Here is a 62,397-nt window from a genome sequence, read left to right as displayed (position 1 = left end):
TCTCTGCTAGAATAGTTTATCAGATCCACGCAAATGTGCTGGTACTTACAATTTATAGGATAAATATGAAAATGCATATGCATGATTTATTGATAGAGCCAAAGCTATATATAGTGCCCTTAACTGTATTATTAAAACTGAAGGTAAATAATTAATGGAATGAAGAAAAGATACATAAAACTCTGGCAGTTTCGATGGGAAGCATTCCTGTCTTGCAGTAATTAAAGCTGAATATATTCTGAGTATATTTTTATATCTTTCTCACAAAAAAAAAGGATTATTTACCCACTTCACATGCATACCAAGAGACACTGTGTGCGGCCACAGAACCTGTGCAGGCAGCAGGAGAGAAATCAGGGAGAAAAAGTGCTTGTGGCTGTCAGGTTTGAATGCCATCCCACACTCAGGACAGGTTTACTGTTCCTGGATACTGACCAGTTCTGCCTGGTAGACCTTCGGGTTAGTTTCAGGTTAGATATAACTCAAATAATACATGTTAGTTTTGCAAAGTTCAGTGCTGATCATTCACACGAGAAGTATTAAAGAAAGGTAGAGGCTTACTTCAGCTGAAAGCAGGAAACAAAGTTAATTTTTATAATGATTAGAATCAAGGGACTACTCAAGCAAACCAAAGTTCAGGTAGCAACTGCTTATGTCTCCATAGGCACCTCTCCTGGGCTTAAGAGGAAAAGAAGAACTGTAACTCAGACAGGCCCTTTTCTGACTCAGGCCATCCAGTTTTCTGAAGTGACTCAATTAAAGACACATAGGGTCAAATATCCTGCAACATCTCTTGGGTATCTTTTTCTCATTGGGTGAATAGTCATTCATTTACATCATTTCCATATTAACAGTATTAGTAAGGTCAAAATTACCTTACAATTAGTTATTAAAGTCCCTGGGGTCAGAACAGCTCAACCTCATAAGTGGTCGTAAGACAGTTTTAACAGTCCCAACAATTAACCCAAACACAGTCCAAAGCAACCACTGCCAAGGCCTCCCTGCCTCACTGTTCAGGTAAGAGAACCCAAATTTCTTCATCTGGGTCCACAGAAGATTGTTCCTAAGTTTGCCATCAGCAAACCTTGAAGTGCAAGAGGTCTTCTGCTCATACCAATGTATCTGCCAAACCCTTCTGTAAGATCAGTGGTGCTCTCTTGTCTGGTCTGAAGATGAATGGTGCAAAACAAAAATACTGGTTCCACTTTTTGCTTCAAGCAGAAGCACAATCCATTGATTTCAATGGATCTTGATTTCAACTTTCACAGACCCACAAGCAACGATATATGATCAACAAGGCATCTTAAAGTTCCCACTTTGATCAGCCAGACCTATAGTAGCAACAGAGTCCATGAGCCACCAGCAATGTTGAGCAGCTCCACTGACGAAGGAGAATAACCTGCTGTTCTTGAGGTTTAACTGCAAGAAACATGAACAATCATTTCAAAGTGTTTCTTTCAACCCAAAACAGCAGAAACTGGGAATGTCAAACTAAGGTGGCAGATGGTGGTGGAAGGATAACAGTTGATTTCAGTGAAATGGAGAATTGGACATCCCATTTCTCAGCAGTCACTGCTATTCCTGAACTACAATTGACTTTAATGTGATTCCAGTGCCTTTAGGGAATGCAGAGTAGAGCTCCACCAGCCAAACTGCAGTCTGGCAGGGCAGCATCAGAGCAGCACTCCCAGCACTCTTGAGACTCCCTTCTGAGAATCTCCAAATGTAATTAAGAGCAGCTCTACTTATTCTTTCTGCTAAGGGCACCTATAAGCACCAGATGTAATAGGAATAACTGCTCAGACACCTGTGCCAGAGCCAAAAGCTCACAAGGCTAGAACTGAGGTCTCTCTCAGCTACTCAGTCACTAGTGGGGCATCTCTGAGTGATTTTGGTGGTTCCAACTTCAAGAAGGGCTCAACGACCTAAAAGAGTGCAGCCATCAGCTTCACCACCTCAGAACACAGTTGCTGGTCAGCAAGCAGAGAGCTGAAAAAGCTGTTTTCTGTCCAGCCTTTTCACTGGGAATTTCAGTTTTGTATGTGTTTGTCACAGCCAAGTTCCCTGCCATTGGTTAGGACTGGCTGTCTGTTGACAGGATGAAGGTTTTATCTTGGTTTCTATAGATTTAAATGCTTTCAATGCTTGTAATGCGTTAAACTTGTTTCTGGCTATAATTTCAGGGTGGTGAGGCACTGGAACAGGCTGCCCAAAGAAGTGGCAAATGCTCCATCCCTGGCAGTGTTCAAGGCCAGGCTGGACAGAGCCTTGGGCAACACGGTCTAGTGTGAGGTGTCCCTGCCCATGGCAAGGGGTTGGAACTGGGTGATCTCAAAGTCCTTTCCAATCAAACCATTCTATGATTTTGCTGCAGCATCACATCTTTCTGAAGGGATAAAAGACCCCAGTGAGATCCAGCAGACTAGAAAGTACTGCATTCCTTAAAGCATTAGGGCATTTGTGGTGAGTGCTTCCCAAACAGTGGGCACACCAGTGCTGGTGTCCAAGCCCTAATGACAATCTCAGCCTGGTCCCATGCTCACAGAGCTCATCTCCCAGGTAAAAAAGGCTGAAAGGTGACCAAGCACTAAACCCAATGCTAAAATCAATGCTTCTGCAAGCTCTGACAGCTTTACAGTAGCTCCTAATAATGCTTGGCATTTGTAATAAATGAATAATCAGGCATGAATAATAAATTATAGTCATGTTTATGTAGCTTTATATATCCACTCTCCTGAAACACCTCCGATCTCGGGCACACCAATGCCCTGCAATAATGAAAAGGCAGAGTTTCTGTATTTACATATATGTATTTCTTGACGTGTAGACACACACTATTTGGTTCAGTGCCCTGTATTTATATCCAACGAAAGCACCCAGAGAGAGCTTGCAGTGGGACTGCCCGGGCTAAAAGCAAGCCCGCAGACATAGCTCAGTTTCTCCCACAAGCACCAGCAGCAGCGGACACCCTGCTCACACCTTCTCGGAGCCAGCGGGAGAGCCAACAAGAGACATGCCTCGCAGGGACCGCGGGAACACGGCAAGTACGCAACCTTGGGCACGCAGCCGCTGGCCCCCTCAGGGGAGAGAACATGGCGCTCACTTACCCCTCAGCGCTGACCTACTAGCGGCAGGCGCGAGCGGAAGTGACGTATGGCCGGGCGGAAGTACCGGCCTTGGGACCGGGCGGAAGTGCGGTGCGTGAGCGGCGCGGCCGGGCGCGGCGTGAGGTGGGCCCTGCCCGGGGCAGGCCGTAGGGCTGCGGGGCCTCGGCTGTGCTGTAGCGTAAAGAGGAGCGTGGCTGCAGGAGCCGTGCGGCCTCCGGGTGCCGCGGTCCCTCTGCGGTCCCTTTTTCGGTGGGTCTCTCTGCCGAGCAGTTCTCTGTCAGGCTCCGGGCCTCGCCTGCGGGTGTAAGACGTCGGTTTAGACTCGTGTAGCGGTGGGACTGTCGGGACGTATCTGCTCGTTAGTTTGTTAATAGCACCTCTTTGCTTTTAGTTTTATTTCGTGCCATGCTGAGTTCATCTTCTTGGTTGCAGAGAGTCTTCAGGCAAGCTGAGGACGGCAGCGTTTCTGCAGGCGAGGTGCTGTGTGTGTGCACATGGTATGTGCCTGGCAGGCAAAGGAACAGTGAGTCTGATGTGACTAGCGTGAGATGTGGAACCTCCTTGAGGAGATGTTCTTGTAGCTTTGGCTGAGGGTTTCCTTGTGGGAGGAGCATCCTTACAAGTATCTGCTTTCCCTATAGCCCATAGAAGTTGATGACTGTTTTGTGATGCTTGGGCTTTGGTCATTACACTGTTGGGTGCGGAAAGTGGTTTTGTGACAGCAGAGCATGTACATCACCTGTTTGCAAAGTTTCCTGAGAAGCTTTCCAAGAATCCTGAGTGAGGCTTTCATTGACCACTAGAGCAGGGGAGTTCTATGTTTCCATTCACTGCTGAACAGCCTTGCAGAGGCTGAGATGTGACTCTTTGCTTCTCCTTTTAATTCCTTTCATCAACGAACAGATCTGAAGAAATACGATGCTTTGAGGCACTGATTGTGACAGCAGTACCTTGTATTCCTTGTTGACCCAAATCTGATAGGAGTCAGAGTTGATTCTTTAGGTTTATGTTTACTTGCTACCTTTTCTCTTTTAACTTCCCTGTGGTTACCTCGCCTCTGAAGGAGGTAACCTCTCCTGTGGAGAAGACAGGCTGTGAGAGTTGGGGTTGCTCAGCCTGGTGAAGAGTAGGCTCCTGGGGGACCTTAGAGCAGCTTCTAATGCCTAAGGCGGCTGATAGGAAATCTGGAGAGGGGCTTTTTAAAAGGGCAGGTAGGGAAAGGATAAGATATAGTGACTCTAAACTGAGTGAGGGGAGACTTAGTTTAGGTATTAGAAATAAATTCTTTACTCTGAAGGTGCTGAGGCACTGGCACAGGGTGTCCAGAGAAGCTGAGGCTGCCCCATCCCTAGCAGTGTTCAAGGCCAGGTTGGACACAGGGGCTTGGAGCAACCTGCTCTAGTGGAAGGTGAGCTTTAAGGTCCCTTCCAACCCAAACTGTAATGTGATATGATTCTATTATATAACTGTGTCCAGTTCATGGCTTTGTTGTTATATGTCTCCCTTGGGCTGTGGGGCTCTGCTGCTGTGCAAGAAAATTGCATTGCAAATGGAGATGGGCTAGAATAAAAGAACCCCCCTAATGGTATTAGATTATATCAACTAAAGTGCAGTTCTTTGTAGCCCGATGGAATCTGTAAAAATCTTGGCCAGGAGTGGGGTGATACTTTGCTCAAATGCTGTGTCTGATTATTCTTATGTTTTATGTCTGCTGAGAGTAGTGGCAGGGGTTGGTAATATGCCTCCAAAGCTTAAATGTTGCTTCTGGAAAGCACTGGAGGAGTATTGTAGACCTCAGTTTATCTGTAAGGTAAATGCCATTCTTTGTGATGCTCTGGTACAGGCTTATACTTGGATATGAAGCTGGTTAATCCAAAATTAAACAAGTGCTGGGCATGTGAAGCAGTCGGTGCTTCATTGCCTTCTGTGCTTTTGTGTCTTCTTGTAGCCTGGCTCAGACCATTGCTCTCAGCTGCGTTTGTAAAACTTCCTGCAGCACTGATGGGCTTTTCAAACAGCATCCTTGGAAAATCCAGAGCATGACAGAAAGATACTTACTGAGACTTTAAGTGCAAACAGCAGATGATAGTGTGTTCACAGAGTAATCACTATGTTCTGGTATGTATAGGTGCTTGTGGTCCTTTGACGGCATTTCTGATCCCCTACATGTGTTCATATGACAATATCCTCATGAGGCTGCATATGTTGGCTAGATGGTGGTTCCTCTAGGCAAACAGTTTGTATGTGGTTACCTATTAAGTAGCCAGCTGCAGGATGCTGGGATTAGTCCTGATCATCAGTAGTGTGTTATTTTTCTTGCATGTTTTCTCTGCGCTCTGGTGGATAAGAGTTTCTCTTTATGATGGCCAGGTGAGTGTTGCCAGTGTGCTTGGATGTCTTTCATGGGGCATGGAAAAAAGTACAATTGGGAAGCAAACTCATTTCACTACATCCTGTCTGTCTGTAAGTTCCATTTGTATTTAAGCCGTTCTTAGCTCGTTGGACTGCAGAAGGATCAAGTCAGAGGCCTTGGTTGTATTAAATTTCTAGACCCAGGCGGATCATGGAAAGAACACTTTTAAAGTTTTTAGTTCCTTTTTTACCAAACTAGCACCCACCTCTGTATTGCCATCTTGTAACTCTTCTGGGTGGCCTCTGTATCCGTATGGAGGAAGGAGCAACTTTAAGGAAAGGGTTCCTGGAATAACAACTAGCCTTTTTAGACAATGACCGCATAGTTGGCTTCTTGTGCCTGACAATTCCTTGGGCAAATGAAGGCAGTTTTAAGGCCTGCTGTATTTTTAGCTATTTTAATACACAGATACTTGCCCAAGTGTATGGAGATCCCTGTGTGGAAGAGGCTTATCTCAGAAAGATTAGCAGCACAATTTGCTTATGTCTGTTAATCTTAGCATCATCCTCATTTTGGCTTTGAAGCCTGTGATGATGGGGCATGAAACACTTGGCTTCTGATGCATGTGGTGCTACTTATGCATATCAAAGAGGGACCTATCAACTGAAGTATGACTATTGGAGCCCCCGTTGTGGCAGAAAGCTCCATAAATTAACAGCAATAGGTATGTGCTTACGCTAGGAGTACACAGAAAGGGAGCTGTCTGCAGAATTTGCAGATTTTCCTGTGCAGTTGCAAGGGAACAGGGCTGAAAGGGAGTGTTTCTGCTTTCTCAGCATCAGTCAGAATCACAGTGACATCCCAGGAGTGTTTTTGTTAAATCCTCCTCCAACAGTAGCAATGTACCACAGCAGTGTGCCCCATTCTCTTCCTGCCCTGAAGTAGTCTTTGCTAGCAGCAGTGTTCCACAGATGTCCTTGACAGCATTGATGGAGAAATTGGGCATTTTCTGTGAGTGCTGGGGGTGGGTTTTGTTGTTCAGTGGGTACAGAGAAGTCCTTCTTGCTGCTGCTTGTGCTGTATGTAGGCTTGGTGTAATTGGAAGTTGTTGTTCTGGGACTCTTGAGCTTACAGCTTTAATTAAGATCAGTGTTTTGAGATGTCTGAAATCAAGCAACTAACTCGTGATGCTGGCATTGAATGAAGAAGTCTGGGTCCTCAGCCATGGAGTGCTGAAGTGAATGGAGTCCCTGGAAACCTTGAAACTTCTGAAAATCCACTTTGTTTTGGTAGACAAAACTCTTAAGTCTGAATGGTTTTAGTCCAGCTTTTGCACAAAGTAAGGAGCATGAGAAAGAATTTCAGCGAGTCTTACATTGTTTGTGGTTTTACACTGAGGCCTTGATTTTAGAAAGGTAACAAACGTAGAACTCTCTGGAGCTCTTTGTGCTCTTGGAACCAGCAGCATCACACCTAACTAACCTTGGTCAAGAATGAGGACCTTGAAAATAGTGTAACTATTCCAAGTATAGGTGATAAATACTGCATGCAGTAATTCTTATGTCTGTTAGCATGCTTTCCACAAGATATCTCTCCACATATTTTACAATGAAGTGTGATAATAGCATAAGACAAAACATTGGTTTCAGAGCAGTGGCTGTATCTGCACAAGGGTTGAACTTTGCTTTGGTCTTAGATTAAAACAGATTCATTTGCAAGCATTGCATTTTCTCATATGTACAGCCTACCCATATGGCATATAATTGCAGTTTTAAAATCCACATCCACTTCCCTTCCCTACTTCACAATAAATTGTCATTGAGTCCTGATGGGCTTTTGAAAAGTGGAAGAGATCAAATATGTACCAAACATTTCAACATACCAAGTGTGGGAGGTGTCAGGTCTGTAGCATTAGTGCTGCTCAGTGACTCAATTAGTGTGAAATGTATTTGCAAACACTTGCTGCCTGTCAGAAATAGATTGATGGTCCCAGGCTCTGGGAATAAGAGGTGAGAGTAATACTCACAAGGATTTTCATGCCCAAGAGAATGGAAGAGGAATAGTTGCCTTCCCAGTAAATTCTTACATGCACAGAGGTAGAAGTCTATAAATACCATCCTTGGCTTTTCATTTAAAACTGGCCTGGGCAGTGAATGAAAATGCTTGGAAATAACATGACTTTTGCCAGTGAGAGGTCAGTGAAAGACAGAGAGAGAAGAGAGCTAGAGCAGAAGGACTAGATAAGGAAGAAAAACTGTTTTCACTTGGGAGATAAGAGCGTGAAGGACAGCACAGTCAGTGAGAGTAAGTGCATTGTCCAAATCTACATGCACAGGCTCTTTCATCCTGACAGGAATGCTAATACTGGGGTTCAGAGAAGACTTTATGCTGGAGGGGGGAGGTTTGCATGAGACTACGTCTCTGATGTTCTGGTTGGTGTTGATAATGGAGGAAGCAAAATCTGTTGTCTTGGACCAGGTGTTTCTGTGCCTTTGCAAATCCAAGGCTGTGTTGTTGGCACTGTGGCAGCGATGCGCTTGTTGGCTGGCTTTTTGCTGGAATGATGCCATTCTGCTTCCAGCTGCCTGCTAGACCAGGTGTTGGCTTGTCTAGTAGCATGTTCTCTAGCAATGAAGAACAAGGTGAATGGTTTGTCTGGGATTCTGGTACAACTAGTTGTGTCCTGGGGTGATCCTGAAGTAGGGTGTATGTACTGGAACAGCAGAGTGGGACAAAAATTAATAGTTTTCCCTTGCTGTCCCCATCCTCTCTCCAGGAACTCCAATTCTGTAACCAGTTTTCCACATCTGCAGTAGTTTCCATGTGAACAGGACACAGGACTGGGTTGCAAGAGCAAGAAGGCAGGATGTTGTCGAGACCAAAGCCTGGGGAGTCTGAGGCAGACCTGCTGCACTTTCAAAACCAGTTCCTGGCAGCCAGAGCTTCACCTGCAGTAAAGGTTGTGAAGAAAGCGGACAAGAGGAAAGGGGAAGAAAGGACCACAGATGCTGAGAGACCTCCACTACAGGACAGCAAGGATGTGGTCATGTTGGATGGTAATTTCCCTTGTGGGCTTATTTGGATTACCAGAATTCTCTGTCTCTTTCTGTCTTCCTCACTGCTTGTGTTTTCACCTCCCTCTCAACTTAAGTGTTCCTTTTGCCCTGCATGTGTGTCCTCCTCGCATTATCGTTCTTAACGTTGTTGGGAAACACACTGGTCCGGTGCTCCTGGCATCCTGTAGAACCACGTTTCCAACACATTGCCTTTTGCCTGTGGTACCTTGCCATCCTCAGTGCAAAGGTGTTTTCTGTGATTTGTACCCTTGGACACTCACTGCTTACTTTGCAATCTGTCCAGACCCTGTTCCTAGTATCTCTTGAGTTTTAGCCCTGCTAACAGCTCCAGCTTTCAGCCAGCAGATCTAGCTTGATAAGCTGCCTTCCTACAGTTTTGTTTTCCTCCGTCAGTACTAACTAACATTTCTGTTGTGTACTTAATAGTCTGAGAAGCTCAAGGTGTTGTCTTAAAAGCAACAACTTAAATCTTATCGTGCTTAGTTCCAGGTAAGAAAACATGAACTCAGTTTATAGACAGGGAAAAGGAGGCCTTAACTTGCTCGTGGTCATACAAATCACTCACTGTTGGAGCTGGCAGTGGAATTGTGCCTGAACATAACCTGCAGGGACACTGTTTCTGTAAAGCCTTGCTTCTTCCCTTAATACTTGCAGTCAGGCCTCAGTACCCTTTCCTGCATATGCTCATTGAAAAGACCTTGGTGCCAATACATAACTAATAAAATTGAGTATGTTTCTCTCCACTACCCAGTGCAAGTCAGAGACAAAGGGCTCCTTGCTTCCTCATCTTCTTGGTTTCTCATCAGAGCAATAGGTGCTATTAGGGAGCCTTGGTCTGATACCTGTTGCACAGTAGTTATATATGAGTAACCTCACTGATTTTTTTTTCCCTTATTATTTCCCCTCCCCAGATTTTCCTGATACTTTGCCAGCTCTAACTCCAGCTCCTCCAAAAAAGTCAAAGGTCAAAAATGCCTGTGTCCACTTTGACGATGAAGATCCAGAGGAAAGACTGGAGAGTCATGATCGACACATCACAGCAGTCTTCAGCAAAATTATTGTATGCCTAGGTTTTACGTGATGCTCTAGTTTGGGGTTTTGTTGGTTTGTCGTTTGGTTGGTTTTCCTTCCATTTTTAGAATGCTGTGAAGTAAATGGGCAAGGATAAAAGGTTCTGTTGCTGCTTTTTATTTCTACAGTGTAGTGAAACAGTTGTAGCACTGTAGTTGTGCTACGACTGCTCCTTCAGGGAGCTCCTTGAAAGAAAAGTTCTTTGTGGCTATTTTTGCTGTCAGCTAAATGTGGGTCTGAATCTGCTTTCCAGTCTAGACTGCCTACAGGTCACGCTGCCTGCATGCAGGCATGTGCTCCAGTGCGGATTTGGGTGAATTTCTGGACTTTCTAAGGAGGATGTTCTCATTGCTTTGCACTGGCCCAGATTTTTTTCTTTGTCTGATTCTTGGAGTTTGGCAGCCCAGCCTTTTGGAAAATAGCCTCACTTTGTCTCTAAATAAGCACAAGGTATTCTGAGCCTGACAGTGACGCAGCAGGAGGCTTGTGAGCTGCAGAGCTGAGAGATTTTGAGTCCACTCTTGGCTAAATGATATAAAATGATATATATCTGGCTGTTGTGATGGTTTCTACAGGGCTTTAATTTCTTGCTGCAGGAACGAGACACAAGTGCGGCAGCAGTGACCATGCCAGTGCCCACTGGAGACCCATTTCCAAGGACATTTCACCGCTCTGAAATAAAAAGTGAGGTAAGATTGGGAGCAGCTGTTTTATGCTACCTTATTCATGATTAAAATTTGGTCACAACAAAGCCTGATGCTTGGACTCAAAATAAGTGACTTGGCCTGCTGGAGGTTGTGAATTAGCTCAGCATCTCTCTCACATTTGCTACCTTAGTGTAGGAGAGAGTTCTACCAAGCTGTCATCATTTAGGTACCTCACACCCTGCAGCTAAATAACACTGGAATCCTTTAGGTTTAGGAAAAAGGTGATCCCCCTCAGCTAACTGCAGTGAGATGGATCAGGTCTGCGCTGCTGTAATAGAATTGATCCTGTTCTGTTTGTTGTTTATTTTTCTGAGGATCAACCTCTGTTAATTTATCCACCAGGTTTAAGTTCATACTTACTGAAGCTGCACCTGATTTCTCCTGACATGACAGTTGAGTGTGGTTGCACAGATTATCTTTTGCAGCTTTTTGAATTTTGGCATAATTTCTGAGGCTGTAGAGCTGGAAACCATGGCTGCTATCACCAGGCATTGCTGCAGTAGCAAGAGTTGCTAGCTGAGTGGGAGTCAGATGCTGGGAATTGGTATGTGATTGATAGCTGTTACTTTGAAGAGGTAGCTTACTTTGAAGGACAGCTTTTTTGAGTGATACTTTTGAAACTGCCATTTCTGTTTATCTAATGCAGGAGTGCACAAAGCAGCTGCTCAATGTTCAGACTGTCTTTTGAGCAGCTTCTCTGGACTAGGGATATGCATGAGGTTTTTTTTGCTTAGTCTGCTTTGGATTTCTTATGCATCCTGTGCAAAGCTCTTCACAGCCATGTCCTTCCATCACCTGGGCAAGCAACACAGTAACTTAGTCAGGATTATTTTAGCACCAGGTGCCCATTTCTTACTGTGTAAATCTTTTCACCCTCCTGCTCTCTAATCACCTTATAAGAAGCCTGTTCCAAGCATGTGGTGAGCACAGTGCAGTACAGCCTCCTTTATCCTCAGAAATCCAAAGTAGTCAGCTATGCAGTTTCTGAACAGCAGGAAAGCTGGAACTGTTGTTTTTGGTGATATTTTAGGTGTACTTGCCTGGCTTGAATTCACTTCTAATTAATCATCTTCCTTCTCTAGGTAGAAAAAACAGTAATGTTTTTGTCTTTTTGTCCTAGCATTAAAACCTTTGTTAAGATAAGAACAGTACACGTATAGAAAATGCAGGTGGCTGCCAGCAGCTTCTCTGTATCACGTCCCAGAGTCTTATCTGAAGGAGTCTTTAGCATCAGATCTATACATTTGTTAGTGGCAGGTGTGCGGGGGAGTCTGGAAAGAGGTGACACATGGCTTCCCTGTTTGCAGGTGAAGGTGGCATCTGGAAGAAAAAGCATCTTTGCACAAAAAATGGCAGCGAGAAGAGCTGCTGAAAAGGCAGCAACAGCCCCCTCTGCTGCCGAGTGCGTGCAAGTGGGATCTGCTGCTCCGGATGCCCAGGATCCTGAGGGGTCCACAGGAGAGGCGCCTTTCCTTGCCTCCAGGGATGGTGAGTGGAGAAGGTTCTGCTTATCCAGCCTACTGTATTTAAGTAGCCTTAGTAACTGTAACATCACTGCACGTTATTTTTAAAGTAAGGTAGCACTTCTGTCCTCAGTTTATGAATCTCAAGGTCACTTGGAATGTGATTTGAAGGATTTGAAGTGGTCTGAGACCCAAATTAATATTCTGAAAATTGAGTTAGCTTTCTCGCTGGTTTCCTTTTTGCTTTGCACAGGCTCAAACAGGTTTGTTTTTCAAGGTCCTTGTTTTCCTGTTCCTTTCTACTGTATGTAAAGTTTTTCTTGTTTCATCCTTGATTTCCACAATTTTAAGAAGAGGGTGGTTCTTGTGCCTCATGAAGGCGTTTGAGACTACTCTGATGCGGGTTCTCACTCCTGCCTAGAAGCTGAAAGCTCAGTTTTCCATCACCAGATCTGCTGCCATGAGACTGTGGCTTTGCTTCATAAGGAAGGCTATGAGGCACTGCTGATGAGTCAGTGCCACCTCCAGCAGATACTTGTCTGACAGCAACATGACAAGGAAAGATGAAACCAATTCAACTGGTACCAGAATCTCCAGGCATTTAAATTTTTTGTCTTGGACTTTTATTTGCTATTTATCATAGAATCACAGAATAGTTAGGGTTGGAAAGGACCTTAAGATCATCCAGTTCCAACCCCATTGCCATGGGCAGGGACACCTCGCACTAAACCATATCACCCAAGGCCCCATCCAACCTGGCCATCAACACTGCCAGGGATGGAGCATTCACAACCTCCTTGGGCAACCTATTCCAGTGCCTCACCACCCTCACAGGAAAGAATTTCCTCCTATCCAATCTAAACTTCCCCTGTTTAAGTTTTAACCCGTTACCCCTTGTCCTGTCATTACAGTCCCTAATGAAGAGTCCCTCCCCTCATCCCTATAGGCCCCCTTCAGATACTGGAAGGCTGCTGTGAGGTCTCCACGCAGCCTTCTCTTCTCCAGGCTGAACAGCCCCAACTTTCTCAGTGTATCTTCATACAGGAGGTGCTCCAGTCCCCTGATCATCCTTGTGGCCTCCTCTGGACTTGTTCCAACAGTTCCATGTCCTTTTTATGCTTAGGACACCAGAACTGCACACAGTACTCCAAGTGAGGTCTCACGAGAGCAGAGTAGAGGGCCAGGATCACCCCCTTGGACCTGCTGGTCAAGCTCCTTCTGGTGCAGCCCAGGATACGGTTGGCTTTCTGGGCTGCAAGCGCACACTGAAGCTGCCTCATGTTCATTTTCTCATTGACCAGCACCCCCAAGTCCTTCTCCGCAGGGCTGCTCTGAATCTCTTCTCTGCCCAAAAATTTACTTAGGACCACCATGTGTCTGGGCTTTTCCATGACACCCTCCTTTTCACATTGATATAGAGGCCAGATAACCCATTGAGGGTTATCACTGTTTACCTAAGTTTCCCTCTGCCCTGACTCTTATCAGAGAATTGGTAAGAGAATCCCTGGATGTGCTGTGCACTGCCATGCACAAATCCACCATCCAGGTCAGTATACTGTGCTTGCCTAATAGCCTGTTACAATTGTGCATGTGTACTTCTGTCTGAGAAATCTCAAAGGGGGAAATCCAGCAGCCCAAGAGCTGTGATCCTCTTGAAGTAGAACGCTTTTGAAATGTAGTAGCACAACAGAGGGATCAGAAAATGGTTTGGCCTCCTCAGCAGGATTGTTGGGCAGAATCACTAGAAGGAAGAAGAGGGGGAGATCCCTTTCTTGTAGTAACAACATGTTTGTACCTGGTAGCTCTCAGCTTGGTTGCTGATGGTGGGAGGCTTACTGAATCTTTTCCCAGGTCACTCTGTCTTCTCATCTTTTTCTGCTTAATGAGCAAGACAACTGATGTGGAAATTACATCAAACCTTACTGATATGATGAGTGTCATTGCTGCTATTCTAACAGGGGTTTGATGCTTTCAGGGTTGGCTGATCTAGTGTCATAGGGATGTTCCAAGTTACTATTTGGAGTATATGAACAAAACATTAGGAATAAAGTTACTAAGTCAGGTCCTTGTATAGTGGGCTACAGCACAGCTGGAGGGTCTCATTCTGCCCAAAAGAGCATGTTACCTGTCTGCTGGAGTTAAACAAAATGAGCTTTTACAAAGGATTTAGATCAGGTGATAAAAGGAGACTTGATTCTGTTCAGGGTAGGAAAAATGCCCCGCTGCTGGAACTTGCAATATGTGAATACAGGACGTTGTTGGAAGCAAACATGCCTATGTTGAGAATGGGTCTTGTATCACTCCAGAAACTGGTATACCTAATCATTTTAATTCTTTATCTCACTCAACAAATACTGAGTCAGGGTCATGGTTCAGCTGAAGTGCAAATGTGGGTTCAGGTGTTCCTGGACAGAGAAGGTGTCTGGTATTCACTAACTTGGCAGAATGCTCATTAGTTGCGAATTGTGCTCCAGTTTTCTTGCTGTTGCTTTGCATTAAGGAAACAAAATTCCTTTCTCCCCCCGCCCCATCCCTCCCAAAACTCCTAAAGAAACGAGGTAGATATTACATTTTGTTGTGACATGGGATGAAAGCCGAAGTATTTTAGTTTTGTTTGAAGCTAAACTAAACTTCTTAACTCCTCTTTTAGTTCGGCTTCAAAGATAAAAAGCAAATTATGCAAATGTGGTAATGACAAAATTGAGATGCAGTCATCATGGTGTAGGCACATTAAATCACTAACTGCTTTCTCTGCTGATCTAACAGATAAAGCTGGTGACTTTTTGACCTCTCAGCAGCCTTCTCTCATAACGGGAGAGGGTCTTGGAAGCCAGAAGAGTGAGGAGGAAGTTCAAGCTATTCACAGAGAGAACTTGGAAAAGCTGCAGTCCATGTCTGAGGAAGAGATCCTGCAGGAACAGGAAAGGCTTCTGGCTCAGCTGGGTATGTGCTTCCCAGGGTGAATTCTAGAGACTGGCTATCCTAAAGTCTTAACAAATTCACAGATCAAAGGTGGGAGCCTGGGATTCCTCCTCATTGTGTATGTGGATAATTTAGCTTCCATGTCATGCCAGTAGCTTGTGAGTAAGAATTAAGTATGAAGGAAATAGAGCGTTTATTCCTCAGTGAGAGGGGCTTAGCCTAAGTCTGTCTCATCTCTCCTTTGCTATGTATAAGGTGGTCCATGCACTCTGTTACTTTGCACACCAAATACCTGGTTACACGTACATACATATATAGAACGTCTTCTCTGAAGCAGATTAGAAAGCAAAGCTATTCTTGGGATGATTTCATAGCAATGATAAGGTGAGAGAACACCCTTGGTCTTCCCTTCTGAAATGCCTAAGACTTGGGCCAGAACTGTCAGTACCCAGGTAGGCAAAGCATATGGGAGATTTCAGGTTAAGTCTGTACTTGCAGAGCAGAAAAACAACTGGTGGTGTTCTTGAAGAAGTGTTTTAGTTATCTGGCTGTTAGACGCAGATGTTCTATCAGGGGTCTGATCTCTGTTTTGGAGCCTTGTCCACAGTGGTGCTTTGGGAATGCTGATGACAAGGTGGGGGAGATGGCTGAATGTCGTGTGTTTGAGAATTTGTGGGATCTAGGGCACTGTAAAACTGCTGGCATTGGTTTTGGTGATTTTTATATGCTCAAGAAGAGCAGACGTGCAGATACAGGTGGCAGACAAGGGGTTTTGAAATTCTCCTAAGTTCAGATTCTCTAGCATCCAATTTAGGTGTGAGTGGTATTTTAAGTGTCTAAGTTTAGCTTAAAGATCATATTAACAATCTTGACTTCATTGCAAGCAGCTTGGGCATAACTGGAAAGGTGGCAAAGGAAGTGTGCAAAATAGTTGCAGACAGAACATGTAGGTACATCCCTCATTCAGACAGCTGAGCTCTTCCAGCTACCTGAGATGAAAAAAATCCTGGTTTCTAACTTCACTGCTCATAGCAGTGGAAAGTGCACAGGAAAGATCTTGTTTATGCACTTTCTCCCTGTGTCTCATTCATGCTTCTTGTCCCTACTGCTCTGTCCTTTGGGATATTAGTGAAGTGAATAGTTACTACATAGTTTAAAAAGGTTAGGATGTATTTTAAGTGTTTTTGTACAATAAGTTATTTTATAAAACTGTGTATTTGTTTATATGCCCTGTGGGTTAAAATTGTAGATCTTTCAGTGTTTGAGGCTTTAAGGAAACTGGGAGTAATTTTGGCCTTCCCGAAATATCTGTGGTTAGGCAATTATGCATGATGCATCTACTCCTAAGCTAAATTGCTGGCTTACGGATGAAGCAGGGAATTGGAAAAGCAGAGAAATGTGGATTAAAGAGACTTTTTTCTCCATATTCAGGAGCATGAATCATTTGTGGGTGTTTAATGGTGCCCAGGCTCTGAATTAACATTTTAATTACAAAGCAGATGAGTCCATGGTGTGGATCACGAGGATGGTAGGCAATTTCATGCTGGGCAATGTCTTCAGATCTTATTGGTGATACTGCTCTGGCTTTGCTCATGGAGACTCTGAGCAAAAGCAGGCTGACTTTTGGACATACTGTGCACAGATTGGCATCATCAGTGACGTGTTAGTTGCTGTCTGTGTGAAGTGATGAATACAGTCCTTTTCTTGCTGTGCACAATGAAGTGAGAGAAAGTTGGGAGATCTGCTTGCATACATGTGCTTTAACGAGTCTAGGCTGAATGCCTGCCCTTCACCAAGGGAGATTAAACTGCACTAGGAGGAGAGTGTGCAGCAGTCACAAGTGTGGAATAGATCTCTGCATCCTGAACTGTTTCAGAGACACAGGAGTAACTTCTTCTCCGAGATGACTTCTCTCAGGTACAGAGCACTTCTGAATCACTTGTCCATTGTCATCCTAAGAATGGGTAACCAGTGACAGTGTTACATTCTGTCTACACTCTGTGCATCTCTGACACTGCTTACTGGAGTATCTCTATGCCTTTTAGAGTCACAATGCACAAGCTCTTATTGTTCACCTCTGGCACTTCAACACCGCATTCTAGATGAAAAGTATTTGGAGACAAAGTGCTCAGTCAAAAATGATGTGTGGTATCCAAAGCAGATTTGAAAGTAAAATTATGATCATCTGATATTTTCCTATTTTAGAGCCATAGGAATATTATCTATCCTTCAAAACGCCCCTACCTCCCAAATGTTCCTCTTCTCCAAAGCATGAAAAGAATTATTATGTTTCTGGATGTTGTCAGACCATAGTTGACTCTCAGGATGGGGAGTAAGTTCAGAGCAAACGAGATCTTCTTCTAACACAATATCTAGACCATGCGCTGCAGCACTAGTGCAGCTTAATAAAGAGCAGGTAATTCACTGTGGTGTCTGTTCCATGTATTCTTATAGTGTTCAGGTTGTTGCCACTGAGTGTGGCACTGAGTAGGCAAACTGTCTTCCCCTAAATCACGGACCAGAATTCTCTCCATGATGGTGCCTCTTTGGTAGCAGTGAGGGGGGAAGAAATTATCCTCTTTTTATTTGTAAGCTGGGAGAATAACTGGAATTTTTATAGTGGTTTTACTTTGAAAGACTTTTATCAGCTTTTTCTCTGGTTTCGTCTCATCATTCAAGTGTCTCAGTTTGACAAGAAGTGATAGTTGGTACAGAAAAAGAGGGCATGTGGAATGGGAATGAAAAGACTAAAACATAAATAGCAGGAGCTATAGACATACCAAGTATTTTGAGACTTTGTCGCATCTCTGTCTGTCTCTTTGTCAATACTTGCAGATCCCAGTTTAGTTGCTTTCTTGAAGTCACGACGTGGTGGCAATGAAGGCCAGAAGAAGGAATTAAAAATGGAACAGAACAGACAGGAGGAGTTTGTGGAATCTCTGCCTGTGGCTCAGCATGGTGTAAGATCATCTCTTTCCATGCAGGAGTCTGGTCTGGGAGAATCTGTAAGGGAAGAAGAAAATATGAAGGTAGAAATCACAGGTAAGAGCATGTTATTAATGTTCTCAACATAAATGTAAGGTTTGTATGGTATTTAATCAGTCCAGATTGGATTGATGTGGCACTTCATCGGTTATTAGTTATCAAACTCAGAATTTACCATGTTTAAAAGTACATACATTTTGGGTCAAGAAAGAAAATCTCTCTTATTTCCAGCTGGGCTCCATAGGTTAGAAGGGTAATACACTACATAATGAAGGTGAGCTGTTCAGTGGGACATTTTGCTTTGGTTTTGAAATTTGTTCTGGAGTCTTTGAAGAGAAGATGTGTTTTAAACTAGATAACATTGCTCTCCTGTTCAATTGTGTGAACAGGGAAACAGAAGAGTGGTAGCGAGATTCAGCTGCTGCTTGAATAATTTCTTTTAACTGGGACTGCTAAGGGACAGGAGGCTGTTGGGTAGGTAAGAGTGATTTGAGCATAGGATAGCATGGAGAGCAGAGTCTTACTTCAAGAAGATGGCTCACATAGTGTACATATGACTTACCATAACATGCTCCTGGTGTCCCTACTCTGTGGCTTGTATCTCAGAGCCCATGTGGTGATTTCCACAGGACAGAGTTCTTTTCTTTGTGTTTTGATGGAAGGAAGTATTAAAGTGTAGAATGTTCTTCTCCTTTTTTGGAAGAAATGCACAGAGCTGTTGCCTCTTCATACTATTAATACTCAAAATATATCTGTATGAGGAGAAAGTTGCTTTATCTCCGGCAGCTAGAGCAACCCATATATTCTCATGGTGGAGAAGTGTTTTCCCCTTAAGCTTCTGCTCTTATTGCTGCTTTACTCACTGCAGTTTTTTCTTTAGCCATCTCTTTTTCTGTGTTGTGGTTTTAGGCTCTTATTCTCATCTTCCCCATACTTTTGTTCATAGCATGTCTCTCTCATTAGCATGCTTCATCCCCAGTTTCATGTCAATTTTTTGTCTCTCTCCATCTCTTGATCCTCTCTTCTGATGCATTCTATGTGTCCCAGTACAACATGTAGACTGATTAAAGAGGTCTCTGAATCACTTCTGGCTTTCAGCTTGGTGTTTGCAAGAGATAACAACATTTTCTTGATGAGAGGGATGAGTCTGTGAGGGTATGTATGTGTACATGTGCAGGAGAAGGAAAGCTGATTAGCCTCTTATTGAGGAAGACACTTCACTGAACAGTGCCTTTTTTGTGTCTCCTAAGTTTTACTTTCCATGAATCCATCTTGATAAAAAAGACAATTCTTTGTTCTATTTTGAGAACAATCGAGTGCACAAGCAGCACCAGGTTAAGTGATGCTCTTACTTGCCTGAGAGCAGTGGGAGTGGGTTGTTCAGCCAATAAAGGCTGAATGAGATTGTAGTAGTGCTTTTGAGAATAGCTCAGTGTTCAGAGCACTGTGTGCTGACAGCATCTTTTGCTTCCCATGGAAGACCATGGCAAAGATGTGGAGTTTTCCCAGGATATTTGAAAGAACAAAGAAAGCTATAAAACCAAGGGAGGCCTTTCCAGCACCTGAGTTGATGTCTGCAGCCCATCTTGGACAACACAATATGTAAAATATTAATTAGACATTAGCCCTTAGTGTTGGGATTTTGCATTTCTTTGTGCTCAGAAGTAAACTCATAAGTAACTCAGCATAAACGGTCATTCTGAATTTCCCCAGGGAGAGGATGATGACACAAAGCAGTGGGATTGCTCAAAAGTCAAACCTGTCCCATAATGAGATAAAAGGCTACTGTTTCTAATAAGCAAGATAGAGAAGCCTTTATCCAGCAACTTGTAATCTTATCAAATGGAAGAGTGTATTCTGGCACTGAGACAAAAGGGGAACAAAGAAGAAAGGGAAGAAGTTGAGTGGCAGCCTTTAATACAGCCCAGTTCTGAAAAAGTTCAATGCAAATGTTGCATTCGCACTGTCAGCTTGTGTTTCTCTAGAGGGATTTCTCAGTAACTGGAAAATCTGCTGATGCTTTGGAATATCTCTGTCTTCTCTTGTTGACAAGATCATAATACTAAGGGCTGGTGATAACATGCATAATCCTATTCATAGAATGATGAACTCAACCATATCAATTTAGTGATTAATGGAGAAAACAATTACAAATATTAATAGATTTTATTTTTCTGCTGATATCATTTCCTCTAGTTTTTCATCTACCACCCACAAGCATTCAGCTTTCTTACGTTTCAGATGCTTTTTCCTCTCTTCAGTTTAAATGTGTGCTGAGCCTTTGGCTAAAATTCTGTGGAACAGCTTTCTGGCTGAGGAAGATAACTCTGTGCTTGGTTCCCTGCCTGACTCAATACCACATTGATCATAAGGGTGAAGCTTCATCCTAAAAAGGATGAGTGCCCTTCCTGAAAGTTTATCTGCTAATTGGAGGAAATTAAAAGGTTAGGTTTCAGGCCAGTTATCAGCAGGGAAAGATGGGATGAAAGAAGAACATCTCAGTGGGATTCATTGTTCCTTACAAGTGAAGACCAGGGCACCAGGGTTAATAGCTGCAATGCAAATGAATGCTGGGCTGCTCCAGCAGGAGTGATGCTGCTGCTTCTCATGCTTCTCATGCCCTCAGACTGCCTGTTCCTATTCTAATGTGTGATGTCTCTTGAGACAGCAAGGACTTCTTAGCTCATCTCTTCTCTTGGCAGTACGGCATAGTATCTTAGTAGCAAAGCATTACCTTTCCTAGTGTTCACATAATTTCTGGTTATTTTTCTCCTGTCCCTTCACTTGTGAGATTCTTCTGTCTCTTTCCTAGGGCAACTCTTGTGATGTCAGGTATAAATATCTTGTTTCCAAGATTCTTCTAGCCAAAGCACTTTAGAAAGTTAAATCAGTACTTTCTTCCTTTAGTACTTCAACCTTTGAAATTCTTGTTCAGCTGTCCAGGTTCCCTGCTGAGCTGTTTCTCAGGCAAGCTGTGTATGTTCTCTGCTGTTTTGATCTTCTCAAGCTGATCTTCTCAAGCCTTTAGTGAGGGACATGGGATGAAGAGCAGCATCACAGATGCAATGAAAGCATGATCAGTAGTGTTTGTGCTCTCTGTAGTGTATCTGGGCTGAAATCATACTGGTTTCCAATAATTTGCTTGAACCTTTCTCCATTGTTCAGGGCCAGGTTGGATGGAGTCTTGGGTGACATAGTTTAGTGCGAGGTGTCCCTGCCCATGGCAGGGGGTTGGAACTGGATGATCTTAAGGTCCTTTCCAACCCAAGCTATTCTATGATTAATACTTTTGACTCATTTCACATCTCCTCTAGCATTCCCCTTCCTGGATGACACATGGTTTGCTTTCTCAAAAGTAAGGTTCATACTATTTTTCTGCCCTGGGTCTGATCACTTTGCCTTATTTGTGTCCTGACTTCTGCTCAAATTCTCCTAAATTAGCCTTGTCTGTGAATTTCATTACAGTGCCGTTCACTTCCTTTTGTAGCTCTCATGAAAGATGAAAATAGCTTCAAACCTTTGATGTTTATGCATCAGCCAACAGTCAGTTTGAAAACCGTTTTCTTATTTTACATGAATCTTGTATATAAGCCAAGTAGCTTGGCGAAGAGGGAATAGTAGTATCTTCATTCCTGTCTTGGAAGGTAAGACTGCTATTTTTTCCCCCCACAAAGATGATGATCTGCCTGTGAAGCCCAAGAAGGAATGGATTCACATGGACAATGTGGAATTTGAGAAGCTGGAATGGATGAAGGATTTGCCCTTGCCTCAGCAGAAGAAAACCAAAAAGGTTTGAAAGCAGGAACTGTTGTTTTTTGTGTTTGTGTCTGGGTCATGCTTCTCAGCAGTTACAGTTTTGAAGGCATCAGAAACTGGTCATGTAGTTAATATGTAAGAATTCATTGGGCTGGGAGATTTCCCATTTTTTTCCACAGGATGGGATGATAGGTGGACAGTTCGGGCTGTCATGCTCAAGAGAACTGGGAAATGAAAGTTTGCCTGCTGTAATCTGAGATGAAACAGGTCTGAAAGCTAAGAAAGAGGGGAATACTTCTTAAGAATTTGAGGTCTGAGCTGAGGAGTGTTTGAACTCTTCCCTTCCAGCAGTGATACAAGAAGCGGTGTTTGAAGTGATGAATGGAGTGGAAGGCAATAGAAACAATCTTTTTCTCCTTTCACCCTTTTGTTGTAGGGAATGCAAGCTCGATTCAGTTTAAAAGGAGAATTGATTCCTGCAGATGCTGATTTACCAACACATCTAGGCCTGCATCACCATGGAGAAGAGGCAGAGGTGGGTGTAATGTAGTAGGAAGGGTACACGCATTTGTTTCCTGTGTTTAATTTGGCAGATTCCTTTTGTGCAGAGGCCTTTTAGTAACAAAAACCTTAGGAAAGTGCAGACAGGTGATTTTTCTTTTGAAACAAGCTCTTGAAGGGAAGCTGGGCTGTATACATTAACTGCTTCTCTTGCAGAAAGCTCCATTAATGCCTTTTCTCTTTAATGCCATTGAGGATTTGTGGTGTTGGAAAAGCTGCACATACATCCTTTTCATAAGAAGTTCAGTTTTCTCCTGTCATATCAATGATTAGAAACTCTTACAATTGCCACAAAGCAGCAAACAACAGTGCATTGCAGTTTATCTCCCATTATGCAGTATTTCACAATTAATCTTATTTGAAGGGGCCTGTTTATACCTATAGCTGAGTTGTTTTGTTGTTTTGTTTTGGTGTCCCCCCCCATTTAGAGGGCTGGTTATTCTCTCCAAGAGCTCTTTCATTTGTCTCGCAGCCAAGTTATTCAGCAAAGGACACTGGCTCTGCAGGTCTTGGGTCGCATTGTTCAAAAGGTAAGTCAGTTCCTGTGGAATTCCTTCCCATAACTCAGGTTTCTGGTGGATCAGGGCCAGAGTTCTCTGGTACAAGTTCTTTGTACTATGCAATGAAAGTGGGAAAAATCAGTAGCAGGGCATTCTTTTTCACTGGGATGGTCCTTACTGTTAGAAAAGTTAAGGGTTGGGAGATAACAGAGTTTCAGGTTTCTCTGGAGGGAGATGCTTCCAAGTGTTGTTCAGCAGCAGTGCTGCAGCTTCAGTTCTCTTGTTGATTTGGACACAAGTTAGGGGTTTTTTTTGGTGTTACTTTTGTGACAAACCTATATCCCTGTCAGTAACCCTTTCAGTCCTGTTGCCTGAGCCAGCTTCATAACGTGCTTCTTCTATATGAACCAGTCCTACTCAGAGTGATGTGCCAGTAGCATAAAGCGGAATGAATATTTACTTCTGTGCACATTTCCGCCTAACTCTTAGAGGAAGTGCCAACCTGCCCTCTAATAGCAGTGGAGACAGAGAAGAAACAGGGTGATTTTGAGAAGAATGATGGGCAGAACAGGCTGAAGTCAGGAGATGCTTCCAGGCTTTAGAAAGAAAGGTTTTTGCATCAAGAAACTGGTGTTACATGCTTCTGTGGAATGTAAGGAGGGGAAAATAAGGGAAAAAACCCTGACACTCGATTTAGCTGCTTTACAGTAGAAATAGGAAGAGGCAAGTATGTAGAATGAGACAGCTTTAAGACTGACTGTGTGGTATGCATTTCAGGCCAGGGCTGGAGAGTTTGTTTCCTCCTTGAAGGGCAGCATTCTGCGTCTGCTGCTTGATGCTGGGTTTCTCTTCTTGCTGCGCTTCTCGCTGGATGATACAGTGGATAATGTCATGGCAGCAGCTGTTGGTGCTCTCCGGGCTCTGCTGGTGTCACTTGATGATGAGGTGAGACAATTACTGACTGCCTGGGTTTGATTTCATGCTGAACTGTTTACAGGAATCAGCATGAGAAGACATGGTAAGTGGCTTAAACAAAGGCTTGCTGGATCGGTTAGTTTAATAGTCAATAGAATTGCTGTGCGCTGGGGCAGACAAGGCAGTGTGTTATCCCAGTTTGAGAGATTCAGTCTCTCAAACTGGGATAGCAGTCTCTCAGGATGTCTTTTTGTCCTGTTTGAATTAGCTCTGCTCCATGATAAATCCAGTGCAGGTTGCTGAGGTTCTGTTCCTTTTTACATCTTTACAATCTAGATCAGGATAATACTACTGTATGTGTACATTTTTTTTAATATGGTCTCTTTTGTTGGCTTCTTGTTTTGTAGTTTTTCTGCTTCTGAACAGATTAAATATTTTCCCTGCTTCCCCTTAAGTCTCAGAATGATGCTTTGTTTTCTCTCATTGTCCATTTTCTGCTGTCCTTACGTGCTTTTCTTAAACTAATACATACTTAATTTTGCCTTCTTATGTGTGTATTTTCTTCTTGATGCTTTTTTACCTGTTAAAAGATTGAAACTTCATTTGGGTGTTCAGAGATACTAGAGAGCCCTGAACAGCAAGACTAAGATGTCTTCCTGCTTGGGCAGAAGCAGTCCATTACAGACCAAGTATGCTCTAGGCTGTGTTTTAGGTTCCTTTCATGAGAACTGCTGTTATGTCTGACTGCAAAGGGACTGGTGGTAGTAAAAAGTGGATAGATCTCAAGAAGCCCCTTGCAACTTCTCGTGGGCCTTTAGAGCTATCCCTAGTGGGGAGGCAATTAAAACGAAGGGCTAGGTGGCTTTCTCTACATCTTGCTCCTTTTCTAGTAGAAAGGTGTTCTGCTTCTAGTAGAAGTCCTGCCCACCCATTGCAAGTGCTGTGAATGCTATGCATAGGCTTCTTGACGTGCTTTTCTTTCTTTTGATATTTTTCTGGTTTATAACTGTCTGTAGTGCTCTGATTCTCAGATCAGAGCTTGTGGTGTGATGTCTAGTATAAGCAGGGATTGCTGACTCCCTCGATGCCAAAAGCAGCACTGTGAGTGCTGTGTCTGTGTATTTTCTCATTTGGGAAGTCCTTCTTTGTGCCTTCTTTGTTTCTGCTTTGTGTCTTTGTGCTGCTGGGTTTCAAAAAGTCTCTGAGGAAGGGACAGGGCTGGAGGTCTGGCCTTTTGCTCCAGGTTTTGTAAAGCAAACACGATTTATCCCCACTGTAAACACAGAAGTAGAACACATGTAAAAATGATGCTGCCTGAAGGTATTGTTTGTTCATAAATGGCTATGGGAATGAAGCACTTTTCTCTCTGTTTACTTTGAAGACCCAGGTACTCTGTCTTGTGCTTTTCCTTCTTTTTGTGGAAGGAAGGCTACAGTCCCAAGCGCTGTATTCCAGATGGACATGTAGTTTCATCCCCTGAAGTCAGGCTTCTTCTGACCATGTCATTCACTCACCAACCAACTTGGCTTTATATTGCCTTTTTATTACTCTTTTTTAATGCTTGATAATACCTTCTGCTTCCTTGGCACTTGCATTTGAAATGTTTCAAACAAGCTCAGGGTTTAGTCATGTATTTTCAGACTAATTGGTAGTTACTTCTAATTTCCTTTTCAGGAAGTGGAAATCTAAAGCAGCTCTTGGTGGTGCAAACTTTCAGTTTCACCATCCTTTATGTTTTAAAACACTTTGAGAGAAGTAGGTCTGTTATGGGAGCAATCTCCGAAGAGTTGAAAGCTCACATATTGCAGCATGGGCACAGATCTTGAAAGTATCTGACACTGTCATTAGCTCTGAACAAAGAAGGGATTTTTGTTTAATCTGCTGAAGCTGAAGGGCATTCAAACAAACATGAACAAACACACCAGGGACTGTTCTATTCTAACATAGCAATTTTTACATCACCATTCTGTGTTATTTGTAACCTCAGTTCCACACAGGTCCAGGAGTGGGAATAGAGGCAATAAATGCAAATTCCGATTTAACTTCTAGAGCCTTGGTGGTTGGTTTGTTTGTTTGTAACTTAAACATTTTCCAGTCAAGCTGCATTTCTGTTAACCTTTGTAATGGATTTAATTCACCTCACAGTAATTGCTTTGCATGGTTTCTCAAGTGTGTGTGGGTCATAGGTTAAAATCGCTTCTGTGGAAATGCATTGCTTTCTGCTTGTACCTGTTCACAGTCACTTTTATGGTGTTACTGTTTCCCTGGGGTTAAGTGGGAATCATCAAAGCATTCCATAATCAAAAGCATCCTTGAATTTTTTATGTCTTTCATGACTTCCTTGTGAGAATTTCAGTTTGTGTGTCTTTACTCTTCTTACAGAAATATCTTGATTGGACTTTCTCATGGTATCAAGGAATGGCTGCATTCCCGTTTGTCCCCAACAATGAGGAGGAAGAGGAGGAGGAGGAAGATGAAGAATTAAATGGAGCAGAGAAGTCTCGAGATACAAAGTTAAAAGATGAAAACAAGCCAGATCCAGACGTGGCCCGATACGATGTTGTAAAGGTAAGCATAGAGCTATAGCTGAAATCCTTTTAGGAAAATAGGATCTGTGTGTGTTGTTGAACCATCTACACTCCTGTGGATGTTATTACCAACATTCTGAACAAGAATTAGAGCTCTTCCCTGGCTGTTGGATGTTTTGTTTCTGTCATATATTACCAGGAAGGTAATCTTATTGATCTCTAAAAATGTTGAGACTTGACATGTGTGGCTGTAGTATCATTAAGTATCTCTACCTTCCTCTAGGGAAATTGGCAACAAGCATATTGGTGACCTTCCAAGACTTGCTGGAAGACTGCATACAGACATGATTTTCAAGCTCACCTGCTTGAGTTAAAAGTGGAAAGGTTCCAACCATTATTAAAGTGTCTGTATGCACTTTTGTGAATTTAAAAATGATCATCACAGCTAGATAGTTCAGAACTAGTCAGAGTTGTGCAATGGCATTCATTTTATATTTGACATAAGCTGGCTACTTAGCATTTCTCCAGTTTCATTCTTCATATTTGCATTTCTAAGGTAGTTGCATAATTTGGAAGGAATTACTCACATATTTAAGCCTAATCCCACATTCCTAACAGGAGTTGTAAAAATAGCAGTTTTTGTTATCTTATATTCAGCGTTGGTGGAGCTGGTGCTACACTCTTCCCTGCTGCAATCATTAAAACCTTCATTTAGTTACTTGTCACTAAGTCATCACATAATCCAAGTCCTTGAGCCTGTGTTCCAATGGCACTTTGGCATAGGGTACTTGGGCTTAGGGTCTTGTTTAGAGGTTTCATGATTTCAGTTGTATTCTACTAGGTGACACTGTTTAAAAAGCTTAACAAAAGAGTTGTAGATAGGACATGAGACCAGTTTGTGATTTTGGAAGCAGTTGCATGGTTCAGCGTAATGGATTTTACCTTGTTCCAAGTGGCATGATCTCAGGAGATATTTGGGACAAAATTCTCCACTCTTCTAGTTGTTGTGAAATTCCATTTCACACCTGGTTACTGGCTGTTGTAACCCAATTACTCCACACTGTTGGAGTACTTAAACTAGATCTGAACTCAGTCAGGCCTAGAACTATAACGTTGCTTGGCTGCAGCTGTTTAGAGGTGTCAGTACTATGAACTCTGGTGTTATGGAGTTGCCTTTTCTCAGAACTAGGAGTGTGTGATGCTGTCACTTAAACTGAAGACTTGTTTCCTAGAATTGACACTGATCAGGGTCTTCTTCTCTGTGAAATGTAATATAAAAATAACATAATTTTTCTGCATCTCTTTTCCTGCTGCAAACCAGGAATTTGGGTCTGTTCTTTGCTTCTGTCAGCTTTGTCTGACATGACAGATACTGTCAGGCAGAGTGCTGGAGGTGGTGTCTACCCAAAATGATTCAAGGAGCATGAGAACCCTTTTCATCTACGTTAGATTTTAGTAGTCTTTTATAGGGAAGGTTATTTTTTTATTCCGCATTACTTTTGTTTTCCAGAGTATGAAAATATAAGTGCCCAAACCCCACTAGTGGTTGGATTCAGAACAGAAGTTCAGTTAGCCTTGCTCATTTGCTTATGTACTAGCAAATCCACAGAAACTTTTTTCTTTGACTCCCCACTGGTAATTTTAAAACTGTCACCCTGCAGGAGATGTAATTGAATCTCCTTTTGTCTTCCAGCAACTGCAGTTCAGAGAGCAATTGTAAAGAGTATAATGGATTTTTTCATTCCTCCCCTTTCTTCCCCCAGGGACTTTTGAAGACACGGATCCAGCACCGGCTGAGATACATCCTGGAGGTGGTACGACCTGTTCCAACAGTAGTCCTAGATATACTGCACATCCTCACCCACATAGCAAGGCACTCTTCTGAAGCATGCAACCAGGTAAATCTCCCATTGTGCAGGAGCTGGTGAATGGTAAAAGACAGGTGTGAATAAAGGGAGAAAGAAGCAGGCAAAGTTATGGCAAGGAGATCAAACAAACTTGTGTGTTTTGCATGTCTTTTGTATGTCTGCATAACTGCATACCTTTAGTTACTTGTGCTGCCTTAGTTATACTGTGCCTGCTGTTTCTCTTCAGCTGCTCGACTGTCCTCGGTTGATTGAGACCATTGTCAGGGAATTTCTCCCTACTCAGTGGGATCCCCAAGTAGCAGAACCAGGGTTTCTGCTCACCAGCCTCCATGGAGTTCCCTGTGCCACTGCTATGAAATTCATCAGAGTGTTGGCATGTGGAGGCCGAAATGCAACAGCCAGGCTGGTGAGTGCTTCTCAGAAGAGCTTTTCTGATTGCAAAGGTCTTTGTTCTGTGTAAGTAAAGACAGAAGATTAACTGGAGGTGACTGAGCTGAAGCTGGAATAATCACTGTGAAGACGGTGCATGTATTTTGAAGGAATTACTGACATTGTCCTAATAATGATGCTTCTGCTGTGTACCAGTAGAAGAACTGCCTCAAGCTTTTTACTGTATGCAAAATCACATAGCACAGCCCAGTGATACTGACCAATAGCAGATGTTTAGAGCACATGGTGTGTGATGCTCTGTGTTCTCCTGTGTTCCAGTGACAGGCAGGACCGTATAAACCAGAGACTAAATTGCTATCCTTCTTTTATGACCATGGCTGGACTTTTCTGCCATTAATTTGTCTTAATAACTCTGAGGGCATTCATCAGTATTTCCAGCTCCTCTTACCTACTTCTGGACAGGTTTTCCACTTCAGAGATAATTGCATTCACTCATATATGTCATCGTACTGACGCTATAAATGCATAACATCTACCATGAGCAGCATCCATTACAGTGCAGTGAGCACTTCTTAGGGTTTTTGGGTTAGTATTGTTAACAGCATCTAATAAATTGCCATCCAGTAAATTGCTAACCTCAGCAGCAGAACACCAGCCTGTGCTATAAAATACATAGAATAACATGCTGATCATGGGTAGTGGGATATTTAAAGGCTGTAAGTGGTGCTAGTAGCATAATAGAAAATCTCTGAGCTTTACTCTGTTTCAGGCTTTGTGTACTCCAGGTGTATCAAGGCATGACAAATTGCTTACAAGGTTCCACTTGCTTTTAGCCGCAAGGTTTATTGCTTACAATAAACTATTTGGGCTTCGGTTCTGTTGCACTCTCATATGGCCTGTTACACGCACTTGAACAGGGGAATGGAAGATAATAACAAACTAAATCAAAATCATCAATGCATGAATTTATTTCAGCCAACAACAAAATTCTTCCATCTTCCTCCACTGGAAGTAAATTTGACTTTGTGCTCTGTTCTGTAGGAGTGGTGTCAGAATTAATTGTTTGATTCATCAGCTTCTTTTGATTCCTTGCTGGTGTGCATTGATTTCCCTGCAGGATGTCTCAAGCATTTGAATTTGTAGTTATCTATAATATGTCCTTGTGTTGTGAAAAAGACATTGTTACCTCATTTGTTTAGACAGATCACATACAAGCTCTTTTTTATATGGGGGAGAGGAAGAGAGAAGCTCCCTTTTTTTTTTTTTTTTTTCTTATGGCTACACAAAAATACCCAGTTGTTGGGGAGGATAAAAATTATTTCTAGAGAACTGCAAATGAGTCATGCCCGTGCTTAATTCAACACCAAAATAGCCTCAGAACATTTCCAAGGCATCAAAATGCTATCATCTTATAAAAGTAACAGGCAGGAGGCACCCTTTTTGTGAAAGAATCATAGAAAGATTTAGGTGGTAGGACCTCTGAAAGCCATTTAGTTTGACCTCCCAAAAGCAGCATCAATTCAGTACTTTTGTGTACAGTGTTTTTCATTAGATGTATCTTTACAGGTAATCTTGACTGGTAGAGTACTAGTTATGACCACTTAAAGAAGGATAAACATGTATTTTCTTAAAATTAGTTAAATGCTGCAGAGAGCATCCAAACCAAGAGTGTGTGGGGTGGAGAAACCTCTGTCAGAAATGATTTATGTGTAGTTGATTTGTGTTAGAAACGGATTAGGTAACACCTAGGTGTCCCTTCCAGGAATACTTCTCTCATAAGGGCCTTTGACCATTTATTGATCCTTTGAAATGTACTCCTTGAGATTACATAAGATAAAGGCAGATTTGAGCAGGGCAAGAGGAGTTGAGAATGAGCTGAAATGAAATGTGCAGCTCTTCTGGTGTGTCAGAGTAATGTGGTGATGATGCATTCCGCTGATACCTCTTATCCCTTTGTCTTTTTCTGTTGTTTATTCTTTTCTCTCTGGTTTGTTTGGTTTCCAGTTTAACAAATTTGAAATGAAAAGTCGGTTGAGTCGCTTTATAGCTGAAGACCCAGTGGATCTGCTGCTGCCAAGGGAAGAAGCCATCAGGCTAAGCACGGAAGCCTTCCGGTTGTGGGCTGTGGCTGCTGCCTATGGTCAAGCCTGTGATCTCTACAGGTACAGTCTGAAGCTGGAGAAATGAAGGTGGGAGGCACAACAGGGAAAACAGACACCCTGTTCCAGAGAGGCCAATATAGGGATTTCCAGGCTCGGTTTCTACCTCCCTTCAGGGAGTCTTATCTCCCTGAAGTCTTATCTATGGCCTCCTGCAGTAAAATTCCAAGTTCCTTATAGGTATTTGAGTTGAGTATGGTATTTTCTGGTTATTCTTTTGTCTTCTGTGTTTAAGGGTTGGTATTTTGTTGTTTCCTCTCTGTACTATGGGAGATTACCCCAGCTTTTTAGGGCTGCATCTTTTTTCCCCTTGAAGGCATGGATAATCTGTGTTTGTGTGACATCAGCACGTATAGTTTGCAACACACTTAGGGCTGAATCTGATGCTCTGAAGGCAGTCTGGGCAGCAGTCACCAGCGTGCATGCTAAGTGAGGCAGAGTGATGCACACAAGCTGTATGCCACATCCACTTTCAGTTTGGTACAAGTTCTTGTGCATGACCATCAGGGTCTGCGCTGGGATAAGTCTGAGCTATCTTAAGCATTGAAGCTTATTCCTGTCATTGCACTGACTTGGAAGCACAGAGATGGCTGTGGAGTTGCTCTGAAGAGTAAAAGGGAGGCCAAGGGAGTCAGAAGGGAGATTGTTCCTATGCAACATTGTGTTCTCCAGCCCAGTCAGGTGAATTGGTTAATAAAGAGTAAAAACTGTATATAGGTTTGCATTGTAAATAACATTGAGGAAAGACAAAGAGCAGAAGATTCCTTGAGTTTGCATTATCACCACTGATGATAATGCAAATCGTTTGGCTGAGAATTTGAGAAGTAAGGAATCAGGAATAAAATAAAAATAGCTTTTTCCTTGAGATTATCTTCTTGGAGGCAGAGTATTAGGGAGGCCCTATTCATATGAAAGACAATATTCTTTTTTGTCATCTTTTTTCGTTTTTGTTGTTTTGGTGGTGATGGTGGTTGTCATAATCTCATTTTAGCAATCTCTGTGCAACGGGAGGATGCAAAGAAGGTAGAGGCAGGTTTTTTCAGTGGTGTGAAGTGGAAGTACAAGCAGCGACGGGCACAAATGGAAATACCGGAAATTTCACTTAGTAAAAAATATTTCCTACACCTGTGAAGGTGATCAAACACTGGAGCAGGTTGCACAGGAAGATTGTGGACTCTCCATCCTTGAAGATACTCAGAATTCAACTGGACAAATTGCTGGGCAAACTTGCTCTAGCTGACTGTCTCGAGCAGGGAGTTGAACTATAGGCGATCTCCAGAGACCCTTTCCAACCTCATCTATTCTGTGATTCATACTCTAGGGATCTCTACCCTGTGCTGGTGAGGATACTGCAGTCCCTACCTGAGCTGCTCAGCACTTGCAGTGAGAAGAGCTGTATGACCGAGTTGTCTGTCCAGCGAGCTACAGCAGTAGTTACTCTACTGATACATGTGACACAAACAGCAGGCTATGCTGCGGAGCTGCAGGCCAACCTGAGCAGGTAGGCCCCCTCTGTCACCAGTTGTGTGTCTGAGTAGCTGGCATCCTGTCTTCTCTTCCATTTGGAGACCTGGCTATCAACTTCTTTTTGTCTGCCTGGTAAGAGGCAGGAGTGGAAATCTGCCTCCAGCTGTGGGGCACAAGTGCAGTGTTAGCCAAATGTCCTGCTGAAAGGAGCTTGGAAGCTCCTTTGATCTTCCCTTTGGGGGAAAAATAGTAACCTCTCCAAGCTTTGGAGGAAAGAACCTCTCTGCAGAGACCAAGATGGATCAGGATTAAAAGTTGGTTGGTTTTGATAGACATCAAAGCAGTAGCGTTTGCTGAAGAAACAGGTACTTTTTCTGGTGAAAAGCCAGAAACTTTTAGCTAAAGCTGGATACTGAGGTAGCATGTACAGTAAAACTAGAGCATAGCTCGAAGACAGAGTAGTGCAGATGAAGACACTTTGACTTTCCTGAGTAGCTTCTGCATGGTTTTTGATGCCAAAATTGATTAAGTCTGGTGTGTGGGAATGTGCAAAGAACTGTTTTTCCCTTAGTGGCTATTGTCGGGTACCAGCTTCCAGACTATGTGCCTTTGGAAGTCTTGCTGTTAAAAATGATTGTTTAAAGAGACAGTTGTTTCTGAGACATATTTGCTATCCTGTATTATTCTTCAATTATGTTTCAGTAATAGCTCAGAAGATAGTGAACAGGTTCCTCCTCCTCCCGTATCCTGGAATCAAGTGTCAGGCTTGCAGCCCTTCCTGGAGACCAGTCTGAAAAAATTCCTCCAGGAGATACCCCAGACAGAAACTTGGCACACTCTCCAGCCTCTGACCACAACTTACATGATCTACTTGGGAGTGTATTACAGTGCTTGTAGCCAGCAGGTAAGGCCTGAAGATACAGGTTGTCTTTTCATCTCACCAGCATCAGCTTGTGTATTACCTCTGAAAACCTGAACTTAACAGGTAAAGCTGAAAAACACAGACATTGAGGCATCTCGCTGAGGACTAGGTTTTGTTTATCACAGCTTATATCTAGGCTGCAATGCATTTAGGGTCAGATAAGTCTACTGATCCTTCACATTAGCAGTGCCAAATATCACTCTCCTCCTTTCTTGTCTTTTCCTTCCTTTGGACTCAGAGTCTCAGTCAGTGTAAGTGGTAGTGCTGTGACTGTTCTCATTTATGGCAGGGATCCAAAGCATGAAGCAAATATGACCTGATTCAGTTTGGCAGCCCTTGCTCTTTATGGGCTAAATCAAGTTGCACGTTTGTGCATTCACTGTGGTCTGTAGCTTACATGTGGACAGCTACAGTGCAATAATCTGGTTGGAAGATTGAGCACTGAGGGTCATGCCAGAGGAACTTTGGATAGGAAGCAATAGAGATAAATTTATTTGCTGCCCCACTGACATTGAAGGTCGACTCCTGTAACCCAGTTACAGCTCTAGTATGTGGCTGTCTTTTGAAGTGAGTTTTCTGAAGGTGACACATCAGTGTGATGCTATTGAAGAATAATGTCTTATACTTCAGCTACTGTAAAGATTCATGTTCTAAAGATAAATGCAATTTTCCTCTTTACTGCCCATCTGACATGCCCGAGATGTGACCTGGTAGAGCTGTCTTCATGGTGTGGGGGTAATTGAGTGGCTGTAGTTAGGTTTCTGCAGCTCCTCTGAAACTTGTCCAGAGCAGCTGAGTTTGTTAGATGTGGCTGGGGTGGAAAACACCAGTATCTCTCCAAGATCACTTTAGTGTCCCAGAGGTTGGTTGTACCCTTCACCTGCTGTCATTATGTCCTGAGCCTTAGCGAACCAGGATAACCAAGAGGTTAATAGTCCTTTTTAACCTTTATGACATATTTTCATTTCCACTTAAAAAGAAGTTGCATCACCTACCAGTGGTCAGCTCCTCTGATTAAAAAAATTAAACTAAAATTGCCCAACTTACAGAGTAACCAGACTACTCCATACTGGGACCTTCTTGGAACATTTTTGTTAGCCTAGTTAGAACTAAGGTTAACACATTCGTGTAGGTCATACTGATTTGTAGAGGGGGATTTCATCTGGGGAAAACTAGGTTTTATGTTATGGAAATGAGTATTTCTGTATCCTAAAGCAGCATTCTAATAAAGGGAAAAAACATTAATATTTGCGAGCATGTTCCTTCAACCTGCAATATTGCTTACTAGGGTCAGAAGAATTTAGATGGTTCTCTAAAAGCCACAGATCCTCCTCTGTGCAATGTTCATCCACAGTCATGCTTGATGGGCAGGTCTGTCACGCTTCATACAGCTTTTAATTTGGGTTTTTTTGGGGGGACCCTCATGGTGCCACACTGCTTTCTCCACGTAGTTCTGATCACCTTTATGTCATCTTCATGTTAAATGGAAAGGGAGGGGTAGCCTTTTAGGGCAAGTTTTCCTTTAGGGAATCTTGATCCCAAAATCATGATCCTTACTTCTACCCAGTTAAGAAATCTCTGTGATACTTGAGTGCAAGAGCACCTTGGTGTTCTAGTTTTCAGCTTCCACAGTACCAGCTGTGAGGCCAGCTCTAACCTAGAGCAGTAGCACTATGTAGATTTTGTGGTTTGGCAAAAAGGCAATGAACATAAAGAAAGCAATTAAGTCAACCTGCAATGCCTTCATTCACCGTCTTTTCCTGTCTTTTTCCATGTCTTTTGCAGCCATCAGTCAATCCAGTTGACTGCTTAGAGGAACTGGAACGTTTGACATCTGAGGTACTGCAGCCCCTTCTCAGCCATCCAGCCATACAGAGCATGTGGGACATGCTTAGGTAAAGCCATTTCACTGCTGTTCCCAGAAGTTAAGGAAGCTTCACTTCTATACTGTACTGTGTGCCAGTTTTCCCCTTCTCATTCCTTTCCCTATACATACGTGCTCTGTGTGTGTGAATTAGAGTGCAGTCAGGTTCTGTCTATACCCTGCTTTGTTCTCTCCTCACAGCAGAAAGCATGATGCCCACAGAGGTTCTCTAGTTCCTCCTTTCTTACTGGTGCTGCTGCTGGGTCTGCATCTCTGCCTCTTCATGTAGTTGTAGTTTTCTTATTAATTTAAGATTGATTTTTAGTCACTCTTGGCTTTGATTCTTTGGTTTCACTGTTTTTTAAGAACAAGTGACATCAGTTTTAGTCCCTCTTACAGAGTGTGTGTGCATGTACCATTCACATGCTCTGTATGATGCAGTTTGCAGAAAATATTTTAACTAGACTCTCATCTTTAAGCTCCTGCAGAGCTTGAAAGCCTCCGCAGGAACGTGAAAGGCCAGATACCAAACTTCTTTCAGACATTTGGATAACATAACCTTTGTCTGTGGCTCTTGGAACTGTTACAAGCAGTACAGAGATTCTGTCTTTCTACTGCAGAGGGAGCCTTCCTACTAGCCTGTGATCAATCTTCTGGAGGGGGGGGATGTAAAAGGCCCAGCCTGTAGTCAGGGAGACATTTGGCTGCTTCTGAGAACATCACATATAAGAGATACTTGAAATCTTTGGTTTTAAGTGGTATTTGAGTGGTCACCAAACAGTTTGGCCCATGATCTTTCATGACCGAGAACTGAGGTCTGAAGCTCTTAGCACCAAGTACGGTTCCAGCACTGGGGTGCTCATTAGATCCTTTCCTGCATGTTCTTGAGGTCTGAAAGCAATGGGTTTGGTCAGGCTGTAGAAGCCTATCAGCAAGAATTCTCCTATGCTGCTCTTAACACTGGCTGGTAGAAGTGAAGAGTCAACTAATTTCTGCATTAATATTTTTGACAATCTTGTCTAAATGTTTTGGGCAGATTATGGCCAAGAATTCAGGGTGCCCTGTGCGACCCAGATGTGTTCACGCACTCCTATGTGGTAATGCCAGTGGAAGGAAGAGCAATGCACGTGAAGAATTAGTTCTCTGTCATAGAGTAATGATACGGATCTTTGACAGTATTTGCCCTGTTGTCCCATTGCAATTCAGCAACATGCTCATGGTCACCCTTCCTTGTAGAGGGAAGGGTGCCTTGCCTGTACAGACATGTTATATCTTAAGTGCACCCACAAGCATTGCTGGTGTGAAATATTCTAGTTCTGCCCTCACCAAGAGCACAGTCATGTTCGTGTACATTAAAGCCAGGTTCTGCCTGAATAGAGCTTAAAAAACTAATTTCATGAGTATGTAAGGGGCAGCATCTTTGCAATGTCAATTTTAGATGGAAGCTGGCTTTTTGGCTTTGCCTGCCAGGTTATTATGGAAATGTCTTGAGTGGGTGGCAGCTCTATTAGCCTGGTTTCCATATATATGTGGGGAAATGTGTATTTTTTTAAATCAGATGCCCAATGGTTTCAAATGTTTGACATCAGGGATGCATCACTGTATCAGTATTTCTGCATGTAATGAACAGTTTAGCTAAAGATTAGAATTCATGACAGCTCACTGGCAATGGGTTGTATGGTGATGGTGCTTACTTCATCAACCATGGTACTAGGTTTGTTCTTGCATGATCTTCAGAGCTTTCATTTTACTGCAATGTGTGGCACATTTCAGATAGTAACATTCCAGTAAGATAAATTTTCAGCAGTGTAAGTGCTTTTGATCTGACCCCTCTCTCTTTTATCTGTTCACACAGGCCATGTTCTGCATTGTGCAACCCTCTGTCCTGTTCCCCAGCACCAGAATCTGTCTTCAGCATTGCATCTCTGAGTTGCACTGGAGGCAAACCTCCTCTGAGCCTGGTTGGCTCCAAGTCATCTTTTCCCTTCCTCACTGCCCTTCTGTTTCTCATCAGCAGCATCACTGACATTCACAAAGGCCTGACCAGCAAGGTGAGAAGAGACTTTTACTGTAAGGTTTTAGTGAATGATTATATGTTTGAGGGAGGTTAGTATTTATATCTTCTTAGGCTTAAGAGTGATCTTAGTAGGAGTATTAAAAGGGATTGTTGTGTATTTTTGTTCAAAAAACAAAGGATGAGGATCTGAAGAATATCTTGTCTTTGAACTCCAGCATCCAGTTGATGCTGGGAAGCTGGAATTATAGAGCAGGAGATGACTGATGATCAAACTTAAAGGATGGATATATAAAGAATGTTGAGAAGGGTTAAATAACTGTTGTTTGGCTGAGCAAAATAAAGAACTGAGTGTCAGAGGAGGAAAGGGATGGTTGAAGCATATACGACAAAGAAAAATAGGACCAAAATGAAGAAAAAAGAGAATGACTGCTACAGTGACTGAAGAGGTTTCTCCCCTCTTCTGATTGTCCTGAATTTTTAGAATGAGAGTCATGACAGACTACAAACTCTGAAAAGGAAATGGCAGAGCCCTTGAGAGATGGAGCACCTAGCATAAGCTTTCTAAAAGCTTTCTTCCTCTGTCACCTTATGTTGACCAGTTACTGATAGGAGTATCCTGTACCTGGGTCAGAGCAATCCCAGGCACAGCTGCAGGTTGGGCAGAGAAGAGATTCAGAGCAGCCCTGTGGAGAAGGACTTGGGGGTGTTAGTCGAGAAACTTAACATAAGCCGGCTTCAGTGTGCACTCGCAGCCCAGAAAGCCAACCATATCCTGGGCTGCATCAAAAGCAGCGTGACCAGCAGGTCAAAGGAGGTGATCCTGCTCCTCTACTCTGCTCTTGTGAGACCTCACTTGGAGTATTGTGTTCAGTTCTGGTGTCCTCAACATAAAAAGGACATGGAGCTGTTGGAACAAGTCCAGAGGAGGCCGCGAGGATGATCAGGGGACTGGAGCACCTCCTGTATGAAGATAGGCTGAGAAAGTTGGGGCTTTTTGGCCTGGAGAAGGCTGTGTGGAGACCTCATAGCAGCCTTCCAGTATCTGAAGGGGGGCTATAGGGATGCTGGGGAGGGACTCTTCATTAGGGACTGTAGTGATAGGACAACGGATAATGGGTTCAAACTTATACAGGGGAAGTTTAGACTGGATATAAGGAGGAAGTTCTTTCCTGTGAGGGTGGTGAGGCACTGGAATGGGTTGTCCAAGGACGTTATGAATGCTCCACCCTTGTCAGTGTTCAAGGCCAGGCTGGACAGAGCCTTGGGTGGCGTAGGTTAGTGTGAGGTGTCCCTGCCCATGGCAGGGGGGTTGGAACTTGATGATCTTAAGGTCGTTTCCAACCCTGACTGTTCTATGACTCTATGATTCTATCTGGCCAGATAAGGGAAAAACATCTTTAGCGGCTGGCCATACTTCTGCCTTACAAAGCACTAGAGAAGTGAGTATTGGTTACCTGTGGTAGGGATGGTCATGGTGGGTACAGGTGAACCCTGCGGCAGAAAAGCAGATATTTTTCAGGCTCTTTTTAAATAATCCCTTTTGGAGTAACACATTCTCATGAGAAGGCATGGGGTAGACCTCTCACTTTCCTCTAGGCATGAACTATCTTCATAGTATGTCTCCACTTCTGATTCCTTTATAGTACAGCTCTGTGCTGGACTTCAGAGGCTTGAAGGATTATCTGCATCAAAGCTGGCAGAGTGGACCTCCCTCTGTAACTCCTTCATCTGCGTGGATCCTGCGCCATGAATATCACCTGCAGTACTTTGTGCTAGCCTTGGCTCGGAGAATGGTACCCTTACTAGTCCTTTCATTGCTTTCACCTGAGGTATTTGCTTCACATGGGCCTCTCCAGCTCAGTGTGTCCAACTGGCAACTGGTCCTTGCATCCATGTTCATTGACATACCTGACTTAAGTCTGGTGACTCTCCCACTTTCCTGTGAGATCTGTCTCAGCTGACCCTCCTGTCCTTGTTGATTGCCTCCTTGACAAATGATACAGTGTTTTTTCTCTGTTTTGTTTCTTGTACAGGCAGGCACTTGTCCGGATTACAGCCAGCACGCCTCGCTCCATCACTGTGTTGCCATGGCATTGCTAAGCCGTCTGTTGCCAGGGAGTGAGCATCTGGCTTACGAGGTCCTACTGGATCTTGCCTTTAATCCAGAGTTTCTTCCGTAAGCTTTGCATTTTTTCCTTTCTGTATTCTGGTATATGGGCTAACTTGGGTTTTGTTTGTTTGGTTTTGGGTGGGATGGTAAAAGAGCTTGATTGGTGCAAGTCTGAAGAACAGAGCCCATCCCCTGTAGGTGTAGGCCCTTGGCACTGCAATTTTGTTATAGTTTTTGGCTTTTAATAGAGCCTGTATTCAAATTTTAGTTATTTATTAGCATATTCTCCAGTCATGGAGCCTTCTAATCAGTTTGGTGGGTTTTGTTTTTAACAAATACCTGTGATAGAGTTAACATTTTGTGAGAACTTGGCAAGTAATCTGAGACCATGGTGAGTCTCTGGTCTGAGATTGTGCCACATGGATTTGACAAACGGCCCCAAGTATGTAATTGCCAGTCCTTGGTTCCCCTGACCTTGCCACTGCCAGCTGTAAAACTACTATTCCAATAATTGCCTTATTGATTCACACAGGCCTTATGATACGTGTTATTTCACCTCAGCACCCTGACAGCTGTGGTGGTATTTTGGATTGCCTCTCTGCACAAGGGGTTTTAGCCTCCACGCCAGACTGCTGGCATTGTGCGGAGGTTTTTCATGGCAAGGCCTTAGTGTTGCGAACTCCAGATGTAGTTCTGTGAATTCCCTGTAAATTCCAAGGTAACTGATGCTTTACAAGCACTCAATATTATCATAGCTGAATGCTTCAGGAAGTGTTGCAAATGCTGTTTACCTATTGGTCAACTTGATCCATGAAGACTGTCAAGACGAATTTCTGTGGTGTTTTGTTTCTTTGTTTTGTGGTGGTTGGTTTGTTTCTTAAACTGGTGCTTGTCTCTTTGCCTTACAGTGAAGGGAAAGCTGGAGGTCCAGAAGCAGCTGACTTCTCTGATATCCTGCAGCTAGGTACCAGTGCCAAACTGGCACAGCCTGGCTCTGCAGCAGCATCTTGTTCAAAGGCTACTCGTGGTGCCCTGCTGAGAGAATCGTACCAGGATCTACCTTCCATCCGCTCCTGCTACCTTTCTCATTTTGTCCACTTGCAGCCTACCCTCATGCGTTCCCAAGCATCTTACCAAGGACGGAATTACCTCATCCAGTCAATGCTGCTTCCTGAGGTCAAAGGGCCCATACTGCCTTCAGACTGGCCGTTCTTTCCACTTATCAGCCTTTACAACAGAGTGACTAATGCAGAGACACGTGGGGCTGTACTGAACTCTCTCCCACTTGATCTTGTCAACACTGTGACCTGGAACCTGCAGTGGGTCTTGTTGCTGGAAACCTGGCGTGCTAAAACCCTTCAGAGCATCCCTACTGCTGCCAAACTTGCACGGCTTATGTGTGTCTTCCTCACAGGCAGTGACCTCTTCCTAGAAGCACCAATCCACCGCTATACAGCTGCCCTTCTGTCTCTGTATTGCCAGCCCAAGGCATTGGACTCCCTAAACTTGGATGCTCCTCTCCCTGGTTTGGCATCCTTCCATGATCTCTACATAAGTCTCCTGGAACAGTTTGAAGCTGTCTCCTTTGGAGATCCACTCTTTGGAGTCTTTGTTCTTCTACCTCTACAGAAGCGTTTCAGTGTTCATCTGCGCCTCTCTGTTTTTGGGGAGCACACAAGTATCCTGAAGGCACTGGGAGTGCCACTCCAGCAGGTAATCCTGGCCTATGGTAGTTGCGTGTCACTGCATGTCTCTGGTTCACTGATCTTTTGCCTGTGTTTCTGCAACCTTGATCTGGGCATCCTCCCAGCACTTCCCTTTTTCCTTGCTCCTCCTTATCCAGGAGAATAATCATGCTCCCTTTGCTTAGAGGCTTTTCATTCTCTCTGAAAGTGCAACACATGCAGTGTAAAATAGAGTAGGTATGGAGAGAGCAGTGTTCTTTTGATCTGGGGCTATGGCAGCAGTGTATATGTTTTTTTTTGGTTGATATTGGTTTGGGGGATGGGATGGTAAAACAGCTTGATTGATGTAAGTCTGAAGAACAGAGTGCAGGCCCTTGTCACAGAAACCTGTTGAACTTTGTTTTGAGAGCAGAGTGTGTGTGTATGTGTTCAGTCTTCAGTGGGAACTGTCCCATACCCTGCTTGGTTTAATGATTGAGAACCTCCTAATTTATAGCCTGTATGTATGAAGGGCTTGTATGCACCCCATGTCCTTCTGCCAGCACTTACCTTTCCCTTGAGGAAGTCTTGCCTCACCTTGGTGAGAACCTTTTCCTTTCCCAGTGCATGGAGAAACAGTTATTTTTCCTCTCAACCATGTTTCCACACCTAGTTACATTGGCTAGTGCTTTGCTGGGTAACTGGGCAGGAAGATTTCATTTGTGTGTGTGCGGGACTGCATTTCTTTTGAATGAGAAGAGCACAAGAGATGGAGTGTAGCTGCCTTCAAGCTCTTCGGTAGTTGACAGGCAATACCTCATCTAGCCTGAAGTTTACCAATACAAAGATAACCTTTCAAAACTTTTTTCCGAAGAGCTAGGAACCAGCAGTTTATGTGAGATCAGTGCTTTCCATTGTATGGTTGCTGTGCTTTTGCTTTGGTTGTAGTAGCCCTGCAGCCAATTTTTCTATATTATGACCAGATGAGCTTTTGTTTCTTAAGCAGGTAAGGCAAGATATTCTGACCTGTGGTAAGCTCTCTGTTCTCTTGATGTTCCCGGTAGCCTACCCTTGCTTCTGTTCCAGTACCACAAATATATGTAGGAACAGAGTTAAACACTCTCTTCCAGGTGAAAGCCTTGATTCTAAGTCACATACTTTATCATGTCTTGATCCCTCGACATCACATGCTTCAGTATTGTCAGACCTGTGGCATATGTTACAATGGAGAATATTTCAAGGCAGATTGTTTTTCATTGCTTAGAAGTTTTTTTAAATTCCAAATAGTTTGAGCAATGTTTTCATTGCCGTGTTGCTTGAAAACAAACTATGTGTTGGAAAATCTGATCACTTGAGGTGGTGTTTGTTTGAGGGTTTTTTCCTCCCCTTTTTGTCTTGAGTTAAAATGACCATAGAGGGCAGACTGTATTTTGAATGGAGTAAAATCAATGATTGTCTTTAAACCTGTAAAGAAGATGCTTCAAAATGAAATATGTCATTTGAGCCCTAGAGAACTTATCTGAAGTTGGACTTCTGGAGAGGGGAGAAGCAAATAAAACCAAGTTGTTATTATAAGCTTTTCTAACCTATCTTTCAAAGATAGACAATGAAATCGGAGAATGATGGAAACTTCACTTAAAACCATTAACTCTGGCACATATATCTACTTTCCTTTTCTGGCTAAATGCACAGATCAGTGTAAGCCCCTGGTCCATTAGTGGGATGTAGTGATGTTGAAAGTTCTTTGCCTCTTCACTTTGAAACCACTATTCTTACCAGTGCCAATAAGCAACCGCAACCAGTAAAACATCTCTCTGTAAAGCTGAATAAGTCTTGAGGATGCTTTGTCAAAGGCATGTCACATTAGTCAGTGTGGGCAGTTACAGTGCTGCTCCAAGTGGAGGTGGTGCCACTGACGTATATCATGTTATACAGGAGTATGTACACAGACAGCTGGGGAAGGGCACCCTAAAGTCGTGAAATTCTCCTCAGTACTTAGACCCTGAGAAAAATTGTAATGTTGCCTTTGTTTGTTGCAGTTCCCTGTGCCTCTCGAGCGATACACTTCCCCTCCTGAGGATAACCTGAACCTCTTGCGACTCTACTTCCGAACACTCGTCACTGGCACACTGCGCCACAACTGGTGCCCTGTTCTTTATGTGGTGGCTGTGGCTCATGTGAACAGCTTTATTTTCTCCCAAGACAACACAGCACGGGTAGGTAATGTATAGCAGAGCCTCAGGGCTGGAAGCTTTGGGGTTTGCATCTGCTCTTCCAGAGGGTCCAGTGTGGCTTGTGGTGAATGACTGACTTTGGGCTTGAAAACAAAGATTATAAATGAATGTTTTTGAGGATTGGTCAGCTGTTTGAGAATCCACATATGGGACACAGACAGCAGCTCTTGTTCATTATACCCTAAAGCACATGCATTAGTGGTAGTCAATCCTACACAAACCTTTGAAGTCAGCAACTATGTGGGCTATGGTACATGGGGGATGAATGGAGAGGCTGAGGGACCTGATCAGGCACAGAGAGCTTGTAATAGATTTAGCCTCTGCCTGGGGCAGCCTTAATGTGCAGACTGTTCTTTCACTTGCTTGAATAACCAAGCAGACGCCCTCCCATGGCCTTGGAGCCTCTAGCAATGATTACTTATGCTAACATTTCACTTCTGATCTATAGTTTTACCTGAAAGTGAAGAAGTTAGCTGAGTTTCAGGTCAGGGAAAGGAGGAGCAAGGCAAGATCTAAGCAATAGCTGTCTCGAGCCCTTTCTGCTGGAATAAGCTGCTCTTTGGAGCATTGTCATAATGAACAAAGTGTCTTCCTGGACTGCTACCTGTGGGTCAAGGTAGCAGTGTGCCAAATTAAGCAAAGTATGTGTTCTCTTCCCAGGAGACAGATGCTGCTCGGAAAAGCATGCTGCGAAAGACGTGGCTGTTGGTGGATGAGGTAGGATCTGTCGGGTTCAGTCTTTGCCACTGGGAATTAAGTTTTTCAGATGCAGTACTCTTACAGATTTTTCTTTGGCTTTTGAAATTTAACTGCCTTGCTAACTTGAGAATGAGAGGAGATTAGCAAGATTTTGACCTGTGATGCCTATAAATACTGTTTTCCAGTTCTTGTAGTAATTGCACTCAAAACGGAGCCCTCTGGAACCTAGAGGAATCTATGCTACTCTTATTTCCTTGCCTCTTGCCCAAGCAGCATTATATCAGGATCGTGGGAGGTCCTAGAGGGATGATTCTAGCACAGCTATGAGTAGGTGGCCAGCAGTGATCGCCCTTTACTCTTAGTTGGATGCTTCCTCTGAAAAGAACAAACCAGATGTACTGTTTCTCTGGGAGCTTGCAAAGCCTTATCATTTGTGTGACAGGGCTGGGTCATTTGACCCTTTATGTTTAGCATCCAGGGTGAACTCTTGGATCCCACTCAAAACCCCACTTGGGCTTCTGACAAGAAGTTATTGTGAGGGGCTGCTGGGGAGACACTGGAGTTATGTTCAGAAGAGGAATTCTCATTCAAATCAAAAGTGAATTTTCTTGGAAGAAACTCACCTTTTAAACCTCTTCCATTAAGATGATGCAATTGATATGTTAGTGCAATTCCATTATGCCCATCTGGGAGGTTGCTATGTTGTGTTGGAGACAGGGTGGAAAAGATTAGGTTCTTCTCAATGTGCTTTATATCTGCTGTTTCTTTCTTCAGACCTTAAAAAAGCACCTACTGTACTACAGACTGCCGAATGCAGAGAGCCCTTTGGGATTTGACCTTTATGAGCAGCTCCCTCCCATGCGACTGAAGTACCTGCAGATAGTGACACAGAAGGAAAATAAGGAGAATGCACCATCACAAGTCTCGTAGCAGAACACTTATGCAAGAAGAGGGCTAAGGAGAAGAATGGAGGAGCTCGGTTTGTGCTCCACTGCTGAAACTGTGTGCAGTTCAGGCAGTTTCAGTGCCTGACACTCATGGTTATCTTTCCAAAGTGAAGTACAGGTAGAATGCTCCCAGCCCTGCAAAACAATACACATCAAGTCAAGATAGGACAATAGGTGTGTGTTGTCTCTCCATGATGAATGCTGGAGCATTTTCCTCCATCTCTTTCAGGTGGCTCTGCTGCTTCCTGGAGAAGGTGAGAATGTGTCTGAAAGGCACTGGACTTGGACTAAACTGACAAGTGGGAAAGCTGTTGTGTTCCGTGAGGCTGGAGACTGGGTTTTCACGTTGATATGTTTCTTTCCCAGATCTTTTCCTTTTATTTTGTATCCTGAATTTGAGTGGTCATTTCCCCACACTATTCCCTGCAAATAAAACTACAACAGGGAAAAAGCTGATCCTGAAAGCCTTTTTATTTTATAAATATATATACAAGCAGTTTCTCTAGGACAGTATTCTGTGCATACAACCAGTCACACAGATGTATTGTGTCAGATCTAAGAAATAATAGTTCCTAGTGCCATGGCAAAAACACTGGATGTCTTCCTTTGGCTGTCTTTTGGATAGTCTCTGAACTACTTTTCTCCCTTAATCTTGTTACGTGTGTAACAAGATTAAAAGTAACTTACTTGCAGGGCGGGATGCTTGGCAGTAACCACTCAACATTACAGGAAAAAAAACCCTATCTGCTTGTTTAGCTGGAATATGTATTAGTTGCCCTCTGAGAAGAGGGGAATATAATTTGAATTTTAAAGTGGTGTTCCTGAGCTTAAAACTAATTTTACAGATTCATAATTGGATCCCACTTCTACATCCAAATTCTGTATTGCGGCCTCGGACAAAATAGCTTCAAACATAGTGCCCTAAAGAGGCTCATCACAAGTGCCAGGGCAAGTCTGGTGGTCAGCATGGGTTTTTTGGTTGTTAATTATTTTAAAAGTACTTGATGTGATTACAAGTTTGATCAAAGGCATTCAAGTTTCTGTTCTATCTAAACAGTGAGACCCCAGCAGTTGTCTTTCAAGAGCAATGGATGGTACAACTTAAGGACATTTAAGAGCAGCCTTCATCAAGGACCTTGCATTTTGCTTTTCAGATCTCTAGTTATAAAAGCTCTCCCAGTCCTTTGTGTGATGCAAAGTTGTGTCTTATGATGTGTACAAGGTGTAAATAAATACTTTGATAGGTTTGCAGTTTTTCCAGAACTGAGAATGCTCTCCTTTATTTAAATCTAAGTTTCGATAGTTCTGTTTGCAATTTATGAGTATCTTGGGAATGCTACTGCTGTGAGGAAATCCACTAAGCTGTGGAGCTCTGCAAGAGAGTACTTCAAGCCAAAGGTATCATCCTGCTTGTGTGGAGGGTCAGTAACACAGGATCCCAAATGCTGTGTATACTTGGGGAAGGTGCAGGGTGGGTATTACGTGTTTTGTCACGTGCCATGGACAGGAAGACAAAAAGCTGTCCATGGGTGGTATTTGTGGATGATGATGGGGGTGGTGGATTTCATTTACTTGTGAACTCCGGGAAGGAAAGGATCAGGCTTTTGTTTGATTCTCAAAAGTCCTTTTTGTTCCCAGATGTTCCTTAAGCCATCAGTGTATGCTTGGAGAACACCTCCATCTTTTGACATGAAATTCTGATGCAAGCATTGGCAATGGATGGGAGGAAAGGATCCTGAATAGTTCTGCAGGACACAGTTATGTGCAGAACATTGTAAGGATGCTGTATCTGAGCCCTAAGCTGTTAAAACCTGGGCTGTCACTTGCGATGGCACGGCAATCCTAAACTTGAATATTCAAAGGCTTTGGGCAGCCTTGTACCGAATTTCTCTGCAGAACACTAGAGGGCATTGCTTTATTTGCTTAAACTCGCCTATGTTGGCTTCAGTGCGATTGGGATCAAATCAAACCCAAGAAACAACCAACCCTTAAATCTACCTTGAATTTTCTGCATTTTTTATATTTTATCTTTACATATATATACTTCTGGAGAAAATGTAGAGAATTAAATGCTTTTTGATGTGAGTGGTTGCTGAGAATCTTTCAGTGCTTTGCCAGCAGGAGCATTTTTGAAAAATCCTGGTAGAACGAATGGAAGTTTAAAACTTAAACTGAATGCAGTCTGAAGCAGGAGAAAAGTGATCCAGTTCTGTTAATACAGTTTAATCCTTGTCAGAGTAAGTGAGGAGATGAAGAAAATTAAAGCCATCCCAAAAATGGATGCGACTTCTTTTCTCCATAACAAAAACTTTAACTTTCTTTGAGAATGAAATAATTTTGCTGAAATAAGACCCACAGATAGGCTTCTGGTGTGAAGTGGTTCTAGCTCAGAACAGCACATACTGCCTGATAACTCTGATCAGAAGACAAAATAATGCCGACTACCAAGTAAAAATATCCCCACTGAATGCTGTCTTTTAATTCTTCAAAATAAAAATAAGACATCTTCTGGTCCTCTGTCTAGAAATGCTTGGCTTCATCTAAGTTACTGATGTTATCCAGCGTTGGGACAAATACAGCAGGGTCTCTACTGGAAGACAGCAAGAATGTGATTTTAAAAACAAGTGATTGATTGAACTGGAGATGAGTTGAAGGTAATCCTTCAAGTGTTGCTCTTGAGTTGGCAAGTAAGATGATGAAGCTGTCACAGTTTTGCATCCCATAATTTTAATGCAGCAGTTTTCTGCATTCTACTGCATTTTTCTTTGCATTTTGAAAGGGGAGAGAAAGTCTTCCCACCAATTTGGAAGCATGTTCTTTTCTACCTGGAAGAAATGGAGTTTGATTTTTGATCCTTTACGTGAGTGGCTCGCATTCCCTGGTTTTAGAATCCCTGTGTGATGACTGGGCCCACTTTGCTGAGCAAGGGCCGTTCTCAAAGAAGATGGAGGCAACTCAGTAGTTGACAGTGCTACAAACTGTAGTAGGGCAAAGCCTGGCAGAAGAAAAATGAAAAGGCAAGGAAGAAAAACAGGACTGAAACCCCACTGCATGAGAACTTTAGCAGTTAAGCCCACGTGAAGCATTATATGATTAAAGCACTTGCATTCCACTGTATTTATTGACTACGTCAGTTTGACACTGGAATTTAATAATCCATTTCTAGACTAACACATTCTCTCTGGCCAGTGAATATCAGGCCAACCCTAAACACCTTTTGCTAATGAAGTTGTAGATGGATAGAACAAGCCATAAGATGTGGGTATATAACTATACTTCAGGTCAGACAAATGTGTTTCTTTTGGTGTTAGACAAAAAAGTAAAGCAGAAAGGCTTGTTAATCCTTCCTTTTGCTCCTTCCTAGTTCTGCAAAGTTCTCCTTGGAAATCTCTCATCAATGCAGTGGTGCTGCCTCCAGCTGATAATCGAATCTGGGGCAAAGCATACTCCCTTTCAGCTTACAGAAGCTCATATAAGCTCTCCATTCATGAAGCTGGCCCTCTGCTATCCCTTGTATAAATAACTTTATGGTAACTTAATGGCCTTTGCTGTAGCTTTTAGAAACTGGTTCCCCCCCACCTTTGAATGGGGAATGTGCAGTGAAGACACGCTCTTGGAACCTCTGGTTTGCATGATGGTTGGTGCTTGTAGGCAAGGGAAAAATGGCCACTGTGTGCTGCTCTCCCTCCCTTGTTTTTGTGGTAACCCTGAGTCCCAAAACAACTGTTGCAGACATGGATTTCAGGTCAGTCCCAGCCCAAAGAGAACTCCAATTCAACCTGACTGGTGGTGTGCAAAAGGACCAGAGGCTGCACCGGCAGTGTCAGGGTGAGCCTCCAGCCACCCTGAGCCAGAGAAATAGCTGTGTGCAGGTTACCAACAAAGGGCATCTTAGAGTGACATCAGTCGTGTCCAGCTATTTTCTGCTGGGGCACACGCCTGTGTCTTTGGAGACCAGAGCAATATCCTTTATCCTGCCCCTGCTCAACCTTCCTGTCTGCTGAGCAGCCAGCTCATCAGTCCGGTCAGGATGATGGGTATTTCCAGAAAGCTCTGTGCATGGACATCACGACAAAGTCTAATGTACATGGGGCAGGCCAGGGTCCTCTGCCCTCTGTATCCACCCAATCTAACATGGAGAATAGAACAGGCCACTGATGTTAAAGCTATGAAACAGAAGCGCATCCTGGCCACAACAGAAAGGGGGTTTGTGTGCCCCAGGAATGCTGCTGCTGTTAGAGCACAGCCGTGTCTGTGGCAGTGTGTGCTAAAACCTGCGGAAGGGCCTTAGCCGATGGATGAGGGAGCTTCTGGAACAATCTGATCCTGAGGGGCCTGAGCTGTAGGGCTGGGTGGGTTAACAGGGGACACCTGGGCCAGCACCACCCTCACAGAGCCTGTGGAGGAGCCGGAGCAGCACCACAGGAGGAAAGCACTGCGTTTCATCCATTTTATCTGCTTTTCTAGAGCGTTGGCAGGGGCTGAGAAGCAGGTTGGTAGTGTTAAAACGTGTGTTTCATGTGCTGGGACTGGGACTGGGACTGATGTGCTCAAGGCTTGTTCCTGAGGTGATTGCTGTGGTGTTGGTGTACACAGGCCTTACACCTTCAAGGCAGGAGGGGGGCTGCCTTGTGCCTCTCCTCAGTGAGGCCTCACTTGGGTGGTTTGTGGGGCCGGGGTGTGCTGAGGGGGCTCTGGTGGGCTATCTGCTTCTCTAGCTGCCTGGTGTGGAGGCCTGAGGTAACTGAGGGGACAGGCGATGGGAAAGCATGTGCTGGAGGTGCCACCACACCACACTAACCAGTCTGAGGCTTTGGAGAGGGACAGAAGATTGAGCGAGATGGTGAGTGCAGAGGATGGCTCAGCTTTTGGGTGCCATTGTTGAGGTGAGGTTTGTGGTTTCCCTTTCTCTTCAGTGTCCCCTAGTAGTCCCCTCATGTTTTATTCCAGGTCTTGTCCTTCATAAGGCTCTTCTTCCTTCCCCGTCTCTGTTTGCCTTTCTATTTTGAGTCTCCTCCTATCATAGTAACTTCTAGTTTTCTGTTTGCTTTTCTTACTCCTTTGGCTGTTTGCAGAAAAAAAAATAATTCAGTAGTTAAACTGGAGAAATAAGATGCCACTGGTTTGAGATGGAAGCTCACATCTCTTGGGGTCTTCAACTGAAGGTCTGGGCAGATGGCCCTAAATCACATGTGCGACATACCCATTAGGAAACCTTACAGCAAAGAAGGCTGTAGTTGTACTTTTAAGGCTCATGTTGCTTGCTGTGTAGGCACACCACGCCTTTTGAGTCTGGTCTGTCAGATACTTGATGACACTGAAGCAATTAGTCTATTGGATCTGTCTGCTGCAATGAAGATTGATGCCTGGGTATCAAGTGACTTCTTTTCACTGTTAGTGTTTTGATGCCTCACAAAATGAACAAGCAAGTCTCCCAAACAATGCTCCAGGCTTCCTCAGTGCAGAAAGTGGGCTTTTGTTAGCAGTTCCCATCGCAGTGCATGTTCTTGGTGGCTCTTCGGTGTCTTCAGAGCAGCAGGAAGTGCAAAGAGCTCTGAATTAACTTCATGTAGCGTGTTGCTGGTAGTGATCTGTAGTTTTGGAGGGGGGTTGATTTGTGTCATACCATGATGCTATAGGCTACACAAGTGTGCCATGTAGCTTGTTGCTGGTAGTGATCTGTAGTTTTGGAGGGGGGTTGATTTGTGTCATACCATGATGCTATAGGCTACACAAGTGTGCCATGTAGCTTGTTGCTGGTAGCGATCTGTAGTTTTGGAGGGGGGTTGATTTGTGTCATACCATGATGATATAGGCTATACAAGTGTGCCATGCAACTGTGAAGGCAACTGTTGCCATCCTTCACAAAAAAGCAGCTTGCTACTCCTGGCATCAATATTTCTTTCAATACAGATTATTAAAAATAAATTTAGAATGATACGGAAGTTTCTGGTAAAGCATCATGTGCCTCTTGTCTTTGACGTGAGTGTCAGCTCGCTCACAAGACGTTAGTTGTGCTGCCACCCAGAACATGCCACCAGATGGTGGCTCATTTTTCTTCCTCTTGGTACTGTCTGCTGTAAGATTGATCAGGTTTAGATCAATAAAATTATTTGGGCAGGAGCTGCCATTGCACTCCTCCCATCTCTCCGCTGTTAAGGGAGTACGTGGAAAGGGGATGCAAAGTATATTTAGTGTCTTTCTCTCTTTAAGACTGTTTTGTGAACACTAAAAATATTTATGGTGAGACTATGGGCTTGCTGACCATGCTGCTTTGCAATGTGCTCTTATCAGCAAGTTTTATGTTTTATAGCCATCTCTGAAGCTCATTGGTGTGTGTGTGTTATGTTTTTTTGGTAACAGTACAATTTGCAAGTTTAAAAATAGGATGTAGAACTTCGGTTGTCCATATTCAGCAGTGACTGTGAATAAATACTCCTGTGCATCACAAGTCAAATGGTTTCATTCCCTGCATGCACTGGTGCCACTGTACTGTTGGAAAGTTAGGAGGTGTGCCTATGTGCATTTTGTAGAGCTCCTCTACAATTAGTATGTAATTGTCAGTATTGTCTAAGGGTCAACAAATTGTCTCTTCTTATGGGTCTGTCAGTATTGTCTTAGGGACAGTAAATTGTCTGCTTGTATGACTCTGTTCTACTACTAAGATATTCTTGAGATTAAGACTCTATTCTCAAGTTTGCAACCTAGCTTTCCCTTTGAACCAGCAGTCTTTGCTAACTGCTTTCTATAGCTATTTATTTTTGTAATTCCTACAGCTAGCTGCAGATGGAAGAAAGAAGCCCTACGGCTAGCATGGAATTCTTGGCCTTTATTTAAACAGAAAATGCAGTTTTATAGCCATACTAAACCCTTGCCAGGAGCATTTATCAGTATGCAGTTTCTGGTCTAAACTAGAGAGAAACAGGGTGCATTCCAGAAAGGCCAATAGCCTGATGTTAGGGTAATTTCTCATGATGTAGGAGACCCCCATTACTGAGCCAGCAGTTGTTCTGATGGGAAAGGTTTTCCCAATTTTTTGGTGTATCTACTTCTCATGCTGCAGTGAACTTAAATGTGAGTGTCAAGATTGTACCCAAAATGGAGTTCTTATTCTCTGGTTCATCCTTACCAGACTATTTATGAAGAGTTTGTTGTTATAGGAAAAGGGTTTTTAGAGTGTGATAAATGTAGTTTGTGGTTTAGCTCAGGCTGCTTTTTTGGTGACCAGGTATTGTTCCAACAAATTATACTAAATCAGTAAATGGAAAATGTTCTTCAAGTCTTCTTACTCCAAGCTGTATGTTAAACTTCGCTGCTGCCTTTTTGGCTTGCAAGCTTTTTTACCCACCTGTGGGGATCAGGAAAGAGTGAGCATGAGTCTCACTGGGGTTATGCTTGCCTTACTTCAGTGTACAGTGTTTTACCAGGAAGCTGCATGTGTTAAGAGAGCTGTCAGCAAGCTTCGCCATGAGAAACAACTTGTTCTTGGATCCTTTTTCATAAGTTGTGTTCAGCTACTGAGACTGTTGAGGTAAATGGATAGTGAAGACCAGGTAATAGTAACCTAGTAGGCTTTCCTGATAAAGAAAACTTGAATGTTCTGCTTTGGGATGATGCAGGTGAGAACATCTCTGAAATCATCTGCAGACTAGCCTTGATCTTTTCCCCATGGAATCTATTCTTAGAATTTAATGGGAATGGAATCACAGCCTCTGTTTAGTAGAGCTGAAGGATCACGAGAGGTAAGTGCTGTAAGTAACCATAGTTGAGTGCTGCTTTGATAACAAGCTTTTCTTTTCCTCTAGCTGCAAAATGACAACATACTTGCCTTGACAGATAGTTGTGAATGGAAAGCTCAGTTCGACACCAGCCCTTGCTGTTAGTATCCAGAGGCACACGCTGACCCAGGCATTCCTTTATGTGCGTGCAGGCATGCCCATGTTGAAACACTGTGGCTCTCAAAACTTAAGTTTTCTGGTGACAGATGTGATTGTTCTCTTAATTAGAGTGAAAATTTCACAGTATTTTACTACATCATGTTTTCTGTACTACTACATCATGTTTTCTGTAGCTCAAGCTGTGTGTGTGCATTCAGGATTTCATTGTTTTATTCCTCTAAGAGATAATTATAATTATTGCTGGAATACTAGCTCCTTACTGAATAGCATAGTTGATGCTTTTGTTGTTTGGTTTTGTCCTCTCATCCACTCCAGTGGATTTCCATATTCAGTGAACCCCAGGAGTTTTGTGACCCTGGTGATGCTATTTGTAATGAAGTTTTGAAAATGAGATGTGCTTATGAGTCAGCCTGGGTGGAAACTGGAAATTGTGCTTAGGATGAACCTGTGTGCTCTCCTTTAATGCTTGTCAAAGAACCCTATCCTTATGTTTCGAAACTTTACTGATTTGGACTACCTATTGTTTCACTTGCTGACCATTGTTGTGTTCAGCGGCCATAATAGGGGCATTATCGACCTGTCCTTGTCTTGTTCCTGTCTTTGAATAATATCCAATAAGCTTATTCAGTGGCAAGGGCACAAACATTCTACTCTTCTGCATTTGTAGTTTACCTGTGAGCACTCAAAACCTGGGAAGCTTTAATTGCTAACTACTCTAGTGTGGAAAGGGTTTAATGAAAACCGAACTGTGTTGAACACTGCAATAAATTTCTTATCCATTGCACTCTGCACCTCCAGGTTCCTTAGCAAGCGTTAAGGTCCATAACCCCCTTGCAGGAGTGGCACTGAGTGCAGATACCAAGATTGCTTCACCTAATGCTGAGGTAGGGAGAACTCTCTTAGTCACGTATTACAGCACACAGAAATGCAGCACAGTTTTAGCCTGGAGAACAGAGTACTGTATTTAGATGAATCGGTAAGATTGATTTAGGTAGTTACCTAAATTGGATTGTTTCCAGACCAGTGGGATTAACAACCTTCTTTTTGCAAAAAGCTTTATGAGATCTTTAATGATCACACAAGGTCAGGACTCAGTTTTATATCTCATCTGAAAGATCATGAACTTATGACTACTGATCTGTCATTGTCTGATCTGACTATCTATTGTAGAGACTGCTTTATTTTAGAAGAGATTTGTGTAGCCAGGAGTCTAAATGGCATCAAAGATTTTAGTCCTTGCCATATTCCTTGCCTGAGGGGGTTTCTAAGTTATGATGGATCTTTTTGATTTGTTTTTTTCCCTTTTCATGGCAGGCCAAAGTGAGACTGCAAATAACATTTTAAGTTTACATGTCAGTCATTTGCTGCTATGTAGAGAGCTGCTTACTGATCCAGGCCTGAAAATCAGTTTATTCCTTGAGGGTTTTCAGGAGGGTGTCCAGTTCCAAATGCTGTTCCTGGGTGAGCTCATCTGTGTACATGGCCACCTCTCTGTAAGGCCCCACATTGCCCCTGCAGCCCTAGCAAACTGTGTAAATGCTGGTGTGTGCACCATGCCAGTCCTGCTTTAAGCAGTGAACTGTTTTGTTTGCGCATGTGTACCCATGTTAGAAAAACCTCTAGGAATCATATAAGCAAAATCTTTCTGGTACAGAAGCTCCACTCTGAAATAGCATGTTTTGGGAAATTAGAGCATTTCATCACCCCCAACTATTCTTAGCAAATGTTTTTATTTATAGCAGAGGTGAGCTAGGTCCATACTCTATGCAACTTCCTTGCTTATATGGTGTGGCCGTCTGATTTCCTCCCTCTTGTGTTCATATTTATATATGGCAGTATGATTTACATGTTGCCCAAAAAGCATACTCACTGAAATGTTGTTTGATAGCACAAAAGTGTGTGTTCATGTGGTACCTGTCAAGAGCCTGTTTGGCCTGCAGCAAGGAAATGTGTCTCTGCAGCAAGATCTCCCTGACCAAGCCAGTTGTTATCTGAGATGGGAGAAAATGACAAAGGAAACTGCTCTCCTGTTTCAGGGTGCCCAAGGAATGAGCTGTACCAAGTCCTCCCATCTGTTTATTATGAAGTTTTGTTTAGTTCAAAGAGGACATTACCGCACGTCATCTGTGCTTTTAGCAGCTTCCCTTCGGCAGCAGAAGAGGAGGTGAAATTGAAATCAGAAGGTCTTAATTTCAGAGAGAAATAAATTTGTTCAGAGACAAAAGGCTTTTCTCTCTCAAGTCACCAATACATTATTGCCCTTGATTTGATTTGGAAGCTATTTAGGATGCTGCAGTCATATAGTTGGCTGGCAGTCTGGGTAACTCATCACTGATGTGCCCATGAATGGCAGGCTGTGAGTTGGTCATACCATACTGTTTGACTCATGGACTCTGAAGGTCAAATGCAACATCCTTGTTTGGGAGACTTCGTTGGCACCAGCAGTGACAAGGGACTCATGGGCTTGTAGTAAAACATAGGAGCAAAGCAGTCCTTTCGGAAGAGGTGGGTGGAGAAGGAAGTCAAGTACAAAAATGAAAGCATCGCTGGTGCTGTTGTACATCAGTGAGTTTCGGAATCATTTGGGGAAAGTAAATCAGCAGGGCCTACTTGTCCAGGAGCTTTGAGCCGGCACAGCAAACTTGAAGGGCTTCCTTCATGCTTCTGTTGCCTGTGTGTTCTGCTGTTTAGAACAGACGATATCAGTTAGAAGGGACCTACAACAGTCATCTAGTCCCTGACCTATTCAGGGCTGACCAAGTTAAAGCATGTTATTAAGGGCATTGTCCAAATGCCTCTTGAACACTGGCAGGCTTGGGGCATTGACCACCTCTCTAGGAAGCCTGTTCCAGTCTTTAACCACCCTCTCAGTATAGAAGTGCTTCTTAATGCCCAGTCTAAACCTCCCCTGATGCAGCTTTGGACTGTTGCCATGCATCCTATCCCAGGATACAAGGGAGAAGAGCTCAGCACCCCTCTCCACTTCCCCTCCTCAGGTAGCTGCAAAGAGCAATGAGGTTGTCCCTCAGCCTCCTTCTCTCCAAACTAGATAAATCCGAAGTCCTCAGCTGCTCCTAACAGGACATCCTTTCCAGCCCATTCACCAGATTTGCTGCCTTCCTCCGGACACATTCAAGGACCCTCACGTCCTTTTTATATTGAGGTGCCAGGACTGCACACAGTACTGCAGGTGAGGCTGCACCAACACAGCAGATAATCCCCTCTCTTGACCAGCTGGTTGTGCTGTGTTTGATGCACCAAAGGGTGCAGTTTGTTCTCCTGGCTGCCAGGGCAGACTGCTGACTCCTATGGAGCCTGATACTGATCAGCACCCCCCACATCCCTGTCTGAAGGGCTGCTCCCCAGCCACCCCTCTCCCAGTTCATACTTGTGTCCACAGTTACAAATATGGTTTTAGGCTGGTTCCTTCGGGAATGAAGTTGGGGGAATCCTGCTACCCCTCGGACCTCCTCTAATAACATTTGAACATACAGGTCAACTTGAAACCGATGTAACAGAGCAGAAAGCAAATATATTAAGTCCTTGTGTGTTTCATGGGAACTGATGACTGAGTAGAAGAGAAGTAGGTATGCTAGTGCCTCTGCTGAGAGAACAGCTTTACTATTTCTGCCCATGTCTGGCAGGAGCCAGCTGGGCAGTTAGCATATGCCTACTGGAAGGGCATTCAGTAGCTCTGCAGGTCCGACTGGCCATGAAGCATCATGCCCTTCTGGCGTGCCACTCTGTAAAACAGTGAAACACACAGGAGCCTTGAAACTGCCAGCTCAGGATTAGGAGATGTGGATGAGAATGTGCAGGAGATAATGCATAAGAAACTGAGCTTCATTCTTGGGTTTCTGGAATAAGTTTTGATTATTTTTTCCATTGCAGTAACTGCTATATGTGGTGTATATATATGAAATTATCAAGGAAAACATGGTGCTAATTGATTGCCTGGCAAAAATGCAAAAAGAAAGAATCCCAGACACTTGGGAGTCTGTTAAAGCATTTTGTGTGCAGCCAGTGAAAGCAATGAGAAATGCATTTGCACTGGTAAGCATGAATGTGCTATCACGCAGTATGTGAGTGAGCAGGAGGGCTGTATATGTAAGGTACTGGTACATGGTAGCAGTGAAGCTGAGGAGCAGTGTCCTGGGCAAAGATTGAGTATTGCTGAAGGGCTGCTTCTGTTCAAGGCTTTGACTAATGATCTGGGAAATAACAAACAGCCCATTAGTTCACTGATGCTGCTAATGTGGAAAGTGTTGTGAGTACCAGATAAATACAGAGGCAACTAAAACTCTTGAAATGTGGACAGATGTCAATAGGGCAGAATTTAAACAGGGGAAATCATATGACACATGGCTTAAGTGTACAAAAGAGGTTGAGAGAGATCAGCTTGGCCTCCTTAGGAGCAAAGTGCCAACTGGAGTTGTTGGGCTTGGGTGTGCACAGACAGCAGTCTCTTCCCAGGCATCAAGGTGGCGATAAGCTGTATCACTTTAAGTAATTCGGAGCTGATATCCAAGTGATGCCTCATGGCAAAACCTCCCTGAACAAGAGTATCCTCTGCATGAGTAGATGGTTTCAAATGCAGGGTGCAGTGTGATGCTTGAAATGTGGTGGTGTGGTCTTTAGAGCTTAGAAAAGAGTCAGACTGAAGAACTGGGAAGACCTGTTTAGGAAAGCTGAAAAGCTTTTGCTAAACCCTACCAAAAATAATGAAAATAAAGTTAAAAGAGTGGTTTTATATTAGCTTGTAAGCAAAAGAGGGGAGAAACAGAAAAGAGAGAAACCATTTTGAGAGAAGTGTTCCCAGAAGAGTAATGGGGATTAATGGGAGTAAAATGTGCATAGAAATCATCCTTATTATTTGCTGTTTCATTTTGAATAATGGACTTGTACAGAGAAGGCCTAAGGCATCTACACTGCAGTGATGATAAGATCCAGAAGTTCTCTGCTTAGTGCAGGAAGCTTGAAGACACAATTTCCTTGTGTGCTTGAAGGCATTCCCTTTTTCCGCTTGAGAAGAAATGAGTGATGACTCCTCTCTGATCATTCACGTTTGCACTTCGTGTTTGTTTTCAGGCCTTTTCTGGCTGGAACAATTCCTCACCTTCAACCTTCAGTGAATATTTTGATGGAGTGTTCAGATACACATGTATTTTCCCAGAAAAGCCCAGGCATGCCAAGCTGAAGCAGGGAAACATGCTGTGGTACCAGATTGCATGGCACTGTGAATCCTTCCTGGCCTAAAGTGCACAGTTAATGCTAATTTGCCTGAATGTATCCTGGAGGCAGTCCATAGACTTTAGAGGTAGTACTACTTCCTCTCTTCATAGAATCATAAACATATTTGCTTTCATAATAAGTTATTTTCCTTTGCTAAGAAGGGCAATGCTTTCTTTCCTCTCCAATGTCCCTGAGCTGTTAGTTGTTTTTTGGCAAACTCTTTTCCAGAGGTGATTCTATAGCACTTGGTCTGTCTATTTTCTCTGCCCTCTCTCGTTTGCTCTTCGAGTGCTGGGATGGCAGATAGCATCTTTCTTTCCCCAAATACCTTTCCTTCTGTCAGTCTATTCCCCCCCATAATTGTTGCAGTTGTTTTGTTTGATGGAATAATTGTGAACTCACTATGGTTGGGAGAGGGGCAGGAAGAAATCAATGTTCTATGTCATTAAAAGTACAGACAAAAAAAAAACCACCCAAACAAAACCAGATTCCCTTCCGGGTATCTCTGGCTTTTAATGTCCTTTACATGTAGCTTGATTTTTGCTAATGAATAAGCTGTTTGTTTAGGGCTCTTAAATGAAGCTTTAGCTTAAAAGGTTGCTGCTGAAAGAAGGGATGGAAGAAAGGAAAGGGGTGGAAGAGGTGAAGGAAGAATGTGCATTGCTGTGAGGACACTTGCATGAATTGGGGGGTTTGGTTTTTCCTGTTTTGGGATTTTGCTAGAGGAGCTGCTCTACTTTGTGATCCTCAAGCACCTCCTCTGTCGTTCGCAAGGTCAGGATTTTCTGGCTCAATTGGAGAGGATGCTGTCTGACCAATGAGGCATGAAATAGCACTTGGAGAAGGGCTTGATAAATATTGATTCAAAAATTGCCATGGCTGCTGACTCTGCGATAGGCCTGTTTACCCAGCAAAGGGAAGAGGAATGAAGAGAAGTTGTCCATTTCTCAGCAGCGGTGGCACATGCATTTTTCAACGCTGTCCTAGATATTTAAGAGGAAAGGGGCTAAAAGCTCAGGCCAACATATTTTTAGGATAGCATTAAGCCATTACAGCCAATTAGAATTTGCAATCCTTTCTTCCACCAGAACCTTCCCTTCTTAGGGTCATTAAACTCCGTAAGGATGGTTACACTGTCCTGCCAGGTGGAGAAAAGTTTTCCAGTGCAAGCAAGGGTAGGCATTTTGATGCTTTGGAGAATATCTGTACAGAGTGCAGACTACAATGAGTACATGTTGCCCATGCTCTCTGTTAGCCAACTCTGAGCTTGGATCTGTGGTTCCCCGCTGAGTAGTCTATGCCTGCTGCCCTGCTGGGTCTCACATCTTACACCCAGCAGTGTGCGATGTGAACCAGTAGTGTGATATCACACCACATTGGTATTTGGCATTTTGCAGTTGTGCCACTACCAACCTGCTATGAGGAATCCGAAATTCAGGTTTCTTGTATTGCCAGCCAAAACCTGAATTAAAACCAGAATTTTGGTAATGAATTCAAGCTCAGTGCTGTGCTAATGCAGTTACCGGGTGTCTCAGAGAACAGGTAAAAATGAGTTCAACATCTGCCAGCTGTACTCAGTGGAGGCATCCCTTGGGTGAGCTGTTTCCAAATGCCACCTGAGCTTAAGGCAATCCTGGCCAATATCACAGGGTTGTCTCTTTCCTGTACACCTGAAAGGAACCTTGTGCTTATGCAGTGCTTCTTATCCATACTTTTCCTGTAAAAACACGAAGTTTACATACAAATTATAGGAGGTGATCGCTGATCCTGTTCTGCCACAGGAATTTTAACATCTGAGCTTTCTGATCTCTACTTTCAGTGTGTTCAAACCTCTGAGACATGAATGGGAGCTGTTTTGTTTCCTTTTCATTTCTGTGGCTTGAATAAGTTACTTCAATTAGAGAGACGCCTGGGGACTCTTGTCAGAATCAGGAGCTCCCTGGGTTAACTGTGGTGAATTCACAGAGTACTGCGGAGAGGGTTGGAAGAGTCAGCTTTTGTTCTGAAGAGCTCATAGTCTAAGCAAAACAAAAGAGAGGAGGAGTGGAAGAAAGGAGGGATTTGATAAACCAGGACCCAAGTTAATCTTTGGGGAATAATATATCAATTGAAAAAAGAAAATTACACAATTTTCCTAATTAGTTTGTCTGAATCTACCAACATGTTTTGACTGGATTTGTTGTTTGAAATCCCTAAATTCACAGCTAACTGACAGTGGTGAGATCAAGGGCTGCTCCTCACCACTCCCCTGTGATAGCTTGGCTGTCCTGTGAGAGCAGTAAGTACGGTTCCCGGCTATTCTTGTGTGTGCTCTCAGTACTGGAGTGCGGGGCCTGGGGAAGAGTTCATTGCTATGATCTGTGTGTAGCCTGCTCTGTGACATCTCCTCTGGCCCACAAACCAGCCTGCAACAGGAGCAGCTCTCGTAGGCCTCCTCCTAAGTCAGCATGGCATCCCGCCCTTCAGGGACAGACAGGTCACTTCCTTTCACCACAAAGCATCGGGATGGTTCGTGGTCTGGTTGCAGAGCTCTCTTTGCTTACCTGCACACAAGTGTTCACTGCTGCTCCTGTAGGCTGGATGTCATCAGAATAGTGTCACCAGGCTCCCTGCCCATGCACCTCACCTTCTGCTGGCTGCAGGGAATTAGCCCTTCCATACCCTGATACCATGTGCTGGGAGGCACCACTTACACACCTGCAGGTAGCTTGATCTCACCCTCTGGGGAAGAAAGGGAATTGAGGAACAAACCTGTACAAAAGCAGGTGTTGGCTGCATAGTGACAGGACTGTGCTCTGCCACAGGCATCCCCTCGTGTACTCCCTCCTCATGTTCTCCTGTCCTGGAGTAATAACCTTCACAGGTCACTGTGCAGTAATACTGCCTTTGTGATAACTTTCTTCCACTTGCTTAGGTAATGAGTTGCTTCTAGAGAGGGACACCATTTTTATTAACTTCTGACTCTGAAGAAATATTGCTGTGGGCTGGGACAGGGCTGGGGGGGGGCAAAGGTGTAGAGTGAAAACAGATTCAGGAGGCTTATAGAAGTGCCTTTCAATAAAGCACAGGACTTACAAAATTACCAGTGGAATAAACGACAGTGATTTGGGAAACCCCAGGCTGTTAAAACACAGATACTGTGACACTGCCTGGCTCCTGCCTTCTTGGAGGAATGATTTCCTTAAAAAAATACTGCAACAGTTCTATATTGCATTGCCTGGAGGTCAGAACACAAAGATTTTCAAACCAAGCTATCAGTTTTGTTTGAGCTTCACATTTAAGCAGGCATGATTGTAGCTGATGTATTTTGTATTCCACTGTGTGGAGAATTCATACAGCATTGTCCTCAAGCACCACTAGTCTGTATGTGCTGAGTTCTGCTGTGGTTTATTCTGTACTTTGTCTTTAAAACACTGTAAAAACAAAACAACATTTAACTTTCTATAAAGCAGAAGAAATGTGGCTGCGTACTGCTTTTGCAGTTGCCTGGTTACTTTTATAGCTGCACTAACACTTGTGTCCCACAGCTGGTGTTTTTATACAGGAGAGGTATCTCATTACTAGATAGATTTGCAAACCAGCTAGGTGATGTTTTACAGCTCTCTAACATTGTTTAGTTGCTTATCAGATACTGTAATATCAAGAAATCACTTCATAGAATCATAGAATGGTTTGGGTTGGAAAGGACCTTAAGATCATCAAGTTCCAACCCCCCTGCCATGGGCAGGGACACCTCGCTCTAAACCATATCACCCAAGGCCTCATCCAACCTGGCCTTGAACACTGCCAGGGGTGGAGCATTCACAACCTCCTTGGGCAACCTATTCCAGTGCCTCACCACCCTCACAGGAAAGAATTTCCTCCTTATATCCAATCTAAACTTCCCCTGGTTAAGTTTTAACCCATTACCCCTTGTCCTATCACTACAGTTCCTAATGAAGAGTCCCTCCCCAGCATCCCTATATGCCCCCTTCAGATACTGGAATGTTGCTATGAGGTCTCCACGCAGCCTCCTCTTCTCCAGGCTGAACAGTCCCAACTTTCTCAGCCTGTCTTCATACGGGAGGTGCTCCAGTCCCCTGATCGTTCTCATGGCCCTCCTCTGGACTTGTTCCAACAGATCCATGTCCTTTTTATGTTGAGGACACCAGAACTGTACACAGTACTCCAAGTATACTTCCATTCTGGTCATTTATTCTCTGAAACTGAAAAGAGAGGTTTGGGACCCTGTCTGATAAAATGTTATAATCGTGGAAGAATGATAGAAATGGATTAGTCTAAGACTTCCTGACTTCCTGTTGGACTACAGACTAAGCAGTAAAAGATGAAGAAACAGCCTCTATCAGAAAAAGATGGTTCAGGTGAGATGATATTCCCCAGAATGTAAGGTGAATGGTAATACAAGAAGTGGAAGGCCTTTCTAATCTTTTAAAACAGTGGCTGGTTTGTCCCAGTGGACTGTAAGGGCTGAGACCTTAAGCTTTTAGTATTAGCAAAGAGTTAGTGTGGTGGGTCTGAAATAGTCACCTCTGACAAAGACACACCACAGGAGTGGGTTTCGCTTCTCTCCATTCTGGCTCAAAGCACTTCCTTTTTCCAGAGTTTGAATTGATTTTAAAACCTGGTATTGATTGCCTGGGCTTTGCTCAGTTTGAACCACCAGTTTTCCCACCAGTTGCATGGCAGAAGTGCTCTCTGTCAGTTCTTCATCCCCACTAACTTGTCTGAAGGGTCCCAGAAAATTACCCTGATTCTGAATGCATAATGTGCTGAGTGGATGGTTATGTTGCAACTAGTGTGTTCCTCACTCACTATCAGGCATTCCTGAACATTATACCTACATTATACCTCAATTATATATACATGAACAACTCTATACATACATTAGGAGAGTATACTTGGATATAGTACCCAGGAGTACTGTTTTGGATTCACATTCAAAGCCAGTATTTAATAATAAATCTAAAAACATTTTACAAGG

General features: G+C 43.4%; 1 protein-coding gene across 3 annotated transcripts; it reads left to right on the top strand.

Annotated features, from left to right (window-relative positions):
• Positions 1-3,179: 3,179 nt before the first annotated feature.
• On the top strand, positions 3,180-45,549 carry RPAP1 (RNA polymerase II associated protein 1). Of its 3 annotated transcripts, none has more exons than XM_061343590.1 (25): positions 3,180-3,197; positions 8,237-8,516; positions 9,449-9,597; positions 10,205-10,297; positions 11,623-11,803; positions 14,545-14,721; positions 17,536-17,742; positions 21,360-21,475; positions 21,878-21,976; positions 22,431-22,532; positions 23,280-23,447; positions 25,800-25,985; positions 27,709-27,843; positions 28,040-28,219; positions 30,208-30,365; positions 31,684-31,863; positions 32,532-32,733; positions 34,537-34,646; positions 36,471-36,666; positions 38,276-38,425; positions 38,666-38,808; positions 39,651-40,455; positions 42,446-42,622; positions 43,301-43,357; positions 44,114-45,549. In XM_061343590.1, the coding sequence occupies exons 2-25, from the start codon at positions 8,327-8,329 to the stop codon at positions 44,267-44,269; spliced, it is 4,317 nt and encodes a 1,438-aa protein (XP_061199574.1). In that variant the 5' UTR covers positions 3,180-3,197; positions 8,237-8,326; the 3' UTR covers positions 44,270-45,549. The 3 variants fall into 3 exon arrangements, with proteins under 3 accessions (XP_061199574.1, XP_061199572.1, XP_061199573.1); XM_061343588.1 differs by lacking the exon at positions 3,180-3,197 and adding an exon at positions 3,397-3,634; XM_061343589.1 differs by lacking the exon at positions 3,180-3,197 and adding an exon at positions 6,626-6,749.
• Positions 45,550-62,397: the final 16,848 nt, after the last annotated feature.

Source organism: Neopsephotus bourkii, unplaced genomic scaffold (genome assembly GCF_033783945.1).
Source record: "Neopsephotus bourkii isolate Nb327-2 ecotype Australia unplaced genomic scaffold, CSIRO-AGI_Nbou_v1 NB_1825, whole genome shotgun sequence".
NCBI lineage: Eukaryota > Metazoa > Chordata > Aves > Psittaciformes > Psittacidae > Neopsephotus > Neopsephotus bourkii.
The sequence above is the reverse complement of the archived record's forward strand: the minus strand, read 5'-3'. Positions and strand labels throughout refer to the sequence as shown.

Bases quoted from the DNA above. Each gene is read 5' to 3' on its own strand.
- RPAP1 (XM_061343590.1), top strand. From the start codon at position 8,327: ATGTTGTCGAGACCAAAGCCTGGGGAGTCTGAGGCAGACCTGCTGCAC. The intron at 22,533-23,279 runs GTAAGTCAGTTC...TATGCATTTCAG, and splicing joins TGGGTCGCATTGTTCAAAAG to GCCAGGGCTGGAGAGTTTGT. The intron at 43,358-44,113 runs GTAGGATCTGTC...TTCTTTCTTCAG, and splicing joins CGTGGCTGTTGGTGGATGAG to ACCTTAAAAAAGCACCTACT.